The sequence below is a fragment of the Cheilinus undulatus genome, linkage group 14, assembly GCF_018320785.1.
Source record: "Cheilinus undulatus linkage group 14, ASM1832078v1, whole genome shotgun sequence".
Lineage (NCBI taxonomy): Eukaryota > Metazoa > Chordata > Actinopteri > Labriformes > Labridae > Cheilinus > Cheilinus undulatus.
Genome location: NC_054878.1, coordinates 23,948,887 through 24,020,975, shown reverse-complemented (window position 1 = coordinate 24,020,975; position 72,089 = coordinate 23,948,887). Strand labels below are relative to the sequence as shown.

The 72,089-nt window shown below is 38.5% G+C and overlaps 3 protein-coding genes across 7 annotated transcripts in view; 1 reads left to right on the top strand and 2 right to left on the bottom strand.

Moving 5' to 3' along the window:
• Positions 1–15,681: 15,681 nt before the first annotated feature.
• On the bottom strand, positions 15,682–21,347 carry aldh8a1 (aldehyde dehydrogenase 8 family, member A1). The gene is made up of 7 exons (XM_041805772.1): positions 20,842–21,347; positions 19,777–19,924; positions 18,220–18,375; positions 17,982–18,131; positions 17,626–17,882; positions 17,139–17,300; positions 15,682–17,054 (listed from the first exon to the last, which is right to left on the bottom strand). The coding sequence occupies exons 1-7, from the start codon at positions 20,977–20,979 to the stop codon at positions 16,602–16,604; spliced, it is 1,464 nt and encodes a 487-aa protein (XP_041661706.1). The 5' UTR covers positions 20,980–21,347; the 3' UTR covers positions 15,682–16,601.
• A 3,804-nt stretch (positions 21,348–25,151) lies between these two features.
• On the bottom strand, positions 25,152–63,113 carry hbs1l (HBS1-like translational GTPase). Of its 2 annotated transcripts, XM_041804776.1 has the most exons (18): positions 62,934–63,110; positions 62,274–62,342; positions 61,982–62,113; positions 60,820–61,071; positions 37,955–38,063; positions 37,576–37,820; positions 36,537–36,702; positions 35,819–35,936; positions 32,460–32,606; positions 31,357–31,431; positions 30,562–30,679; positions 29,437–29,505; positions 29,238–29,342; positions 28,655–28,745; positions 28,276–28,384; positions 28,088–28,188; positions 27,749–27,893; positions 25,152–26,081 (listed from the first exon to the last, which is right to left on the bottom strand). In XM_041804776.1, the coding sequence occupies exons 1-18, from the start codon at positions 62,974–62,976 to the stop codon at positions 26,070–26,072; spliced, it is 2,106 nt and encodes a 701-aa protein (XP_041660710.1). In that variant the 5' UTR covers positions 62,977–63,110; the 3' UTR covers positions 25,152–26,069. The 2 variants fall into 2 exon arrangements, with proteins under 2 accessions (XP_041660710.1, XP_041660711.1); XM_041804777.1 differs by lacking the exons at positions 25,152–26,081; positions 27,749–27,893; positions 28,088–28,188; ... (9 more) ...; positions 37,576–37,820; positions 37,955–38,063 and adding an exon at positions 54,459–58,145 and having other exon boundaries at positions 62,934–63,113.
• Positions 63,114–71,739: 8,626 nt separating this feature from the next.
• Positions 71,740–72,089, top strand: part of myb (v-myb avian myeloblastosis viral oncogene homolog) — an 8,912-nt gene continuing 8,562 nt past the window's right edge. For all 4 annotated transcript variants that reach the window (XM_041804505.1, XM_041804503.1, XM_041804502.1 and 1 more), the window contains exon 1: positions 71,740–71,869. In XM_041804505.1, coding sequence (XP_041660439.1) covers positions 71,847–71,869 — 23 coding nt within the window. In that variant the 5' untranslated portion in view covers positions 71,740–71,846. The remainder of the gene's footprint in view (positions 71,870–72,089) is intronic.

Here is a 72,089-nt window from a genome sequence, read left to right as displayed (position 1 = left end):
TTTCTTCAGTGTGTCGTATTTAAACTGTTACTTAAGAGAAATTGGCAGAAAGTAGCTAATTGATGGGGATCATGTTGGAGCCTACGGCAGGTAAATGTATGACTTTTCATACTGAAGTGATTGAAACATTTTTAAAGGAAGGTAAAAATTTGACTGACATTCACCAAAAGGCTCAAAGCATGTGTCATGAAACTGAGCTCTGCACAGCACATACAGATGTTTGGTGATGTAAGGGTTTCTCAAAGACACGTAAGCAGAATTTTTCTGTTTAATAAAGCACTTTCAAACATAGATCCACAATAGAAACTCTACAGCTTTACACAGCTTTGTGTATGGTCTAAAACATGTAATAGTAACCAAGGTCGCCCATAAGGGGGGAGAAAAGGAAGAGTTGTCTGAAGCCAAGACGAACTGGGGGCCCATGGAGGTCAGCAAAATCATGGTCCATTGTAAAGTTAAGCATTGACCACAATATTTTATTTAACCTGAACAATAACCACTCTCGTCAAAGAAACTAAAAATTAATACATTTATTTATGTTGTAGTATAATACAGCCTTTTTTCAAAATGTAAACCCCTTTTCTTAAAACAGAATAACCTTTTAATTGGTAATACTAACTGTGCATAGATACCCTGAACTAAAGAAGTAGGATAGTAATGTTACACTCCATAGCTAAGCCATAATTTGCACAAACATCAAAAAAGTAGAAATTGAAACATCCTTAATGGAAAACAATTGAATTATTGTGAAGAGGGACAAAAAGGGTTCAAAGTGGAAAAATTGGTAAAAATTGACAAAAGAAGTGGCAGAAACAGTTGACAAGAGGCAAAAAGGTGGCAAGAATGGGCTAAAAGTGGCCAAAAAAAAAAGAGGCATAAAAGACAAGTGGCAAAAAAAATAGGTAAGAAGCTGCAAAACTGGGTTTAAAGTGGCAGAAAATTGGTCAAATGTGTCAAAAGCAGGCCACAAATAGCAAGTAATGGGTCAATTGTGGCAAAAAGTGGCAAAAATTAGGTTAAAAGTGGCAACAAATGGGACAAAAGCTACAAAAATCAGTTTTAAGTGGGCAAGAGGCAAAAGTGGAAAAAAAATGGTAAAAATGGGTTTAAAGTGGTAGAAAAAAAATTGGATAAATGGGTGAAAATAGCAAAAAATGGCAAAAAGCAAAAATGGGTCAAAGTTTCAAAGAAGGGATACATGCTACAATAATGCAGAAAAGTGTCAAAACAAGTGGCAGAAATTGGCCACATGTAGCAAAACAAGGGTCAGACGTGGCTTCAAAAGGGAGAAACATTGCAAAAATGATGGCAAAAAGTGTAAAGTGACATGAGGGTAAAAAGAAATGCAAAATCGGGTTCAAATTGGCATAAAATAGGCTAATGTTGACAAATAGCTAAAATGAAAAATCAGTGGCAAAAAAAAATGAAAAAAGCTGCAACAAATAGTTTAAGATGGCAAAAATGGGAAGCAAGTGCCAAAAATTGGTTAAAAGTGGCAAAACAGAGAAGAAGTTGCTATAATGTTTTTTTACTGGACATAAGAGGTGGCAATATGGGCTACAAGTGACAGAAATGTGGCAAAAGCATCCAAAAAGGGCAAAAATGGGTCAAATGTGGCAAAATGGGTTAGAAGTGGCCAGAGCAGCAACAGTTGGGATTAAAGTGGCAAGAGAAGCTTCAAAAATGTATGGAAAAGTGGTGAAAAGGTGTTTCAAAGTAGCAGGAATAAATAATTTCAACACTGGAACCAAACAATAGCTTGACATTCTTTTCAAATCCAAAGTGAGATAACCACTAGCCATTATCAATGTTAATGTTCAAACACACGTGCATTGACATCATCAGTAAATCACAACAGGGGAGGGTCCATTCTCTTGGTTTTTCAGCAAATTTTGTGGGCAGGCCTGATAGTAACCATCAAGACAACTGAAAAATTAGTTTCAGCCAAATTTACTAGAACTACTGCTGAGCATTGAAAGGCCTCTATAAGGTATAGAATACCAGGAGAAAGTAGGTCATGCAGAAAGTCTGGGGTGGTTTCTATGATAGTGTCTTTGTAGGACTTTTACATTCAAGGGGTAAACACAAGGCTCAATTAACTTGACCTCTGACCTTCAAAATGTAACAAGTGTTTTCTCATTTGTCTTGTTTTATCTCAACTTAGCAACAAAAACAGAGGACATCATTGTGTTTTATGTCAGCACCAAACTGTCTAACATTTTGAAACCAATGGCAACAGCATTCAGAATCACTGTCCTTCAGATCTCATTTCTGTCCTCTTTGGTGGACTCTCCTCTTATTTCATACTGGGCTTTATAATCACTGTGGTGTGGACATCTAATGTGACCTGGTTTCTCTTTATTGTTTGCTCTGCTGTGGTTTGACCTGAGCTTTTGAGTCTTCCCGTGTCTGCATGAGTTACATGATGCTATGCAAACTAGTCTTATGGAAACAGCTTCAATATGTGCTCTGTACCAGACAAGAGCAAACAGAGTTACAGTGGACAAGTTGTGCTTAATATAAAGAACTGCAAGGAGGTCATCATCACATTTCTCAGGCATCAGGATACCAAGACTTTTTTTTAATATCGTCATTTCCAGTCAACCATAGCTCTATCACTGTTCAGTATTCACAGCTTCCTGTAGTTGTTCTTTTATGACTGGATGAAGAGGCTGTGATACTTACTAGTTCCTCCTAATGTGGATGGAGAAAACCTGGTGAAATACTAGAAAGAGCTGTGAACCTCTTAGATGGAGAAACTGTTTATTCAAGTATGACTCATCCCTGCCAGAAGAGCTGGATTTAAACTGTAAAGTGTCAGCAAGTCTCTACTGTATCTGGAACATGGGAAATGCATTTTTATCTTCTGAAAAAGTTGTCTTAGATTTTCTATATTTAACCCAAAGTCGAATTATGCCACAGTTTGTCCAGCTTCTGCTTTGTCGTTTGCTTATTCTGCTCATTTTGCTGTTTTATTTACAGTAAGAATTCAGGGATAGATTAATTGGCAGTGTTTTGAAGGTACAAGACCTGAAAAAGAGCAAAAACTTTCCACAGTGTGGTCGTGTTTAATTGACACAGGACTTCCTCACACGTTTGCACTGTGCTCCTTTTTCATATCAGACAAAATCAGGATCTCATTGCTCTTTACTCCACACGGCTTAAATCTGGTTCAGAATATAATGGACTGAGGATCATCAACCGCAACAGGAAGAGGACTGCCCACTTTGATTGTTTGTAGTTTGAAAGTAAAAAGAGCCAAATCCTGTCCTACATTCAGAGGTCCACCTAGTCAACCGAGTGAGTTTTTTGCTTGCGAATAAATTACCACAGCAGTTCTGAATGCACAAATAATCCTGATATTTCATTCAATGACAAGTCCATCTAGTATAAGTTAGTATAAGCTATTATAATTTATCTCTTAAAAAAAAAAAAGAGCTCTGTCCTTGAAGATTCATTACCCAATCTGGGTTTGTACATTGTGGATCTTTGCCTTGTGGGAAAGTGGGACTCTGACTCTTTGTTATGTTGTTTTTGAACAAGTAAAGAGTCCAGATGGCATGAGGCATAATTATGTAATTCATGGGTAATCAGGACGAACACATCATTGACTCCATTTGTCAAAGACTTGTTCTAGGCCACCACATCCTGGCAAATACAGCATGATGTTTTTGCTCACTATGGTTTCGGCCTGTTAGTCACAGTGTAGCATAAGCATGACACCATCACTCATAACATGAAGTCACATCACCAAGGATGATTACAAGGATGGAGAGTGCAAATTTGTGATGATCAGTGGAATTTAAGATGGTGCATAATTAGCATGTATGAAACTAATAAAATAAGCAGGAACAGGTTAATTCTAGAAAGTGATGTCTTATAATGAGCACCAGTTTGACCAGGCATTATATCTTCAGGTTGTCATCTGTCCAGGTCAGTCTGGTGTATGTGATTTATCAACAACATTTTGAGGGATTGTCTTTGAACTTTGCACAAATTTCCACTTTAACTCAAGAACTAACTAATGAAATTTGTAAGGTTTAATGTTAAAGCTCCTCCAGCTTCATGTTCACCCCATGCTTTTGAACACAATATCTCAGGAATGCTTCGGGCATTTGTGCCAAATTTAAAAAAAAAACATATCCACTCTGATTTTAGGATGATTTGAGAAGCTTCTGGAGGTCAAAGGTCAAGAACATCAGATCTCATGTTCTTCCCTTGCTATAAGTCATCTTCAAAACGTTCTTTCCAAAAATCATCCAGCCCTCCTTCTTGGCCCATAATTCTTCTTATAGCAATTATTTTTTTAACTATTACATAATTTTAAAATGGTCTGTTTGTAGCAAGAAAAAAATTGTTTTTTTTTCATCTAATTCGTATTTGTTTTAAAACCAAAATACAAAACCTGATCAGACACAAATGGCAGACAAATTAGCAAAGAGCAATGTTTGCCTGTGTTTGTTATTGTACCCCTTCTGCATCACTGGGAACTTTTAAGGTCCTCAGCCTCGTATGTGAACTCCTGCTCTTACGTTACCTTGTGATAGAGTTACCTTTTCCTTTCAACCTACAGAGAAAAGACAAATGTTTTATCTACAAAAGCTGTTTTTTAATCCATCACATCCGCCGTCATCCTGCCAAGATAAAATATGAGCCTGAGGTGAACCATGAATGAAATCCAACATTTCTACCTTTGAAGATGTCACACATCGCATTATGTGAGGTAATAAAAAATGTACTTATCTCAGAAAACACTTGATGATAAAACAGTGGTTTAGAATACTTGCTAAGGTCAAACACAGGTAACAAGGAGGAAGGTAAATTTATGTTTTTCTGTGACTTTTAAACTTTTTTTTTTTTTTTGCCTGAATATTAAGTAATAAAATGTTTTTATTTTTGCATTTTGAATGCTTGGCGTAGTCATGAAGAGCATTGTAGTATTCCTCTCTTCTTGACCCCCAGGAGGAGTTCTCTGCAACGCATGACGTCATCTGCAAAGAACCGACTGCTGTATGAAGGAAGTGCCATTAAAAACTCTACTATGTAGAGGAGCAAGGCCGCCCATGAGGGGGGATAAAGGGGAGTGTGGTGGTTTTGGTTTTCCTGGGTTTTATTTTGGTTTTATTTTGTTAACTCCTGTGTCGTGGTTTGAGTGTCTAACTTCACTGTGCTGTCTCAGAGGCTCCCTTTCCCCACACGGGCGCTGAGGTTGATTGGCCGCACCTGACGCGACTCTGTAATCAGCGGTTCTTCAAATCTACTGTTCAGCCTCACCCCAGTGCCAGAGTACCCAAGCCTCTCACCAGTGTGCCTCACTCTCTGCCTCCCACCAGCCCAAACCCAGCGCACTCTCGATTACTGAATCCACTCACTTACCTGGACTCCTGGATTCCCCCCTCCCCCCTGTACTTTTACCATCACTGTTCAATAAAATCTTTAATACTTCGTCTAGTCTGGTCTGCCTTCTGGGTCCAAAATCCACATCCACCACAGGGAGAGCTTTCTGGGGTCCAGCTAAATTGGGGGCCCACTGAGCTCAGCAAACTGATGACTAATTGTAAAGTTAAATTATGATAACCATTTTTTTTAAACCTGATTCACGCTCTTTTCAAACAAAAATAATTTCTTTTAATCTAGTAATGCCGTAGTATATAGCATTCTTAAAAATGTGAAGCCCTTTTCTTAGAATTAAGATGGGCTAAAAGGGGCAATAATGGGAATAAAAGGTGGTGAAATGGGATTTTTATAAAGGCAAAAATAAAATGGTTAACAGAGACCAAAAGTAGGCAGAAAGTAGCAAATATGTGTCAAAATTGGCAAAAACTGGCAGAAAAAAATTGTGAAAAGGTGTAACAAGTGGTAAAATAAGTCAACAGAGGTAACAATGGTTGGAAACTGGCAGAAATGTCCAGAAAAGGTGGGAGGGGGCAGTGAAAAAAAGGGTTAAAAGTTGGACAAATTGGTTTTAAAAAGTGGCAAAAATTGTTAAAAAGAGATAAAAATGGGAAAAATTGTGCAAATAATAGTGGCAAAAATGGTCAGAAAAATGTGGTTTAAAAGGGGATGAATAAGTAGAAAAAATAAATAATTTCAACATCACAACCTGAGAATATTTTGACACATTTTTCAGCTCCAAAATGAAGTAACTTTTTGCCAGAATGCAAGCACCATATCAACAGATCCAACACACATGCACTGATACAACCAATAAATCACAACTGAGGGCCCATTATCTGGGGTTGGCAGGGGTCCAGCTAAATCTGTGGGCAAGTCTGACAGGAGATGTTGGTCAGCATGATCCACATAAGGAGAGATCTGCAAGAGTACCAGCACAGAACCTAGGCTATATGGCTAAGCAGCCATGGCTGTTTGTGCCACACTTTTTGGCTATTAGGAAAATTAGTAGGACTAAAACAAAGTGGGTGCTGATTGGAAAGTAAATCAGTGGAAATTTCTTACCATGCCCTACATTTACATCAACAATGTTCATCCCTTGTGATCTACAAATCACGTACAAAATCAAGTTACATTAGTATGTAAATTAATTTACACAGCTGGACAACTTCCATGAAGGCACTCTGACTTGTCTCTCCGCTCTCTCAAAGAGGCCATGCCTACTGTCATCTCATGAAGCTAATACACTTACTGTTAGTAACCTCAACCTCAACTCAACTCCAATACCTGACTTCAACAAAATATTGAGCAATCTCTTTATCTCCTGCACAACTAAAATTGTTTTCGAAGCATGCTGTTGACATGTTTTTTATTTCTCCCTTTGTCCCGTAAATTTGGGTATTCTGATATCAGGATTAACTCACTTCCAGAGCCAGACTGATACTTCAGGAATTGCACCTTTTGTCACTTTTCAGCTTGCCTCATCTATTCCTTTGCTTTCCCTTTTCAGTTACATTTCAGCAGGTGATGGGTCATCTTGGCAATAACAAGGTTCAATGCAATACATACAAATGCAAGGAACTCTGTTTAGAGGTGCAAAAACAGGATTTCTTGTATGGAATTAAAGGCAGAGTACCTTTCTTCGATGATGAATATCATAAAAGATTGCCGATGAAATCCAACTGGACAGTTGACCACTTCTGAGGTGTAAAATCTGAAAAGCCAGCACTCAGGTCCTTTTAGGGTTTTTAGGCATCAGCAGCACACAGGCGTGTTCTTACACATAGCTGACACAGTCTTCCTCAGCACCTGCTCTCTTGTTGTGATCTGTATGCTGCCAGTGCCCAGAATAAAAGGACATTCTTGAGTGCTGACTCTTGTGTTTTTTGAGACTTTTTTTTTAGTTGTACACCATAAGAGAAGAGTTGTTTGAGTGTGCTCTTCTTCCCTCATTGAACACTTTATTAGGAGTACTTTTTCAACTGCTCATTATCCTAATATCTGCCTGTTCCACAGTTGCTCAAGTCTGTCCACAGGGCCAATACCAATGTTAAACTGATGCACTAAAGTCAAAGATTCATCTCTTCAGGGCTATTAAACATACAGTATATTTACATTGCAGCTGCCCTTACCTTTGTTCTGACATGTGACGTTTCACCAAACTTTACGTGAACCATATTAACCCTTGGCGCAAGTTGGGTCATGGCAGGAAAAGTCATGAAGGAGCTTACCTGTGGCTTCAGCAGACTCATGAGCCCGTTGTAGTTTCTTTCTTTTAGCATGTGCGTTTGACAGTGAATACATCTCCTCTTTGGCACGCTGGGGAAGTGAATTGGAAGTAGTAGCAAGCAAAAAAGGAAAGAAGAAATACCACAAAACCTTGTGTATGAAGGTGACTTGAAAATATAATTGAGAGAAGGACAGGGCGTTGCTGCAAAAGCTACCCATGAATGTGTTCTACAGGGGGAGTCCCTGAATGATGACTAAACAACATTTTAAAATTTTATTTAGAATCTGTACATGTTTATGATTTTTTTTTTAATGGCACCAGTTTCAAACCTGTACACCCAAAAAGTCTTCAAAGAAGTTTCAAGGACAATTGGAGCAACGGTGTAGCTTGCAAATCAAGACAGACACACGTAGACATGCCACAAATTATTATAGTAACATGTCTAACTAGAAAAGCACTTGGAGACCGCAGACCTCCACCATTAGCCTTATCTCCCAGTAGCAGAGAATCCTTTAAAAAAATTCCTGGATCCAGACAGTGATCCGGATCATTCCCAAAATCTAATCAGTTCTTCCTCATGCCATTTCTGACATTTCCTGAAAATTTCATCAAAATCCATCCATAACTTTTGGAGTTATGTTGCTAACAATCAACTAACACACCCTGCCGATCACATAACCTCCTTGGCAGAGGTAATTAATGAATGCAAATAACAACCTGGTTCAACTTGAAGTATCCAGAGGAACGTCTCCAAATAGACAACATGTCAAACCTTGAAGCAGATGGGCAACAGACCATAGTGGGTGCCAGTCTTGTCAGCAACAGGAACAGGAAATAGACACTAAAATTTGCATGGGCTCACAAAAATGGGGCAAAAGAGGATTTGGAATATGTTGCCCAGTCTGAGACGTCTGGATGTCTGCTGCAACATTCAAATGGTAGGGTCAGAACTGGACAAAAACAATATCTGCCAGGCCACCAATGGCACATTGAAAGTCACTTAAATCACCTTTCTCCCTGATTCTGACGCTTAGTTTGAACATCAGCCAATCATCTTGATCATACATGCTTAAATGCACTGGTTAATGTCATTTATTAGGCCAGTTAGTTATTACCATTTATAAGCAGTTGAACAGGTGTACCTAATAAAGTGATCAGTCAGCTCACTTATCTTTTATACCAGTTTCTTTCCTCAAAGTTATACCTAGATTCAGCCTATACCTGTACATTTCAGCTTTAGCTTTCACTCCCATGTGATTACATTCTGAACCTTATGGAAACTGACATGCAGCTGCAAAATCCTGAGCCTTCTGCAGTCAATAACTTTCCCTCTCTCTCCACATGTACACCAGGGTTTTCTTGGCTGAGTTTGCTTAACCTGCTTGAACTGCAGCATTTTCTCAGGACTCAGCTCCTTCTCGAGGCTTATCTACCACAAAAAAAACCTCGACCGCCCGCTGTTGAACATTCCCTGAACCCAAATGTGACAGAAGGCCTTGAGAGACGGGAACGTGCTGAGAAAAAGAGAGGCATGTTGTGAGAGAAAGCAAGCTTACTGTGCCTCACACATGACATTCATAGTAAGAGGGTGAAACAGAGTAGGGAAAAAGGAAAAGTTTCCAGCCAGTATAGGATAAAGGAAGGAGATTAGAAGTCTGGAAACATGACCTGTGATTTGCACTGTGTTATCAGATGTCATACTAAATGAGGTTGTGTTAGTTTAAGTAACGTGTAAACAGAGCTGGCCATCTGAAGAATCTGGGGCACAAGGAAACATAATGATTCCAGGTCAAATCAGTAACCTTTCACTGTTTTTCTCCTGTTATCTGGATCTTTATTAGTTCCTCTCTCTCATACACACATCCACTGACAGCTTTATAAACAAAAATCACATACTCCTGTTTCCTTTTTTATTTATCATACATATAATAACATGTCACAGATTTTTGCACTCATTTATTGTCCAAAAGAATAGAAAACTGCTGTCCTCTCTACAAAGGCCTATCACTCCCCTGCAGCCAGGTTGAAAAAGGATCCTTTATATAATCTGACTAGCTGGACCTTCCAGTTTCCTTGAGGAAATAAAATAGACAGATACTCTATTTTCATTTCTCTCTGTGCCTGATAAGGGAGGTGAAAGCTAAGTGCTTAGTTTGGCTGAAGCCAACGATTAAGGCCTCAAAGTCACGTAACACAGGGCGAGACCAGCTTCGATGAGCTTTTTCCTTTCAATGAAACCTCGCCAAGAGGCCGAGATGAAAGATAATCAAGAAAAAAGCCGGAAACTGAGGAGGGTGAAATAACTGCTGACTTACTGTGTGTCCATGGTGGGTAAAAACGTGTGCTGGTGCAACAAACACATTCCTAGACCTGCTAACCCGACTTTAGGGTGGTATCCATTTCATCACGCACTGGAGGAGGGGGGTGAGCTGCAGCGTGATAGAGCACAATACCCTAGCCAAAACACAGAGGGTGGGACACACACACACACACAACAAAGCAGAGAACGTGATTCTAAACTCGCATTACGGATAGGGTGCGCCCCTCGTGTGCCCTCTTTCCCTGAGCTGACGTGGGGGCTCAGGTGCACACAGGCTGATCTGCATGCATGAAGCACGACCCATGTCAGCCTTATCTCACACCACATTAAGTCATGATCAGATGCTCTGCAAGGAGAGGAGACGTGTTTAATCAGGGGGCAAAGAGGGGAGTGGGAGTGTGCTGACACAAACGTGATCAGGTAAACATAAAGAGATTGGTGTTATTGGCAGATTTTTATCATAACTGAACAGATAATGTTGATTTATTGCATTTCAAACAGGCCTGCCCACAGAATTGGCTGGCCCCTTGAAAAATCCAGCAAATGGGCCGTATTGATGATATTAATGCATGTGTGTTGGGTCAGTAGCATTGGTGCTAGCATCATGGCATACAGTTCCCTCATTTTGGAGCTAGAAAGGATGTCAAGCTATCATTGAGTTCTGATGGTTTAGATCAGTGGTTCCCAAAGTGGGGGTCAGGACCCCCATTAGGGTCATGAGACACTGAGGCAGGGGTCGCAGGATGCTTTACAAAAAGAATGAAGAGACATTTTTAATGATTTAAAGTGGTATATTGAAGTCATCATTTTAAAAAATATCCTCAAAATTAGTTCCATTTAAAATGGAATTTTGATTTTTTAAGTGACATTTGTGCTTAAATGTACAGTGCTTAACAAATTTATTAGACCACCACCCAAAGTAAGGTTTATGCCACAGCTGCCCTAAATTAACAGCATTGGTAATTACCAAAATCATTTTTTATGTTTCTGCAATGGTTAATACACCAATATGTAGAAGCTCTTTAACCCAAATGATTTTTAATGCTAAAATATAATTATTATTATTATCCATGAATTTGCAAATTTGCTGATTTACAAAAAAACTGAAAAAATAGTGAAGCACATTATTATTTCTTGATTAATATGCCAAATTATTGTTATTTACTTGCATTCCTGAACAGAAAAATTAGTTTTAGAGGTTGAATGTTATGTTTGATTAATTTCTGACTTCTCAGAGAAGTCCAGTGAGCAGGCTCAAATTTGGGTATAAAAAGGTGAATTCAGTTTGAAATTCAGTTCAAAATGGTAAAACGTGGAGAGCTCACTGAAAATGAAAGAGTCCGCATTAAAGCACATCATGATGCTGGATGGTCTCTGAGATCAATATGACAGGTGGTCTAATAAATTTGTTAAGCACTGTAAGTAATGTGTACTAAAACGCCCTAACATGTCAATTTGTAGATGTAGATGACGCCAGACCTCTCAGGGCTGGTAGAGGTTGTTGGTCTTTGCCGCTGTTAATTTCCCTTCTTGTCACGTTTTTGCCAATTTTTAGTCACTAGTCAATTTCTGACATTTCTTTTAGTCACTTTTAACACATTTTTGCCAATTTTTGCCCTTTTACCTCCCCACTTTGTTGCCAGTTTTTAGCCTTTTTGTCATGTTTTGCTTATTCTTAACTCTTGTCTCTTTTACCCCATTTTTGCCACTTTAACCCATTTTTTTTACTTTTTGACACATTCTTTGCCATCTCCTTTCCAACAAAGTTGTCCCAGTTTTCTTCCACTTAATTATTTTTCGTCCTGTCATTCGTGCACATCATGGCTTAGCTATGAAGACTGACAATACCTTCCTGATAGTTTAGGTCAATGTATTTTGGCTTGGGACTGGCTGCTTACTTCTGGCTCTGAATTGAGGACTCTGGTCAGTAGATGAGGGGGGAAAAGCTGTTCACAGTACCCTTCCTTGTTTGCTCTGAGAGCTGCTCACAGAGCAATCCTGGATCTATTGCATCAAAAAATCCAGGAAGGGCACTTTTTAGCATTTCTCATCTTTAAGAAATTATATTAGATGTTTGTTTTGTTTTTAAGTAACAACAATTTATTCCTATACTATTATCCTGTTTCATCTTATATCTGATAACTTTTTTTTAAGTGGTTGACTATCTGCCAGATAGGTTTTCATGTTCTGGGTATTAGCAAGTTATAGCAAGCTAAAACAAACACTAATGGGAGCATGGTTAATCACATCTACTGAACATTAATTCAAATGTTAGCATTGCCAGTTAATGGATGCTAGTATATTAGCATTTACATTTATTTATGTTTTAGTATAACCTTCCACAGCAGGCATCTGTTTTTTTAAAAAAAGACCTGTGAATGATTCAGTACAACACATTTAATTTAAAGGCATGAAATTCAGATTTTATATGAGACAGTTCAATTACAGTCATCATCATTTTCAGACATCAAAGTTTAGTGAGTCTTGCAAAGTGAAATAGATTTTCAAGTGTGAAGCAGCACCATGTAGTTACATGAGATTTGATATTTTTTAATCTGGTTAATAAAACCTGAGAAGGCTGAAAAGTCACACAAACATTTGTTGGCGTGGCCATTAACATGTTCACCGTGATTCAACAACAAAAACTTTCCTTGCACAATGTGTCAAACATTTACTCAGATTCCAGTTTCTTTCACCAAACATGTCCAAAGCCCGCTGTGCTGACGTAAAATACATGGATAAACACCAAACAGAAAGGCTTGGCATATCAGCAGGTCGCACATAAAAACAATTCAGTGATAAACTTTTATACGCTGGGTTCGTGTGATGTAGGAAATTCTAAGACTTCAACCAAGTCTACACATACTACAACAGGACACATGAGACGTGATAGGAGTTCAATGTTTCCTTATTTCAAAGTAAATGTTAAACTGTCTGTGGAGCAGTTTCCTTGCTGCAGATTCACATTTTGACATTTATCATTGTCTATCTTTGCCCCAGATACTATCAGGTCTTACTGCATTCCTCAGACAACAATGACATAACCCAAACTGAGCAGTAAACACATTGAACTACATGTGGCATTTATATAAGGTGTTTTTAATGTGGGACAGCACATGTGTGTATTACAACACTAGAGCTGAACAAATTCCAACAAGTGTTTCTTTCTGATGAAAGGATTAGCTTCTATTGTTTGTTTTCAGCCCAAGGCATGAACTAATGCTCCCTCTGTGTTTACTTCCTTCAGAAGAATCTTTACTTCCTTCTTTGTAAGATTAAACTGCTGAGGCTAAATTTATAAAGATTCAATGTCTTTTCAGAAGTAGTGTAAAATCCCATGGTATGATGCCAAAAGATGCTACTTGTGTCTCTTAGATGCTGTAGTGCAGGTGAAAAGTTACTTTTGAAACTGTGCTGACAAGTCTTTCATGTCAAGTTTTCTTAAAACTTGATGCCAAAGTCATCTCAGTCATCAGGAGCAATGCCATACACAAGAAATCTGAGCATTTAGGATTTGACCAAAAGCCTATTTATAAGACAAGTTTCTCATTAAACAATGAACTCCTTTATGTTTCATATCTGATTTATTCTAAGCATTTTCCTGTCTTTTATCTGGACTGTGAGTCTGAAATAAAGTTTAAGCATTTCTAAAATGAGTTAGTCGAAGTAGAAAGCAAATGCTGTGGATATTGTTCCAATTTTCCAAATTTAAACAAAACTTTTCAGCCACAGACTGTATAAAATAAGGCCACCAGTCTCACTGATGTCCCACATTGATTTCTGGAGAACATTATGAAACCAAAAGGCAAGGCAGTCATCACAGTGGAGATGTAGTCCTTGATTAAGTCTTGATCGGTCTAGAAACAGGCACAAAAGTGAAGCTGAAAGGGCCTAAAGTCTCCGGGCAAACAGCTACAACTTACTAATCTGCCATTCAAATCACTCACACTTTAATAACTCTGAGACTAAAAATCAGCATCCAAATGCACCCTTGTGCTTTTTTAATTTTATTAAGTTATTTTCTTTTTAACCTAAATATAAATCAGCTGACTTGACCAAAAACATTTTTGGTAAGAGGCTGTAAAGAATTTTACATCTGCTGTGAAAATAACTGTTTAACATGGAACTGAATGAGGAGTCCTCAGCTTTTGGTGCCAACCTCAAGTGGCCACTCAAAGAATTACAGTATTTATTTATTTTTTTTTATTTTACTTTTACAATGGTCTCATTCTATAACAAAGCAAAGAGTTGTTAACCTGACACACGGGATAGACTGTTTCATATATGTATTGCATGGATTTATTTCAGATTCATCTGAGAAACCTCCCATGCAAAGTGTTAGGGAAGAACAGGACTTTTTTTTTTTAAATCTCAGAAGGTGATTAAATATACGTTTTGTCCGTCACATTCATGACGGAACAATCAGAGATGCAAGACAAAATGAGGAAGTAGACATGCATAGCTCCAATGTTAACCTAAGTTGTACAGGCTAGTGCTACTGGAGTGTTTGAATGGTGGAGCTTTTGTTTGGATAAAACTCATACTGAACATCTGAGTTAACCGCGTAACAGGAGGCAGCCATTGCTAACAGCACTCAGTACAACTTAACCCCACCCATAGCTACCGCCTTGTTCCTGACAAATGTTGTGGACTGGAGATTTGCAAAATGGATTTTCCTGATGGCAGTCTGGCAAATCCATCTGATTAGCAAGGTTTGATAATTGTGGTACAAAATATTAAGAAAAGACTGAATGAACAAATAAGACATGCTTGAAACTTTGCCATACAATGAGTGGCTTGGCTCTACTTGGTTTGGCTTGGCACCATAGCCCATCGCAGCAGGGGATTTGTTTTTCCACCAAAATTGAGCTACTTGTTTGAGGGCACGTCTAGAGCTGATGATTCAGCGTTTTGAGGTGATGACATTAAATAGCTGCTTCAGTAAGCTTTGTTTTGTTCAAGAGTTAGCCATTGTTTCTTCTTCTTCTGTTAGTAATCCAGCAGGTATTTCAAGGTTTGATGCAGCGGTTGGTACTTTAACATGTCTGCGAGTTGTCCCTGAATAATGATGAACCACTGTGACATCGCCTCAGCCTGGCATAGCCCGGCACAGCCAAACTGGTGATGAAAAAGTAAATCAGCACAGCTTGGTTTGGAATCGGCACAGCCAAAAGTCATTGTGGAAAAGCCCCATAGGTAGGTTTACTAGTCAATAGTCTTAGGTGGCTTTCACATTAGGGGCCCGGTCCTGGATCCGAGCGCACTTGATCCCAAAGTCCGGTTAGTTTAGGTAATGTGAATGAAAACGCACCGCACCTGGGCACACTTGGGGAGGTGGTTTGGGGCGCGATTCAAGTGGACTCTGGCACGGTTCGGATGAGATGTGAATGCAACCACGCTCGGATATGGGACAGAGCGTTGTGTCAGCTTTATGACATCATCGTAAAACCTAGACTTCTTCCCACAGCGCAGCAGTTTGTTCACATTTTTCCTCGATAAAGGGCGGAAATCATCAGAATCCAGCCAATACATGGTCTGCTGTGACTCGCCTTACAGATGAACACAAGTTGGAGTCAGTAAGAGGAGGTGCAAAGGCAATAAAAGTCTCCAGTCACCTCAAAAACCGTTGTATCTGCGCAGTGCGAGCCCATTTAATCCTCTGAGCTGTAGTAGATGTGCAGATACGAAGAGCAAAGTTGCTGGCATCTTAAAAGTGATTTTAATCATTCATGGCTGCAGGAGGATTTTTTTGTCAAAACAAAATAATCTTCACTCAGGTCATGACCCCAGTGGTTGCCATGGTAGCTTCTTCTTCTTTCTCCTTCTTTGCAGGGTTGTAAACCAGCTATGTACATACCGCCACCTGCAGTTTCAGACCAAGTAAATACACAAGTGTGCCCTGGCACAGTTCGATGTTGCTAGTGTGAAAGCAAGCTGGGGGGGGGGGGATCGCGCCACAGCGTAGTTGGAAACAACTGGGCCTAATGTGAAAGCGCCCTTAGTCTGAGTGTATTTGATGAGCCGTGATGCCCACTTATCGGTACATGTAAAAACTTCTTTTGTCTAATGAAAATGTCAAAATATGCTCATCAGACACAAAGAGACATTAGCAACTACTCCCTGATTTCAACATCTCATTCAGTTGAGGGTTTCCAGTAAACAGGGTCATGCTTGAAACCCTTATATTAGCTGCTATTATTAACATTAGCCCATTCAGTACTACTGTTGTAAATATGTTGATTTGGATAATGCTGTTTAATGCTTAATAAGATGATTTGCAGGAACTGAACAGTTGACATTTCAAGTTTTTTAACTTTCCATGTATAAATGTGCACTACACAGATGAACACAGGTTACTATTATGACATCACACGCAAAAGGCCTTAATTGTTTTGTATTTTGTCTGAATATCTGCTGGATCTTTGCTGTTGTACCCATCAGTTTTGTTCTAGTGAGACTTTCTGTGACTTTATATTCAGTAATTTGACCTACTACAAGCTCCAGTTACTCGCAAGCGTGGGAGGAGAAAAAATTGTAAAAAATTCCAAAGAGTTGCACTCAGAGGTTTATCAAGGTCAAGTTTAACTACAACACTTTCTACTTTCAAAAAAGTTTCACAATCTGGTCACGCCTCTGCTGCCGTTTCACTTTCCCTTCTCAGTGCTTTATGGTGACGCTCTTCACCTCTGTGAAGAAGTGATACGAATCCTTCCCTCCCTCCCGCCCCACACCTGAGTTCTTCATCCCTCCAAAGGGCAGGTTCAGATCTCTCACTAGCCAGCAGTTGGTCCAAACCAAACCTGCCTGTAACCGCTTGGCCACCCTGTGAACCTTCCCCACATCTCGGGTCCAAACAGTCGCAGCCAGACCGTAGCGTACCCCGTTACCCTTTGCAACAGCGTCATCCTCTGTGTCGAAGGAGCTGACGCAGGTGACGGGACCAAAGATCTCTTCCTGCATGACTCTGGAGCTGTCACTCACACCTGAGATGACAGTTGCAGGCATGAAGTAGCCATTGGCGTTACATTCAGGGAGGTCCAGGGGGTCAACCCCCTCACCGCAGTGGATGATGCCGCCTTCAGATTTGGCGAGGGCTACAAAGTTACGAACCTGAAGATCAAAGAGTCAATTTAACAAAATCATCACGTTTGTTTTATGTGAAAGTATTCTTTCAATTCATTTGGACTTCCCCACCTTCTCCAGGTGCTCTTTGCTGATGAGAGCTCCGTTGTTGTTGCTGGGATCAGAAGGTAAACCCGTCTTCCACTTTTTAGCTGCAGCCACAAACTTTTCCAGAAACTCAGAGTAAATACTTCTCTCTACATAAATCCTGCTGGTGCACAAGCAGATTTCTCCCTAAGAGAGGGGAAATAAAAAGGTGACAAGACAGAGGAATTTGATGGGAGAACTGATTTCTTGAGACGATTCTTTTGTGGATCTAAACATGACAAAATCTTGGCTGTGATCTCCCCCAAGTGGACAAATCATGTTACTGCATCCTCACCATTCACTGACATAAGAGTTCTGCTTGCAGAAAACCCCAGCTTTCATTTTACTGACATACTGTGACAAACACCTTATATTCTTTTATTGTGTAAGTTTTCATAATAACTATAAGTAGTTTAAAGAAATAAATAAATACATTCTTTGGCTGGATAAATCCCTAACAGTGTTTTCTTACCTGGTTGGAGAAGCTGGAGCGAACTGTGGTCTCGATACACTGGTCTAGGTTGGCATCAGCAAATATGATGGCGGGGTTTTTACCTCCCAGCTCCAGGGAGAGCTTCTTACAGTAGGGGGCGCTCCGTGTTGTGATGTGCTGAGCTGTGGCTGTGGAGCCAGTGAAGGAAATCAAAGGGACTTCAGGATGGCCGACCAGGGCATCACCTGCTTTTGGTCCAGTCCCAAATATGATGTTTACTACACCTGGAGGAACGCCTGTGGAGACAGACAGGTTCTGCTGTTTGTTTACTGCAGAAAGAAAAGTCTTGTAATTTTTCTGTCCAATTTGTTGCATTGTGGATGCTGTAGTCATACCAGCCTGCTGCATCAGTTTGCACATCATCCAGGCCGTCACTGACGTCATCTCGCTGGGTTTTGCCACCACTGTGTTGCCAGTAGCAATTGCAGGTGCAATCTTCCAGGTCAGCAGGTAGAGGGGCAGGTTCCACGGGCTGATCAGACCAGCTACACATTCAGCAACAACACAATTTAACAACACATAAGGCCTGAAAATAACACTAACAGGTTTTGATGGGACACAGTGAGCTCTCACCAACTCCCACAGGGCAGCGGATGGTGTAGTTGAGGCAGCCCATGTGGTCCATCTGACTGCAGTCAGTGGTGTGATGGAGCACAGAGGATGCAAAGAAACGGAAGTTGTACGCCGATCTGGGGATGTCCACCGTTTGAGCAAATGTGATTGTCTTACCTGTAATGTTACACAAAAGATATAAGAACTTAAAAACTTTGATATCAAAATTAACTTCATCTGTGGCTGTATCCCCTCAAAAGTCCTCTTCATCAGTGACTCAGTGACAGTTATCTCCCCAAAAACTCTCAGCCCCCCCCCAAAACATACTGTAAATGTGAATGTTTGTAGTCCTATAATGTTGACATAAATCCTCATGATGTTGATGACCCAGTGACCTTCTGTCATCAGCTAATAAAGGCCTTATAATCTGACTGTTAGTGGAAAATAAGTAACTCATTTCATATTAAATTGCTTCAGAGTGTCTGATCCTTACTCATATGGACTAGTTTTAGCTCTCTGTCATCCAAATCAAGGCTAAATGTCACTTTAGTCCACAATATGTAACAAGTTATTTTAATATGTCCATGCTCTCTAAACTTGTATGCCCTCATTTCATTGCCATATTCCCTCTGGTATCACACCAGGGTTATCATGAAGTTTAAAGCTTTCAGCATTAATTGCCTAGCTGGCCACAGTCTGGGGGGGGCAATGAGCTGGGGCCAGTGTCTGGGATGTATGGGATGTATGGTGGTGAGAGCAAGCATGGAGGGAGGTGGCTCTGGGGTGCTCGAGTTCATTGTCTGCTCTCCCCAATGTGTCATGGGACTAATCAGACAAGACACCAGTGAAGGAAGGTTCTCATATCTTATTTTGATTTGAAAAAAGATGGCTGTACTAAAGACGACATTTGCTGACAATACTCTGATTCTATGACATTTAAGGACATTTTCTGCTTATTTGATGTTTTGTAGAGGGAACATTTAGGAAAAGAAAAGGACAATTATCTAAACAAAAATATTATGCCTTTGAAAATTGTCTTCTTGTGTTTTCACTTCTATTTTTGCTGTTTTTTATTATCTTTTCTTCAATTTTAATTTTTTTATTTATTTTCACTGTCCTCTTTAAATGTTTCTTTTTCTCTTTTTCAAGATGTGGTGAATTCTGCAAAGCAATGAATCTAATTGGGTCAAGCCTAAAAAATAAAGAGCACTTCATTGATTTTTTTTTTTTTTTTTTGGACAAAATTTATTTTTTTCCACCAGGAAAACATTTCTGACCCACTAAAAATGAATCAACAACCCACTTGTGGGTCCTGAGAGCCACTGCTGTGAATCATTTTAAAATGCCCTGTTGTTGAAATGTGCCATTCGGATAAACTGCATTGTCTTGTCTTAGTTGCAGTGACAGAAATCCACTGTAAAAAATGTGCATAAATGTAAAAGTTATATGCTATCAATTTAAAGGAGCTAAGCCTGCAGCAGTATAACATTGACACATTTTGACACACTGACCCAGTGCATGACTGATAATGTCATTGACTCTGTGGAGGATAAAATGTAGCAACAGTACATTACACACCCTGGTCTCTGGACTCAGCTTGCGCTAACTCCTCCAGGTTTGCATCTATCAGGTCAGCCAGCTTGTTGAGGATCTGAGCTCGCTGCTCGGGGCTGCGGGCGGACCAGCTGGGGAATGCTCCTTTAGCTGCTGTCACAGCACCCTCTATCTGCAGATAAAGAGAGGGGATGTTCTGTGTGACACAGGGTTCATGACCCCTAAAGTGGCCCTAAAATAAATGTGAACACTCACAAACTTTACAAGAAGGTCTTAACTACAGCAAACTTGACTTTATTTTTTGCTTTGCTTTTGCTTTGTTCATTTCAAATCCAACACCATATCTGACATCTTTGCTTGAACTCACATCTTATGACCACAGATTAAAGCTTAGATGTTTGCATAGAAGTAAAGAAGAATGTTTTATGTAAAGGCCTGCTGGGGCAGTTTCACAATTTGGCACAGGCAAGCAACTGCATTGAGCACCAAGAGACTTCAAGATACAGGCCTAGATATTCTTTGCTCATTAGCTATGATTGAATAAAGTTAAACCAGGAAAAGGAGCTATAATCAGCTATAATCCCAGCACTGTTATGCAAAGAACATTTAGGTTTATTGACATGTGACTTGTTTAATGATTAACAACTCTGTAAAGAACAAAGGTTCATTCCTCTCACTATGGGCTTATTGAAACAGTTTCACATGCAACATCTGGATAAAGCTAGCAGTTGAAATAGCATAATAAAACACAAGGCTTTCGCCTCTAAAATGCAATCCTGCAAAATAACTGCAATAAAGATGACCTTTGTCAAGCAAAAATTAAATCTGTTGGGTTATATGGAGTAGAAAACATGATGAACTTCTAAACAGTGATGGACACACAGATGAGTCACGAGTGTAGATTTCGAAAAGATCATAGAAATTACAACATGTGTTTTTGCAGGAAATTATACTGTTGCAGCAAAGAGGAGCAACCTGACTTTTAACTGGTATGCACTAGTGTTATCTAAATTGGTCATTTAAAAGACTACTGTTGGGTCAAAATGCATAAAGCATATAGTAAAAATGAAGTAATACTGTAAGACCAACCTCCTCTTTGCCACTGTCAGGCACCTTGCAGTAAACCTCTCCTGTTGACGGGTCGTAAGAATCGATGTGACTCTGACATGGCACAAACTTTCCTCCGATGAAGTTCTCCAGAACCAGATATGAACGCTGCTCCGACATGTTTCACTCAACCAATGCTGATGGTTTAACAGCAAATATTCAAAAGATGCATGCAGATTTCTGCAGGAAGAGTATGAAAGCGCACAAGCCCAAGTGCAGAGAGAAGCTGCTCTCTGTGCACTGATCCTCCCACTTTACAACACACTCCTCTGTCACATTTCACAATAAAACACAGCACTGTGAGTGTGGCTAATCATTGTCTTACACGAACATGGTTAGTCACCAGATTTTGTTTTAAGACACTGAAAAATAAGTTCTTAATTAAAGATTAACCTAATTTTCCATAACCGAATTAGTTTAGAAAGTAACAATGACTACATGGTTGATTTTTCTTGACTTTGATACTTCTTAGTGCAGAAGACTAATAAGGAAGACATTTTGTGTATTAAAGTGCAACAAGTTCAAATTTCAACCTCAACTTTTCAACTTTATTGCACTTTTTTTTATAATTTGACCTTCAAACATAACTCAAGAGTGAATAGGCCATCCCCAAAGCACTAAGGAACCAAACTTTGAACATATGTTACTGTCAGCTGAATTGGTTATTGTGTATGACTGACATCTCCCAAGCTACTATTATAGTATAACAGACCCGTAGGAAAACAAGGAAAAGAGATCACATTATTCCTCTACTGGCCTCTCTGCACTGGCTCTTTAGAAAATCTATAGAATTATCTTTCTACTCACTTAGTAAGCTCTTAGTCGTACAACTCCATCACATTTTAGGCCTGCTCGTGGTATCTACAGCCCCAAAAAATAGTATGGGAGGTTGATCCTGCAATTGTACGGCCCCTCTCCTTGGTTAAGGTCTGGGGGGCAGACATCCTCTCTACCTTAAAGAAGAGAGGTCTAAGATGTTCCTTTTTGACAAAGCCTAAAGTCAGTACTGGCTCAGACTTAGACCAGCTCCTATAGTTATACTGCTAGAGGCTTAGACTGCTGGTTACAGTGTCACATTTTAAGTTCAGTCTTTGCTTCACATAGATGATATTGGACAGGCTACCCAAGTGTACTTGCTGGCCATTTTTCTTTTTTCTTTTTTTTAAATCTGTATATAATTACCATCCATGAGCAAGAGAGGTGTCTTTTAGGGGCAATGTCTCATATGTTAAATAAATCTTCTTACACAGTTGTTCAACATTTCTCTGTAGCTGCTTGCCCCTTCCTCTATGCCTGCACTCTAGGATATCAGTTGCACAGACTGCTTTGTCAAAAGTAAGAATTAACTAATTTCAAGGCTACCACACGTCTACCTGGTACTCACATTCTGTACTTAAGTAGAAGCACAGATACTTGTGTGGGAAAAATGACACAGGTAAAGGGGTTGAATCAGTTATTCTACTTTTACCAAAGTTAAAGTAAGAAAGTAAAGGTTCTGAAATGTACTGAAGTAAAAAGGATTTTTTTTTTTTTTTTTACCATCAATACAGAATAGCCTACCTCCTTTGATAATTCTGCAAAATGAAAAAAAAATCTGGGCACACAAAATAGAACAGTTTTCCTCTTTTGTTAACAACCTGCACAGTGCGTTAGCCTTGCTCAAAAAAAGCCCTTGTGCTTCTTTGTACCTACTCTATCTGAGCCGTTATTCAAAGCAGTTCCTGTCTGCAGAGACACAGAGGGCCACATCACAGGCTCTCTGTCTCTCCATGAGCTATTCAGACCGTCTCCTGCATGATTCCAATGTTAAGACATACTGTATGCAGTTTAGCAGCATGAGGCAATGGAACAGCCTGCCATTGGTTGACAGCCCTTCAAAAAGCATTCTGGGAAAACAATACTGTTAAAATTCCAAGGCAGTGACAAAAAAAACAGATTAAAAATGGGTTAAAAGATGTTCACTGGTGGATTTACTAGTGTGGATTTAATTCTGGGTCTAAAAGAACACGTGTACCTAAATAAAGTGATTGGTCAGTGCATGTCAGAATGATACTCATTTCATCGCTATCTTGTGCTTCTAACTTTGGTATTTGACTTTGCTGATGTGTAGTGTACAACTAGAAAGCCATTTTAATTCATAGATAACCGACAATTTTTTTTTGCTGCAAACTGAAAACATTTGGGTTTGACACAAAAAGATGAATTTGAGACAAGAGATCAACATTTCAGCTTTTATTTCCAGTTATTTACATCTGGATCTGATACACAACTTATAAAATAGCTTTATTTGTAATGGAACACCACATTTTAAGATGAGCAAAAGTATTGGAACAGAGAGACTTAAAATAGATTCAAGTGAGTAAGACTTGATTTTTAATTGCAAATCCTTTACTTGCTATACCTGCATCAAACCTGTGACCTGCTGGCATCACCGAACTTTCACATTGTTCTTTTGTGATGCTTTTCCGGACTTTCACTGCAGCCTGTTCAAATGTTTTTTGTTTTGGGGATTACTCCCTTCAGTCTCCTCTTTAGCAGATAAAATGCGTGCTCTATAGGGTTTAAGTCTGGAGATTGACTGGGCCAGTCTAAAGTCTTCCACTTTTTGGCCCTGATGAACTCCTTTGTTGTTTTACCAGTGTGTTTTGGGTCATTATCTTGCTGCATGATGAAGGATCCCAATCCGTTTGGTTGCATCTTTTTTTAAAATTGGCAGTTAAAATGTTTCTGTAGACTTCTGGGCTCATTTTGGTGCTGCCATCATGTGTTACATCACCAATGAAGATTAATGAACCCGTCCCAGAAGAAGCCATGACATTATCTCCACTGTGTTTCACAGATGAGCTTGTATGTTTGGGATCATGAACAGAACCTTTCTTTCTGCAAACTTTAGTCTCTCTGTCACTTTGGTAAAGGTTCATCTTTGTCTCATCAGTCCATAAAACTTTGTCCCAGAATGTTTGAGGCTCGTCTCTGTACTTCTTGGCAAATTCCAGCCTGGCTTTCCTGTTCTTTTTGCTAATAAGTGGTTAGCATCTTCTGGTGTAGCCTCTGTACTTTTGTTCATGAAGTCTGTGAACAGTAGATGGTGATACCTTCACTCCTGCACTCTGGAGGTTGTTGCTGATGTCACTAACGGTTATTTTACGGTCTTTCTTTACAGCTCTCACAATGTTTCTGTTGTCAACAGCGGATGTTTTCCTTGGTCTACCCATTCACAGCTGTTACCAAGCACACCAGTGGTTTCTTCTTCGGGACATTCCAGATAGTTGTACTGGCTATGGCCAATGTTTGTGCAATGGTTCCAATTGATTTTCCACCCTCTCTCAGCTTCACAGTTGCTTGTTTTTCACCCATAGACAGCTCTCTGGTTTTCATGTTTGGTTACACCTCTAACTATAAATGTAGTCTGCACAGGAAAAAAACCCAATCTGAAACTGAGTCTAGACATTCAGCACTATCAATGTAATAGGACACACCTGGGCAACAAAACACACCTGTCAGTCACATGTTCCAATACTTTTGCTCACATGAAAAATGGGTGGGTTAAACATAAGGTGCTATCCTTGAAGTTCAGTATCAGATCCAGCTGTAAATACCTGGAAATGAAAGCTGTAAAAAATAAGACCATAAAGCTTTATTTGACTCTACACTTGATTCACATCTGATTTCCTTTGATGGTTTGTCTTTATCTGTCACTTTTACTGCTATTGTCCCCAGTCTTCCTAAAATCCAAACAATACTGACAACAGAAATGAGTGACTGTGTGCATCACACCTACATGAATTTATTTTATACTCACCAATCCACAGCCAGACATGGAAACATGTGTTGTAGGACAGTATTTTAAGCCTTAACATTTTGCTTTCTTTGAGCCTTTAGCCACAGAAAAATAAGGTGTGTTTTGAGGTGCTTTCCAGAAATAAAACCCCTGTCTCTGTTGTAAGCACATTTCCACTGTTGAGACTGCATGAATATGGAGTGACACTTCAAGCTGCAACTTTCACTTTTGATTTATCTGATGATTCTTGATCATTTACAAGTTACTTGGGCTACAAAAGAAGTAAGAAATGGTCATTATTGCATTTCCAAAATTGGAAAAGTATGTCCTCAAATGTCTGAAATAATCTAACCCTTGTAATTGAGTTAATAAACACATTAGCAGTCACTTTTAAGAAGAAGGAATAAGAGAATTTGACTTATTTTTTTTTTACTTTACCTAATAAGGAACAGTTGGGATTAATTCCATTCTTCAAAAATCAACAACTGATGAAAACAAAAACTCAAAGCCACATGTTTCAGATGTTCATTTTTCATCTCCCTTAAACCAACATGTTCAATTTTTACACATGGAGAAGAAAAAAAAAGCCCTTTCAAAACTCCATCTTCACTTTGTCTCTGATACAAGCAAAAACACAGTCCAGCACCTCAAAATGTACTGTTGTGCCAAACTCTGGACACATTTCTAGCTTTTGATCAGCTGTAAACATTAATTATAATTCTCTCTCTTCTTCATGATGGAGCTGATTTTAGGTTTCACTTTTTTTGTTCACAGATGACTCATTCAAGATCAGTTTGTATCCTTGGCTGAGCAACTCAAGATGCAAACTATGTTAAAATTACACCAAATCCTGTAAGGTGTAGCATAACTTTCATTCATTTCTAAATCTTAAAAAGTCATTTCAGGTGAGCAGCTTTTTCAAGGAGATCCTCATTATATATATTTTGTTATGTAAACTGTTATTGTTAATTGTTTTTTGCAGCAAAGAGAGCAAATTTCAGCCTCATACAACAGCTATGCTGACATAATCCACCAGGATTCCTTTTTTCATTCAAGAAAAATGATCAGCAGGCAGTGAGACTGCTTTACTGTAGACATCTAAGCATGGCAGGATCGTCCCTTAGAGTCATTTTATATTGATTTGTGTTGATCAAATTGAAAGTGACAAGATTTTACTAACTAGTGCGAGAAATCTGAAGTAGGGGTTTCTGGGTAATATCCCTTTTCGTGGAGGAGGCTGCTTGGTGTTTCGTTGTGAGTTTGGTTTCTTGCCATTAGTGTTCAAAGCCGGCAGGTGAAGCAGCTCTCAACAGAGAGATTGATGGATGAATGTGATGTTTTGAGTTTTTGGAAGAATTGCACTTTGTCTTAAGCTGCAAGCTGGGTGCAGAGCAACATCTGAATTTGTCTGTGTCCATAAGGAGGCTCGTCATTCTTTGATCTGCAGAGAGGAAACACAAAAGCAGGAGAAAAAAACAACAGTTCAGGTATCTGAAAAAAATGTGCCAAGTAATTTAACAAGCTTAATCAGTCTCTCTTAGAATTAATCACCACAGCTGGGAACATGTCCATCAATCTGTTGATTAGGACCTGAGCACCAAGCAGTGCAAGGACCTACTGTATATGAAACTGCTTAAATCATCCATTTTTTTAGTTTTATTTCATTCTTTGAGCATTTGAGGGCCTAAGCTAAAAAAAACAATTTCCAGATTGCCTTAATTGCATCTACTAACAGATTTTAAAGGAACCTTCTTTTTGAGAGCAGAAGTGTCTTGGGAAGATCTATAAAAACATGATGAGACCACATTTCCAACTCCAACATGAAATCCACCATTTTGAATAAATGAGTAAAAACTGGGAAAGTTATGACCCCATTTCCAGGGGTTATAACTTTTCAAACTCCTCCCAGAGTGTTCATGAGACATTGACGATGAACAGCTATTCAGGACTTTATCATTAATCAAAGAGCGTGGCTGTGGCGAGCCCTCAAATTTGTATCTTTTTGGAAAAACAGAAAGTTTTTGAGACTGAAACTTAGCATGCACTAAGAAGGTCTATGTATATGTATGTATATATATATATATATATATATATATGTATATGGTCTTGCACATATCATCATAAACTTTTCAAACTATCATAACACATACATTCATATTTGAAATTTTGATAAACTGTGCAATGCCACCTTCTGGCAACATTTTTTTAAAGGAAAATGAAAAATGCACATAAAAACTGGTAGATACAAAATTTGAATTTCTGGAGAGCTAAGAAGAGCTCAGCTTCCCTGAAAATGGCACGAGCTCCCCTGAAAGCCTTAAATGCAAGGTTTAGGGGGAGCTCTATTATTATTCTATTTCATGAACATTTAGTTTACCAAACTATAAAACTAATAGCATAAATATTTCAATTTTGTTTGTTTACTTGTTCATTAAATAATAAATTCAAAATTTTCATCCAAGCATCTATTCCTGCCGTGGTCATTCACGTATTGCAGCACTGCACGGAAATAAAGCCCATAATTATGCAGGTACCTGAACTTATCAGTGAGTTGTCTTTTTTTTCCCCAAAAGATTTGTTTTTCCTGTGATCGTCTGTTTTTTTAACATTTTTTTTTTTTGCTCAGATTTTCTATGATTTAACTCATTGCACAACACTTTAGTTATCGTGCATACACGGCAGATTACTGACAACATTAACTCCCTGCTGCAAAAGTGGCAGAATGACTGTTAACTCTAACACTGACCCTGCTACACTTACATATGTATGATCGGTACATATGACTTGGAACGCCGTGAAAATGGGGCTCCCCTGAAAGCCACTGTATATCTAAACACAGGGTAGATGGAAACCCCACAATTGACTTCAGTAAATTATCAACAGCAGTAACTGATTCGCTGCTGTCAAAGTCTTTGTTCACTGATTAATGGGTAATAAAGACATTTTTAACTAACTGTGCCCACCTCTGTAATTACTTCATATAATGCTAAACACTGAGGTATAAAACATAAATAAAAAGGTATATAACAGCAACAGGATAATAGTTTTAATTATTTTCAATTAATCTGTACGACTATGTGATACTATCCTGAAGACAGCAGCATTTACCTCTGTGACAACCCCTGCAGCAATGGTGGAGCCGACATATCGCAGCATGAAGCGGCCTAACTCCTTGTAATCCTTGTATAGTTCTAATGAAACAGGCCTTTGAGTCTGGATCTCCACCACGGCATTCATACCTTTACTCAAACACCTTAACAGGGAAAAGACAAAAAGAAGATGTACAATAGCACATTCACTTACATTTTAACGGTAAGATAAACTAAGATTCTCCAGCATTATTTAGAGGACATATTTAGCGTGTTTTCTATATTTACAACATTTTATTATACAATATTATACATTATAAGTAACATTATACTACATAGAAGACTGAATACCACTTACTTTGGCTTCTTCTTTAGGACTTCTCCACTGCTCTTATGTAAAACACTAATAAGTTTCCTAATGGTGGCAGGCTCACTCACTGTTTGGTAATGCAGCAATACCTACAACAAACATGCACGAGTTTAAGACTGCATATATGTGTAACAAACAAAACCACCAGTAGCATGTGTGTGTGAATGTTATCTTACTGGGAAGCCTTGTGTGATTGGGACCTCGATGTTAAAGAGGAGAACTCTGGCTCTGAATCGAGTACAGACTCTGATGGGCTCTTTGGGATTGCAGAACACACAGCCCACACTGAAAGGAAAGAGTTATTACTGATTTTAGAAACAAACATACAAAACCAAACATGCTGGGCAGAAAATGTAAAACAAGCACACAGCAGCCTGTTGTATCACGCTATCTGAGAGGTGCTTTGGTTTTGGTTACAGAAATAATTTGTGTTGTTGCTGATGGTGCTGCCTGTTTTTGTATCTCTTGAAGAAACACCAGCAATAACTTTAGTTTGTATCATAACCAGTTAGGAAATCATTAAAACATGTTTACATGATCATTTATTAAGCTTACTTGATCTTAATGATGTCCATGCCAGTCACTGTCAAGCTCACATGGTCTCCTGCTGCAGCCCAGTCCAGAGCTTCATCATGCAGAGTGATACCTACAGGACAAATGAGACAGCATGCATTTTACCCAGCTGCCACACGATGGCAGTGTTCATCAAAAGTCTATCAACTGTCACCCACATTTAGATAGAAAGACAGATGCAAATAGAAACAGCAGTGCTGAGAGCTGACACACTTCCTTACAGCTTAACAGAGCACGGCAAAAGAATCCATTTAATGATGCTTGATACTGTAGTGCAGCATAATTTCAAAACTTATAATGATCCTCAGAGGATACTGCTGACAGTTTAAATCAATCATTTTTTAATGTAGGAGACCATAGGCATAAGAACGGTTTTTAGCATTAAAGACAATCCAGCCACTCTTGATATGACCCTAAACTGCCCTTTTTATCAGTAAGCTTTATCAGGGTTTGAGTGCATTTTTTAACCATCATCATCAAAGAAAATGTCCTGCTAGAGATGTGAAAATAAAAAGCTGACGAGCTAAAGTTGACAGTCACACCAGAGTGGCAGCACTGTGCGTACCTTTGACCGTGCAGGTCTCATTTGGTGGCATGGCGAGGATTCTGTCTCCTGTCTGAATGTAACCCGCCTCAATCTTTCCCGTGACACAGAAACCTGAACCCTGGTCTGGGAAGAAAATGCAACATGTTCAAGCTCTTAATAAAGATAAAAAAAGAGGGCTATAAGATGACTTCACGTACACAGTATGAGAGGCTTTTACCTTTGAATACATCTGAGACGCACAGCCTGAAAGGCTTGTCTACGGACCTTTGAGGGGCTTTGAAGGCATCTTCAACAGAGACGGAAGAGACGGAAGAGACAGGATTTAAAAAGAGGAAGGATACATGAAGGGTATATATGTCCATTCACATGATGGAAGTCTGTTGGTGAATCATATTCCCCGGAACTATGGTTCATACGCCACAGTGTCTGAAAGGGCATGTGATCCAGATGATCGGCAGCCTGATGACAGGGCAAGAGATGCTTGAAACACGCAAGCAAAATTCTGTAGAAACTGTACTTCTACATTTCCGTCTACAGGGAGTCAGCCTGAAATATTATTCATAACATCAAAAATCAACTCCAGAGCTGTGATTTCAGTATCATTCAATAATTATGTTATGCTGCAATAAAATTCATGATGAAGGGTTCATCTTGATAAAATACTATCAAATATTGACAGATATTTACAACTGACAGAATGGAAACATTAATGGAAACATTTCTTCCCTGTGAACATATATGTTCAGAAGCCTGGGCTGCTTAGGCTACAGTTTTAGCAAGATTTGGCTACATATGATATCTTTCATCATGGATGACTTTTTCAAGATTTTTTATCTGCTCATTATCAGTTGAAACCCATGGGGAGATTCTCTGGAGCTGCCCTCAAGACTTCGTTAAAATACATTTTTTTCTTTATAGGTTAACTTGTTTTAGATGTCAACCTACCTTTAATATAGAATAAACACTGTTTAATGTTTTGTAAGTCACTTGTCACTGAAGTTAGCTGCGTTTCAGTTCAGAGGGAAACCACTGCAGCAGTTCTGAAGCTGCAGGGTTTTTCCATTACAGTGAAACCTCCATGACTGCAAGTGGTTTTTAAAGACAGCAAGGTTACTCAAAAATGTTCTCTTCCCATCCTTTTTAAAATATACATTGAAACCATACTTAAGCGATACAGTTAATTTTCATACTAATAACTGTTTGAATGTGTGGACCAATGGGGGATGAATGATGTAGAAGGAAGAAATGTGAATGTGAATGTGAAATGAAATGTGAAATTTTATGTTTGAGTGTCATAAGGCAGTAAAAGCTTTGTAGTTTGGATCCTGTCAGCAATCATTACCGATCTGTTCCAGCAGGCTAGGACCAGAGAACCACGAGGTGAGCTCAGACACTGAACTCCTGGTGGTGAGGTTCTCTCCTGACAGGCCGCTGGTAGGGATATAAAAAACATCAGAGTCCTGGGAAAACATAAAGACATTCGATTTTAAAGAAAGAAGCTCAAAAATTCATTGTCTCTGCTGCATGTACAGAGTCTACAAAAATATTCATGCCCTCGGAAGTATTAGTCTTTTATTGATTTTATAAATCAATCATGGTCATGGTCAAAATGAAAACAGATTTCTACAAAGGGATGTCAATCAAATAAAAATACGTAATGTAAAATAAGTGACTGTATCCCCCCTTCAAGCCAGTATTTAGTAGATGCACCTTTGGCTGCAATCACAGCGCTGAGTGTGTGTGGATAGGTCTCAATCAGACTTGCACATCTGGACACTAAAATACCGCTCAAGCTCTGTCAGGTTGCACAGGGATTGTACATGAACAGCCCTTTTCAATTCCAGCCAAATTCTCTATTGGATTGAGGTCTGGCTGGTTTTCATGCAATCACTCATTTTACCTTATATATTTTAACTTACATTACTTTGTAGAAATCTGTTTTCACTTTGACATTAAAGAGGGTTTTCTCATTTTCAGTCAAAAAGCCAAATTATGTTGAGCAAAATTGATTTAGAAAATGAATAAAAGTATAAAACACCCAAGGGGGTGAATACTTTCTATAACAAAACATGAAATACTGATATGGATAAAGAGTGATTATCATCAGATGTCTGGTGGCAAAAAAGGGAGCACTCACCTTAAACCCAGCCTGTTTGAGAAAGTGGCCAAGTTTGGAAGTAATTTCTTGGAAACGCTCTTGTTGCCAGTTTACCTGATTTGTACACACACAACAGGGAAAAACACACAAAGTTTCCCCTTCAGCACAGCTTTTAAAGTGAAATTTGTCAGCAAAATGCAGATTTGTAAAGGCTAAAAACAACAGCAGAATTGAAGGCATGTCCCCAAGGCTTCCTTCTCCCCTGCTGAAAGGTTTGAAGTCTTAACTTTCAGGAAGAGCAGAAAATAACAAAAGGGTTCATATAGCAACAGATCAAAAAATAATGATGTGCTACTGACAAGATAATGTCTATAAAAGTTAAGTAAGAATTGATGATGAATGATTAGATCTTTAGAAAGTGGAAATCTTTTTTACTTATTGTAACACCAAGCAGATCTCGGTATGTTCTGCTGGGAAAGACAAAAGTTGTATTCACATGGGATTTGTACTGCTTGGGGATCTCTGGTAATTAGTGATAATCGTATGGGATGTGTTTTAATCCTGTGCAAATCAACCATGTCTGTAATTTGCAGTATAAAAATTCCATGGAAATTACCTACCATATTTCAGCACACACAGAGGTCCACAGCTAATACTAATCCCGTGCGAATTGGCATCTCTATAATTTAGGGTGGTAAATGTGTCTTTTTTGCAGACCGTGCAACTTTTCTGCCCATTTTTCTTATGGAAAAACTGAGGCTGAATAGGAAATTATTAATTTTGACACATATACTAGTAAGTAATTAATAGTGCTTTTCTGACAGTTAACTTTATGTTATGTTCATAATGACTATTTTACTTAACTTATCATTCAAACGTAGAAATTAAATTTACAGTGTTTTCACTGCTGTAGCCATGCTTCATCATTATGTTTTCATTCAGAAATGTCAGTAAATTCAAGTACATTACAGACATCATTTATCGCAGGCAAATGTACTGCACCAAACACTGACGTCAGGGGGCTAATCTATAAATAATCAGAGGCCACAGGTAATACTATTCCCATGCAGGTAGTGCTGAACTTGTATGTCTGCAGTCCTAAAAACATCCCTTTTTTTTGATTGAAGTGTTGCAGCACTGACCTGGTCCATCTTGTTGACAGCTACAGCCAGCTGGGTGACACCAAGCGAGCGCACCAACAGAGCATGCTCTCTGGTCTGACCGCCAGCCTCAAAGCCAGCCTCAAACTCTCCTCTGCTGGCATCCACCACAAGCACCGCCACGTCAGCCTGAAGAGAGAACCAAGGGGGTGATATGAACTTAATGCATCTGGTTCTACAGGGACACTTTCCAGTGTAAAGTCAGACAAAAGGAGGAAAATTAAGAGCTTAACTGCATAAAGATGAAACAGCTGTCAGGGTGAACTGTGTTTGTAATGTTTGACAGCATTTCTAGCACAATAAATTTCTCAATTTAAAACCACTGAGGAAGCGTCCCATTCCAACTGATCCTAAAAGATTCAACAACTTAATAGTAAAGTTCTAAAGTTTATTAAAATAACCTTGGTAAACTTTGATTCTATTCTAGTCCTTTATTAATAAGTACAATCATCATTTACCTAATTAAATTACATTTCATTGTAAATCATACTAACTTAAAGAAATTAAAGTCTTATAATTCAGGCAGCAGTGATTTTAACAAGACCAAAATCACTATGCCAGTAAGATTTTCTGGCTGAAAAATATTCACTTACACCTTGGTGTATTTGATTGGCTGACATAGTCATTTGCTTTCAACAGGAACCCCTGAGTCACTACATGATTAGGCTGGATGTAATGAAAGTCATTTAGTAAAAAGAGAAATTACATAGATGGCTCAAAACAGAGACGAAGAAGCACACCCATATATACAAAAACATCTTCTGACAGCAACACCCAAAACCACAAAAGTTATTTAGATTCGTGCTGACAGGTGTGGAGGGTTGAGGGTATACGAAGAGGAAAAAACTGTTTTAATAAGCAGAGGTTTGCAGAGTCCACAGATAATTAATAACACTATTAAGACCATCATTAATGTTTAACAAATAAATGCAGTTGGATAATTGATTTAGAGGTATTGGAAGAAACTTCTATTTTCAGGGTTCCTACACACTTATAACAAAAAAAATTTAAGACTTTTAAAGACCTGAGCTGATAAAAAAATAAACACCCTTTTTTGTGCAGCCAATGGTCAAACATGAAAGGCATGTGAAATTTCTCAGTTCACCGGACAGAGCTGAATTATGTGGTTTAATGCACTGTTAATGAAATGCCAACTGATATAGGAAAAAGAGTTTTTTTGGCCATACAAACCTACATTTGATTATTTCCGCCCAATTTAATGTATCAATATATGGTATAATGATATTTATCGTAACATATACAACAACCATATACCCAAAAAGAATGATTAAATTTAAATAAATGTAGGTAGAAAACAAAGCCTGGATAGAGACACATCTAAGTCAAAGTGCCTTTTAAAATTCCACTCACTGGCCTTAAATTCAAAATTTCTAATTTAAGACTTTTTAAGGATCTGCAGGATCCCTGATTTTATCTGGTAAATTTCTGGACAAAATCAACACTATTATAAGCATCATAAAATAAGGGGAAAGGGCATCTCTTATGAAAAGATAAGCTTCAACATTTTGTCTCTCTAAGTTCCTTGAAGGTCCACTGTGTTTCATGAAAATTAAAAATTTGAAGAAAAAATATTTCGACTTAATTCGATATGAACAAACCCTACTAAGATATGAACCAGGAAAAAACTGTAATAACAAAAAATATGAAATAAGATCCCGGATATCCTAGGCAGCATTTACATTAGGCACAGTTTCAGACAAGCAGCTCAATACAGTAACCAGACAGATAACAGAGCACTGCATAAGGACACAGCTGAGACCCACTGTCTTGTCTTGAATCACATGGAGACTAATAATTGAGCCGAAGCATTAAAAGTTATTGTGTTTCTCTTAATCCCCCTGTCCACCTTGAAATAACACCCAAAGTGACTCACTGTCCCATCATTCTGCAATGGTGGCAAATTCAAGAGCCTGATTTATCAGTCCATGGTACATGTGTAGGATAGAAAGTAAGAGTAATCATGAATGTCTGTTTTAGAATAGACACTGTACCTTGCTGTACTTTTTGAGTGGATACCTTTGTGTAGGTGGGAAAGGAGTGAGTAATTTAGTGCTTTACAAATGAAAACATGCCAAAAAGTCAGTCTACAGGGGAACAATTATGGCCAACTATTTGGCACACAGAAAGCTACGGTGAATGAGGCCCCAAAATTTGCATAAAACTGAATGCTTCGTGATTGACAGTATCAAATGCAATTTGTCATTAAAATCCATGCATGGCTAAAACAGGCATTTTGATTTCAGACAGGGGTGTAAAACAGCAACAATTACTCTGGAAATAATCCCCTGCCTCAGCATCTCATCAACTGCTGAACTTGATGTTGTAAACTGATAGCAGTCCTAGGACAAAACCTTGCAGTTTACCCTTAAATTTCTAAAGGGACCAGAACTGATGGCTTTGACTTTTACACGCTTAAATCTTTGTAATAAAACCTTGATAATCAGATGGGGTTTTATTTTATAAACTGGAAAAGCAATTGCTGAATCTGCGCAATGAAACCAGGAAATAAGGGATATGAGTGACTGAGTAATGATACAAATCCGGTCATTCTGCCCATAAATGAGTTGTGAAATATTGGAAAAGTTGACAAAAAGCTTGGTACTGCTTAGGGCTGGCAGAAAATATATAACGGTATCAAAAGCATATGAAGTGAACATTTACAGAAGGCCAATTCCAACCATTTTATGCATAGAGACTGCATTAATAGTGGTCCTTGGACAAAACCCTGGGGTATACCCTATGTTTGCTGAAGGGTCTGGGAGTGATGCTTTTGACCTATATACACTCTGATGTTTGTAAAAAAACATTTTCAAACCTGATTTATAATCAGATAAAGCATTACTTTATAAACTGGAAAAGTAATTTCTGAAAATGAGAAATTAAACAACTGAATAAGGGATAAAGAGTCCTTGAGCAATAACACAGAACCCATCACACTACCAATGAATGTGTTGTGCAATATCAGAAGGGCTTCAAAAAAGAGTCTGATACTGGTAAGAGCTGGCAGAATATATAATGGTTTCAAAAGCATATGAAGTGTACATTTGCAAAAGGCCAATTCTGACAAATGTATGCGAAGAAATTGTAAATTAATAGAGGTCCTGGGACGAAACCCTGGGGTATACCCTTATGTATTTTAAAGAATCCAGGAGTGATGCCTTTGACTTGTACATGCTTAAATTTTTGTAATAAAACCTATTTTAAACTAGAACTGGGAAAGCAATATAAGGACGTGGGAACTTTTGTATCAAGGGGTACACCACTCACTCTGTTGGCTTAAATGGACTGTGTAGGCTCTGTTGATCCTATACACACTTTACCTGTGCAGCTCCTGTAATCATGTTGGGGATGAAGTCTTTGTGTCCCGGTGCATCCATTAACGTCACCACCTTAGAGTTTGTCTCAAACTTGGTCATGCCCACATCCATTGTCACACCTCTGCAGCAAACACAAATAAATACAGGCATTATTCTTTAGTCTTTTGTGCTTGTTGAAAAATGCATCTGTAATGTGTAATTCTTTCAGGTTAAATAAGTGAAAACACTACAACTGACTCCTGAGCTGCCAGACAATCCTGCACTGTGAGAGGAAGCTATAAAGTCTGGGTCATTTCAGTTAAAGAGCACGTCTTCTGGTGGGTGAGGCACTAAGTATTGCATATTTACTACAGAAGTTAGTGATAGGTGAATATCGTTTCCCACCCAAATCAGTTTCTGTTTCTGGTATATTTCGCTTCCGATTTAGTCGAACAATAATAGAGTGGAAAAGGAACTTGAGATTTTTTTTGTGTGTGTGTGTACACTACAAATGGTATTTATAAGGAAAATATGCCACTATTATTTTTTCAAATCAACAAAGCAGATTATCTAAATTCATTTCTGTAATTAGTACACAATTCACTGGAAAGTTTCAAGATTTCATGTAAGGCACAGAGCAGAGGGGAAGGAATTTGGTAAGTAGATCTCTGCCCTCATTGTGAAGGGGGACAGAAGGGAATTTCCCTGTCAGTGCCTATTTATTGGTTGTGTTTATATCTACCTGTCCCTCTCCTCGCCAGTTTCATCCAAAACCCAAGCATAAGCAAAGGAAGCTTTTCCCGCCTTCTTGGATTCCTGCTCATATTTGTGCATGGTGCGCTTATTAACGTTGCCCAGCAGATAAAGAAGGTGGCCCATCAGTGTGCTTTTACCAGCATCCACGTGACCTGCAAAGAAGAAAAACACAATAGTTCCTTGGATTTGTGAAAGTAAAATGAAAGAGAAAAAAAAGGAAAAAAAGGCTCAGAGGGTGTCCAGCGATACAAGACACCAAAGAGAGATGAAGAGAGGCAGGAAAAGAGGAAGAAAAAAGCACGGGTGATAACACAGGTACTGTGGAGAGAGAAGATAAGACATAACCCCAGACAGGACCAGGAAAGAACTAGAATTACTCTAGGGGAGGGAGGTGGACAGAAATGGGAACAAGGATTGAGGCTGAGGGGGGGGGAGCATGGTAAAAACGAAAGGTTTCACAGACTGTGGGAAACTAGAAACATCTTTACTTCTGAAACTACCGAGTCACTTTTTCTGATGTAAACGAGAATGAGCAAATATGATTGAGCAACTTTGCTGATCGGCAGATCAACTCATTTCCTGTAATTACACTTTAACAGGTGCATAAAACAGGTTGACTGAAAAATATTAGTTTACTGCCTGGTATTACAGATAATGGCTAAATTTGCAGAAGTACTGATGGGAACATGCGATTGTATGTCTAAGGCACTTTGGTGACTTTTACATGCTGTGTTGAAATTTAAAAATGGTTTTGGAGGAGGACAAATTATGAAACAAACATTTGAGCAAGATAACAGTCTCATGTTGAAAGGTCTTCAAAATCAATTCTTTGAACATTTTTTTCCCACATTGTAGGTCAAAAATGTCAAGACTTAAACTTAATTAATGATCTTGCACCAATTGAAGAGCAGATTTTTTAACATTTCATGTGCAGAATCTGATTTAGCATTCCTTGCAACTGCTTACTCTCTGGATTAAAATAACTTTAGGGCAGTCTAAGAGCTATAAGTGTATTTTCTTCCTACCTATAACCACCAGGTTTAACAGAGGTTTGCCGCCCTGCCTCTTCTCCAGTTCAGCCTTGATGTTGATCGACTGTCGGGCCTTTCCAGAGGACCGCCCTGGAGTGGGAACCGTGGTGGGTTCATCTCCATTTGACCCTTTGGATGGAGTCTCAGGACGTTTCGTGGTGGCCTCTGAGGTTGGCGTTGCTTCCTCTGGGCTGCCAACTCGACGCACAGAGGCGGTGACAACGCCATTCTCCCCTGTGCTGAGGAGAGAATATGGATCGAAATGAAACACACCTTGGTTTTAAAATCCTCAGTATGCACATCAACAGCTAAAATCCTGAAAACAGACCGAGACAGAGCTTTAAAGTTCAGCAGTTTTATGAGAGAGTGTTACCTTGGAACATCAAAGCCCATGGTCTGCTTCTTGCCAGAAACAGTCATTCGAGCCACTTTAGGTACAACTTCAGAGTCCAGCTTATTCTGAGACACATCTCTGCTTTTAGCTGAAAGGAAAAGAGGACATTACTGTACACTTTTTGACAGAAAATATCACTAGGGAGGATGCTAGATTTTTTCCAGTTTAAAATGTGCACATAAATGCCCTTTAATCATACAATTTCTGATTTTCTTCAATCAGGACAAGACTCCAAATCACTGAAAATATTAATTCAAAATGACCAAGGTCAACAGATTTCTGAAACACTGCTTAGATCAGTGGTCACCGACCTTTTCCTGCACAAATTCACCGAAGCAAAATGACTCAAATTTATTTTACAATTGAAATAATTTAATTCTACCAACATTTAAGCTAGTGGAAGACGGCCTTGGGTCAGTCAAAAGGAGGGAAGGAGAGGAATTAAATGCATATCCTGAGGATTTCATTTTTTATTTTCCTTTATTCAAATATTTACATTTTACTATGTGTTTGTACAAATTTAAGAATTTTTTCAAGTAATGACTGCTTTTAACCTCCTTAGACCCAGGCTATTGTTTGGAATGCATTTTTACTTTCTCCTACTTATTTAGGTGAAACAGGACCAAAAAAGGGGGTCTGTATATGAAGCCAACAGGCTTATCTCTCAGCACAACACAAAAAATATACTTTTTTTTCTTTTCATTTTTTACAAAGACTATGTTTTTAAAGTGCTACATACTGTATAGCTGCTCTGTGACAAACTTGTAAACAGCACAACACGTTTCCAGAAGGCCCTACACTTTGGCTGTGAGTCAGCCAGCACGCAGGAACTAGTAAGAAATGGTGTCAGTCATCAAGAAACATACAGTGGTGAAAAATAATAATGAAAATAATGAAGAGTGGGAGTACCACTACTTTTTTCTTTTTCCTCCACTGTGTTGGATCATTTCTGTATTTGACATTGTCACGAAGACCAAACTGTAAACAGTGAATGATTGCAAAAGTTGCACTCTTCAATGAAGAAAAAATTTAAAAAGACGTATGGTGGTGTTGTTTTATATGATGACAGAGCATCAGAACTTGTAAAGGCAAAGTATGAACTAAATTTCCTGTAAAAGTTTAAAAGTTTGGAGCGCAGATGGCCTAGTGGTTAGGTCACGCCCCAGGACCGATGGTAGCCTGTGTTTAAGTCGGGCCTGTGGCTCTTTTATTGCATCCTCCATTCTCTCATCCCTGTTTCTGACTCCACCACTGTCCTAGCTCTCAAATAAAGGAAAAAATAAATATTTAAAAAATAGAAAAACTTATTAGAGAGTTCCAAAACATAAAAATACACCCACATTCCCTACAATTCCCAAGAGGTTACCAAAAAAATCTGTGGCACTTTGTTAACATCTTTTTTAAAAATCCCATTAAAAACCTACATTTTCATGAAGATATAAAGAACAAAACCCCCCAAATTCCATGAAATTCCACCAAAAATTTCCAATCAAATTTCAGAAAGTTTACAGATAAATTCAAACAAAATTCCACTTGAAATTAAGGAAAATTTCTGAGCAAATTCCCCAAAACACCAATCAAATTCCTTAAAACATCCATGGATAACTATCAAAAATTTCAAAGGGCACTCCCCCCATAATTTCAAATCAAATAGAAAATATATACAAAATGAATTCTCCAAATTTCCATGGCCAACATATTTCTGAGACAATGTCTAGAACATTGGTGGGAAAAAAATAATAATAATTTTTAAAAATAATGATAAAATTCCAGCCAAAATTTTCAATCAAATTTCAAAAAGTTTAAAATTAATTCCTTCCAAATTCCACAGAGAATCAAAAAACTTCCAAACAAATTCCCCAAAACATTCATGGAAAACTGGACATCCTCCCAAAATATCCAATAAAAAAAAAAATATATATATATATATATATATATATATATATATATATATATATATATATATATATATATATAAATCCGCCCACATTCCAATGGTCAACATATTTAAGATACTGCCTAAATCATTTTTTGTTGATTGAAAATCTAATAAAATGAAACCTAAACATTTCAATAACATTTTTTTATTGAGATTTGACACGATTTTCTCAAAAATCCTACCATCAGAATTTACTACTATGTTGCAAGAAAGCCGAAAATGTAATGTCCTCAAAGAAACATGCAGGGTCTCAGGACATTGACCTTTATGGTAAAAGTAAAACTTAAAGGTTGAAGTGAAAAAGAACAAAATAAAAATCAGCTATTACACTGTTGGTGTCAATTAAATCCCACATTTTTATGTCATGAAGATTTCATTAGTCACAGAATAATTTCTTATACCATTTTGCACAAGAAAAACTAAAGTCATGAAAATTGAAATGAAATTGAAAATTTTCTCTTTTTAAATGAAACACCAGAATAAAACTGGAACACCGAATAAAAGTATAAGACAAATTTTCAACAGTCTATCTTGCTCATACTGACAACTGAAGGGGTGAGAGCTACTCAGTTTGATCTAATGCACGTTGTGTTGAAGATCTACTTGTAATATCTCAAAGATCATGACCTTGATGTTCAATAAAATTACACGACACATAAACGTACCAGGATAGCTTATTCAGCAGCGTAAGGTACCATCACACTGGTTAAGACATCTACAGGATGTTTCTTCACCATAACAATGACTGCTTGCTGGTCAAAGTTAGGATTGTGAGGATTATACATTTTAAGTGTAGGGATGTGATGCAACAAATTGAGCCTCCATGTCCCTGACAGGTTGTTCATATTCAGTATTCATGAGACTTGTTGAGGTCATTGCTTTGTCATCCCAGTCCTAAATGGCCACCAGTCCCAGTCATATCAACCTGATTCTGATTCATTTAGACTAGGCTGCACAGCTAAGCCTACTGCTCTCTTAGTGTGCATCTGTGTGCATGGTGTGTGGCAGTGACATCCTGGTTAAGAAAGGGTTAATTTCAGAAGTGGCCGTTGCCTCCTGCCTGCACGTAAATAGAGCAGTGTGATGCAGCACTTCACAGAATGAATCTTTCGATAAGGTGTCACCTCAGTACAATGCAGAGCGGGAGATAAACACACACAAACAAAAAGATAGCATTTTTAGGATATTTTAAAAGATGGATAAACTTTCTTTCAAGCAAGAAAAATAAGGCATAATAGTTTGTTTTACGCCAATGTTTGTCTTTTAATGTTGAAGATTTTTCTTTATTAATATGCATTTTATAAACCCTACCAATCCCCTGTATGCTTCATGCAGTTTATTCATCATAAAAAATACCCGGAGGGAGAATGTGAGGAAAGAAGGCGTGATTCAACAGAATTATTAATGGACTTTCTCTAACCAAGCTTTCTCTGAATGACTCGTTCTGCCTTGAAGAAAAAAAGTCCCTCTCATTCTGAAACACTGATACACAAGCAAGGCAGTTCACCAAAAACTTTTCTCTTATTCATTTTCTTCAAGTAGTCAGATTTACATAATGCTTATTCCCACGCTTGACACATAGCTGCTAAAAGTTGGGAAGAGTTGCGTGTAGCTTATCAAGTTTTAAAGCTAAGGAAAGCAAAACAAATTTCTACACAGAAATATTTAAACATTTTTGGTTCTGCACTTGAAGTTGAAGGGTGGTTGCAGAAAATGCACTCTGAATGAAAAGGTTTGAATGTTTAACCCCATTGTCACCACTGATAGATGCATTATTACTGTCCATCAAGCAACATGTGATGGAAAAAACTCTCTGGGGATTTTTTGGCTCTTCCTGCAGCTGAGGGGCTTTTCTCATCCTAAAGACAATGACAATTAGGTTTCTACTGACTGTCAAACAGAAGACATCAGCCTGGGGTTGTCACAATAGGAGGTTCTAACAGTAAAACGATGTGGGTTATAAGCAATGATGACAATTACTTTTCCAATACTGAAGCTACAAAAACAGAAGACTTAGGCTCCTAACATGGAGTAGTTTCTTGTGTCTAATCACCAAAAAATGTAGGAAATTCCTGTGCACGGTAACCTGCACAAATACACTGCCAACATTTCAGTATTTGTGCTCTTTAGACAGCACCCTTTCGTTTTGCTTGAGGCAGTTTGGATGACAATCACTCAAGATATGAACTTTTGATATGCTAAAGTATTTTCATAACAAAACTCCATCATTTTTAAGTATTCACTCAGCCCTCAGAGTCATTATCAACAACAGTTACTTCACTCACCACTGTTATACATGAAAAAGTAGGATGGTCACCCTCAACTGCAAGATGTGAATGTCATCATATATAATGTCTTTTTTAAAATTAGAACCATGATCACTTATCATCACAATCAAGTGATTGGCTGATGCTCATTCCATGGAAAAACATTTCATTGGGGACGAGAATGCTTACGGACCACCCCCCAGCAGATCGGTGGATTACGCTGCCAAGGTAGGTAAACTGCTCTACAACTCCCACGCTCTCATCCCACACAGATACAGATTCAATGGCAACTTCCAAGGCATTTCAACTGCCTCGATCATTGTTTTGGCCCAGAAGGACATGCATTCCCAATGTTTCAGCCTCCTCCAAGGACATCTACAGTCTCCCCAGCAATCATAGCATCAACAAATGATACTCCACTGTTCACTGCCATGTTACCCATCACATTATCCCATCCATACAAGTACTGAAGAGCGTAGAGGCTAAGACACACCCCTGCCTCACCCCAGAATCAACTGGTAAGAAGTCAGAGGTGGAGCCACCACACTTCACAGCACTCTCTGGACCAGAAAACAGGCCAGATATCAGCTGGATGAGCAAACTTGGGATGCCGCGGAGCTCCAGAATCCTCCAGAGGGCATCTTTACTCACCGAGTCGTACACCTTCCGAGAGTCAAAACAGGCTGCAGGCAACCCTCTATTGAATTTCTGAAAGTGCTCAGTGAGGACCCGAAATGCCAGGATGTGGTCCACTGTAGACCTCTTAGGTGTACGCTCAATATCATTGAAAATGAGGGCATGCTCTCAATGATTTCTTGGGATAAAAACAAAAAAGGTTGAATGAAATATAGAAAGTTTTTACAACCTTCCCGCTTCCAATTTACTTTAGTAAGCATGGTCCTGGTATTATGATTTCTAATCATGATAAAGCTCAGAACTTAATTTTTAATCTCTCTTATACTAAGGCAACTGTTTGGATTTCCCATTAGATTTGCTTTTATTTTGAAAGAAAACAAGGAACTTTGGGTTGGCTGAAGTCTATGGGTTGAAGATTATGACATGAATATCACCTCAGAAAAAGGAACTTGTTATGAATGGAAAATGAAATAAGAGAAAGGGTAACACAAGGTTTTAAGATGAAATGAAACATAATCGAGCAGTGGTGGCATTATTATACATCATTGTGGCTACAGGGAGTCGTGTAGTGGCCTATCAAAAGTGTGCTGATTGTGACTGATGCAGTTTAACAGCACTAGGGATGTCAAGGGCTTGTGATTTTTTGTCTTGAATAATCTCTCTATAGACAATCACTAAGGGGGTAGCAGTGTTTGTATCCACCAGTTCAGGGGTCACAGTTAAATACATGTCATCACAGCACAACTGCGTCTAAAGCATTGAAAAAAGCAAGCAGATGTGATAAGTATTATACCCACTACAGGGTTTCTGCAGAAATCAGCCAGTCAAATTTAATGCTTTTTAATGCCATTTTAATGCTATACTGTAAAAATTTTAATGCCATGACTGTGAACTAAAGAAAAATTACACAGGTTCGATTTTTGTAAAAGATGATTTTTATATGAAAACTGTCACTACAAATATCTCATCTTAAACATATCAGAACTTGTGGAGCTGAGAGAGAACTTATATTACACTGGAAGGTGACCATTAGTTCCCCTTTAAGGCATGTGCCTTAGTCCATTAGTTTTTGCTTCCGTCTCTGTCTCAGTGTTTTTCAGTTCATTGCAGGGCTGTACGTTAACTTTTTTTGCCCATAGCACTGGTGCTACAGAGGTTGACAATCTTGTAGCACAGAAAACAAAAACTGTAGCACAATATATGTTTGTTATATCTCTAAAACCAACATGTAACCAAAATATATGCTTAGTAAGTGAATGTACTTGTAAAACAAAGCCAGAACAGCCTAAATTACAGCCCTAAATAATGTCTACCAAAGCAAACAGTCAATCACAGATGTATTGTTTTTATCTTTTTTTTCTACTTTTGGCAGGACTGAAAGACAGCAGAAGTCTTTTTCTGTGTTCATCCGTATAACTTAAACTTTGGTGTGTTCTAGAGACTGAAGTATGTTTCTTTGTTCATCCTTAAAATGTGTTTCAAGGACTGAGGTGTTAGGTCTAATCTACATTTTTATATTGGTACTGATGTCAGCTAAATTTAATTTGTAAATATCCCCATATTGTATAAACCCCAACATTGTGCGTTCCTAGTCAAACTAAGAAATATAGTAAAGTTTTATGTTCTTATGTGGGCCTTTTTAATGGATTCCTTGCAGGCCAATTCAAAAGGACCAAGGGCCACAGTTGGCCCACAGGCCATAGTTTGGACACCCCTTATATATTTACTGATACTCAGAGTAATAGGAAACTATCTGTAACATTAGTAGAAATTCATTAAACACTGTTAGAGTTTGGTCCATATTGTACTATCACACTGGGGTCTGATGTTTATAGAGCTAATGCAAATGAACAGACGCTCTTTACTGTCTTACAGTGTAAGCACAACATCAGATTTATTGTAGTTCAACGGTAATTAAAAAAACTATCTCCAAATCACGTCTTTACCCTAACAATACATACAAAGTTTATGCAGTGGGGGCTCCTGTCTCTCTCTCTCATCTCTCCCTCGTACACTGCTGTTTGTCTGTCCGTGTCATATCAGACCTGTATGCTTCATTCAGACGCGGATTGTCTTGTTAACTAAACAGCAGCAGCTACGATATTAGTGGAGAAAAAAAATGCATCGTTTTATACATCAATCTTTAATCAGAAGTTAGCGCAGACTGAGCGCTTTGTCCTCTCACTGACAGCCAATTCACTGCGACCGTCAGTGCGTAATTGGAAAGGACGAGGCTAACGGAGTAAGCTAGTACACGTTTTTACCTTCGTCTAGCCTACGTGCCTTAAAATAAAACTTGGGATTATAGCAGCACTCCTCTCCAACATAATAACACCTGGACTGCGTGTGCTCTGAGCCTGCCCCGTCTGTTAGAGCTGCAGCAGGTCAGTCTCTCACCATGGCGGAGAGTAGCAGTTTGCGCTTCAGACGCACACAATTGCGCATGACGAGAGGAAAAAAACATTCCACTTGAGTCTAAAATGTGCCAGAAATAAGAAAAAAATGGACTGGGCTTTCTGGGAAAACTACAGAAAGAATTTTTAATGCCACCGACAATCAAATTTAAGGATTTTTAATGCCATTTAAGGCCTTAATTTTCGCAAAATCGATTTAATGACTATTAATGCTTTTTAATGCCCCGCGGAAACCCTGCACTAATACAGGTGGCTGTAATGTTTATAAGTGCTTGCTAACTGCTACTAAACAACAAACGAAGAAGAGGAAGGAGTTGCCAAAACAAAACATACAGAGAAGAAAAGTTAGATGTCCCTCTATGCCCCCTCTGCAGGTGAAGCAAAGAAGTGAGATCCGTCTGCTTCTTCTCCCTCTTCTCATGTCTGTGCTGTTTTAAAAAAGCCTCCAGATGTGCCGGCAGAGAGGGCTAAAGATATTACCATTGCCAATACATTTTAAAGACTATACATGGACCATTCATGAAGTGCTTTGCTCCGATTCCATTGCAACGTCCCATCCTGTGTTTACATACACAGGTCAGTAGTCCTTCACTGATAAACACGAGCCAGGATTTAGCATGAATAACCACTGCACCAGCTTTTACCACCAATGGTGCCACAACAGCACACTCCAAAAATCATAAGATATATTTCTCTAAACACGTTTATTTTTCACATTGCATTTATTCTCATTCTTTCAAATTATGAGATAGTTCTGTTTCGCTTATCCTTTTGCATATTTTTTTGTTTTTCCTCTTTTTTTTGTCATGTTTTTTATATCACAGGCTGAACCAACTTTCACTGATAGTTCTAAATAACACTAGATGGAATAAAGTAGAGGTTGCACTTATGTTAGTTTAAAAATCTGGAACTTTATGTCCCTTTTTTACCGATGAACTGAAGCCATACCGAACCATCACCCCAAAACCAAGGTACAAACCGAACTGTGTCCTTTGTGAACCATTACACTCCTATTGATATGTTATTTTCTTTATGGTAAATACTCAGATTTCACTCTTTTGCATTTAAAGCTGTTTTTTTTCTGTTTTTATTTTTGTAGTGTCATAAACTAAGGACTTCCTGTTTGAATACAGACCTGCTTTTATTTTGAAAGAAAATTAGGAACTTTGGGAGAGCCAAGATTATGACATGAATTTACCCACAGCAAAGAGCACTTTTGTATTGAAAAGTAAAATAAGGGGACAGTAAAAAGGTAAATGTTTGATAACAGAAAGGGTGGATGACTTTTGGTTTGTCCACTGATCTGTCTGAGAGATCTTTCATCTGAAATGAGCCAATGAGGTGCCATCTTTATTTTACATTACTTTGGCTGCAGGGAGACATTGCAGCGTACCAGAAAGTGTAACAAAAGAACTATTAAGTATGTGATTATGCAATAAAAAATATCAACGCACTAATTATGGACTTTATTTACATTCAAATCAATGCATTCATGGTGGCAGCCCTAATTTCAAACATCAGCTGTGATAATAAGAGCAGATTAATTCTCAAAAGGTTAATAAAAATATACCAAAAAGAAGAAGAAAAAAAACCCACTACAAATCTACACAACAAGCCATCACTTACAGGTACCTACAGGGTTTTTATATCCTTACCTCTACTTTTTAACCTGAGGTGAAACAGACAGGGACACCCAATCAAACACCCCCAAGGTCTCAGGCACCAAACAACCCACTTTTTCACTACCGGACACGCTACTCCATCAAAAGACTGAAACAACTCGACAACCAACAGACTTTTCCAATACTTTTTTTCTCTGCTTGCCTGGGGCAACATTAACAGGATGGCAGCCTCTGCAGACTAATCATGTTCTGGGGCTAGAAGCAGGATCTCAGCTCACTGTTTGGACTGGCAGGTAAACAGTTGGCGTCCTCCCATCCAGGATTTCTCAGAGTAAAAGGGACCCTTGCGAGTGACTATGAGTGAGTGAGTCATCCATACACCTTGGCCTGAGGGCTCAACTGAGCACAGGATGAGAGGAGTCCGCCCAGGATATGCAAATATCAACCCCCATCCAAATACACACACACACACACACACACACACACACGTGTGTGTGCAGGCAAAAGGAAAATAACAAAGCTCCAGGTTGAAGAGCCGGTACCTTGGTGACACGCAGCATTTGCTTGTGATGGGAGACAAACTTAGCCGGATTCGATGACTTCATCTTATATGGGTGGATTAGCCGGTTGATCTGTTTTAATCCATCATGTCACATCCTTGCCTGTCAACTATGAGTACACTTTGTTACATGCTCTGAATTTTCTGAAAAAGGGGGCCACAAAAACATCTCTTAAAATAATCATATATCTGATGAACTGCTTTGAAGTCATTTAATTATAAAGAAGAGAAAACTTGATAGCGAGGCTCCCAACCACTAGAGGCCACTAAAGGCTGTGAGAGATGAGAATTGGGCTTGACTCAATTCAGATTTAACATGCTCAAGAGCAAGCACTAAAGGGTAAACCTGAACAGATATGAAGTGTTGCATTCAGGACTTGGTCCACATGTTCAAGGAAAAATAACTAAGTGCTCTGTCTGTTGTGAATTGTCTAAAAGGCTAAAATCCACATGCCAGACACAGGAGAGCAAACAACAGAACAAAACAACTATGCACATGCTCTTATTTAATATAAATATATCTGTGAATAAATGAAACTGCTTGTTTAGTCTTCAGTCATGTCTAATTAAATCCATGAATGAATGTGACTAGAAAGGAAACTGGCTGAGGGAAAAACTTCAAGACTGTGACCCCTTTCAGAATGAGTCACTGTGGCACGGCTCAACATTTATGGACTAGCACCTATAATCCCCTCATCCTCTGCTCCCACCGACTCAGCAGACGTCAAACCAACCACCTGAGAGCTCTCACCTGCTGTTGACAGACAGATTTCAAAACAGTACACTCACCTATAATGTCAACACACATTTGGATTTCCATTGTTTGACTAAATGTTTAAACAAGACTATTTTAAGAAAATTTAATCTGCATCTAGTTTCCATTCAGCATCTCCTGCTAAACTAGGGCAAAGTTTGACATGCTGGCCTCATTACCAAAATGTGACATAAGCTAATACATGCAAAACAATGTCATAAAGAAGAAGAAAACTAATGTCAGAGCTTATGGATTTATTTGAGTGTATGCTCAGTACATGATGTAAAATGAAAACAGATCTGAGGATGCCATTTCTACTGCAGTCTAAACTAAGGCTTTGTGACAGAGCCAGTCGTAGCTTTTTGAAACAATGGACAGTAAATGTGCTGACAATAACAAAGAAAGTCTGACTTATGAATTAGAAAATTCAGCAAGAAGCAATAAAACTAATCCTAAGACCTTGAGATCCACCATCTACTGGACTAACACAAAGATCATAATGTGAAACCTACTTTCTTTCTTTATGACTGCAAGATTGTAATCATCACAATCCTAAAGGCAGGAATGACAAATCATTAATTTTTAAAATGTGTCCTTTTAAATTAGAGTGATGCTCGTGTTTAAGGGCTCACAAGTTGACCAATATATGAATTGTACATAAAACAATTGTTTTGCTGTTACATTTTGTTGAATTACTGAATTGTTTTCTCTGAAACAAGCTGAAAGCAAATGTTTAACATTTTGTAATGCTTTTCTAAAAACAAGGAGATAAAAACAATGATCATAATCACTGTGAATGAGGAGGATTCTTAATACAATCTTGAATCCTAAAGTTTGTTGCATTAGTTCTGCTAGTTAGCCAAATTTCGCAGATATCAATCTTTTTTTCTTGTGTACCATCATACATGACAAATGTTACCCTAAGAAACCTCAAAAAGGAGCAGTTCGAGACTGTACTCCTTGTTACAATATTTACAAAGACACAAATTCAATCCACCATGAGCCTAAAAGTTGCTAGCATCTAGCAAAGTAACCAAAGTAGGGGAAAACAGCCCTTTAACAGACAGAAACAGTGAGAAAACATCAACGCTGCCTACATTCAATATATCTTTAATCTTGTCAATCTAGTCCTCACTGTGTATAATGTGTTGTAATGTTTTTTTAGGAATGCACAACATTATCAGCACATCAGTATCAGTTAACAACCCTGGAAATGGAATTATTGGTAACAGCAGATACAAAAATTTCCAGCTGTACATATCAGCAGAAGGTACTAATGTATTTCATCCTAATATCTTAACCTGTAAAGTGTGTAAGGACTGAAGTTTTAGGTCTGAAATGCCTCTAGTTTCATTTTTGACACTAGAGAATATTTTTTCAAGCATTTTTTTCAATTGTCTGAGGGAAGCATCCTTTAAACCAGTTGTTTAATTAGAAGAATTAATTTTAATTTGAAAGTATAAACTGAAAAAAAGGGGCATTTTTTTCTGTGCACCATAGAGCTCACTGCCTGTCAGCAGGTTGTTTTTGTGCCATTTGTAGCTCTTAAAAATCAGATAAGGATTGTTTTCCTGTGGTGTTAAAATTACATTTTTCACACTGAATATGTAATAAAAGACACTTTCAGTTTGCACAATGAATGCATACATTTAGCCAAGACATATTTTGATATTGATATCAACTGATATAAATACAGTTCAGATCTCAAACTTCAGCCGTTAAAACACACTTTAATGTTTAAGGAATCAGAATGAGCACAGCAAAAGACCTAGGCTGATGTTGGTCTGTTGGTCCTACCTAAAAAACCACAAACTTATTCATACACATGGCCAATATTTACAGCTGATTGAATGAAAGAGAAATTTTCATATCTGCCAGTGTGATAATTAATATTAATGTCTGCTGATACCAATATGTTGGTATTTTCATACATTCCTAATGTCTAAATATTAAGAAAAAAACATTTACTATTAAAAAAACTTGTTTGTTTAAACGTTTATTCACAATACAAGTTACATGTTAACTCTTGTAAAGGAGAGACTTAGTGTTATTTACAATGAAAAACCAAAACATGCATACACTATATTGCCAAAAGTATTCGCTCACCTGCCTTGACTCACATATGAACTTAAGTGACATCCCATTCTTAATCCATAGGGTTTAATATGACGTCTGCCCACCCTTTGCAGCTATAACAGCTTCAACTCTTCTGGGGAGGCTATCCACAAGGTTTAGGAGTGTTTTTGTGGGAATTTTTGACCATTCTTCCAGAAGCTCATTTGTGAGGTCACACAGATGTTGGATGAGAAGGCCTGCCTCTCAGTCTCCACTCTAATTCATCCCAAAGGTGTTCTATCTGGTTGAGGTCAGGACTCTGTGCAGGCCTGTCAAGTTCATTCACACCAAACTCTCTCATCCATGTCTTTATGGTCCTTGCTTTGTGCACTGGTGCACAGTCATGTTGGAACAGGAAGGGGCCATCCCCAAACTGTTCCCACAAAGTTGGGAGCATGGAATTGTCCAAAATCTCATGGTATGCTGAAGCATTTAGAGTTTCTTTCACTGGAACTAAGCTGCATCCAATGCATCCGTCTTGGATGCAGCTGCTCAGCCATGGAAACCCATTCCATGAAGCTCTCTACCCACTGTTCTTGAGATAATCTGAAGGCCACATGAAGTTTGGAGGTCTGTGGTGATTGACATAGAAGAAAGTTGGCCACCTCTGCGCACTATGCTCCTCAGCATCCACTGACCCCGCTCCGTCATTTTAAACGGTCTACAACTTCCTGGCTGAGTTGCTGTCATTCCCAATCGCTTTCACTTTGTTATAATACCACTAACAGTTGACTGTGGAATATTTAAGAGCGAGGAAATTTCACCACTAGACTTGTTGCACAGGTGGCATCCTATCACAGCACCATGCTGGAATTCACTGAGTCCCTGAGAGCGACTCATTCTTTCAAAAATGTTTGTAGAAACAGTCTGCATGTCTAGGTGATTGATTTTATACACCTGTGGCCATGGAAGTGACTGGAAAACCTTATTTCAATTATTTGGATGGGTGAGTGAATACTTTTGGCAATATAGTGTACATCAGTGTTGGGAACAGCTATCATGACCGTTATGAACCGTTAGTCTAGTTTAATTGATATTTTAGTATCGCTATTTTTATATTCCTATTTTCTATGGTGATATAATAAAATGATTACAAATAATCATAATTTGAATTAATAATTATAGAAAATTATATGTTTATTATTACTGTTATCATTATATTTTTTAATTGTCATAATAAATATTATTATGAAAAATAAGTTGGATTATTAGGATTATCTGTTTGTATTATTAGTATTATCAATATCAGTGGTGTTAATATTGGTATTATTATTACCTCTGCCAAGGAGGTTATTTGATCGGCAGGGTTTGTTAGTTTGTTCATTTTTCTAGTTTGTTAGCAACATAACTCTAAAAGCCAAGGAGGGATTTTGATGAAAATTTCAGGAAATGTCAGAAATAGCATAAGGAAGAACTGATTAGATTTTGGGAGTGATCTGGATCACCGTCTGGATCCAGGGTTTTTTTTAAAGGATTCTTTACTATTCGGAGATAGGGCTAATGGCAGAGGTCTGTGCTCTCTGAGTGCTTTTCTAGTTTTTAATGTATTTATATCAATTATTTTTAAGATATTACCATTTACATAATTTAGACATATTGGCTATTGACAAAAATCCAATATTTAGCATTCCTAGTTTCATTATCTTGGAGGACAGTTACTATGGGGGTTAATTCAAAATATTTAAAAAATAAATACAAATACTATATCAGAACTTATTAAAAATGACATTTTAGATGTTTAGTTACCATGATGGTAACTAATGCAATAGATTTGCATCCGTTTGTCTTTAAAATATCATAGGATCATAAATGCAATTCAATCAAAATGATACCATGTAGACTTTGTTCTATAAGCAAATAGGGGACTGTTTCCAAAAACCAATATGATATGTCAAGTTGTGATGTAAACCCACACTTTCAATCATCAAACTGAAGAAGATTACGGTATACTGATTAGTGACAAGCTGACACACAGTGGAGAAGTTTCATTTAATTAATATAACTCCACAAGGGGGTTCCTCATGACTAAAAAAGACTTCAAATATTTCTGTTTAAATATGGAGAGTTTTACTATTATTACTGCAGCCTTCTTAATAAACACAGATAAACAAGAGTGAAATCTGAGGCCACAGAATGAGCCTAAACTGTCACATAAATGCTTAATGAAAACTTCTTTTACTTTCAAACTCTTCAGCTCTTGCATGTTTTGAAATAAGAATGCAACTTTTTCCATTTAAGAATCACGCGACCCCCTTTTTTCCTGTAAATACATCTCACCACAACAAAGTAAGAGCACTGAAGGTAGGAATATAAACCTTGAGCACCCACTTTCTTTTGACCACTTGTTATTAAAATGGTGTTTTCCAGTTGGCACCACATCACAACGAGCTTTGTGTGTGCGATATGTATGCTTGCAGATCTGCAGAGCATGTAAAGACACAAAATGATTTGATCTGTCAAAGCTACTGACAGAGCTGTGAAAAACTTGAGAGACATGATCAGATTTTCCTACGTAGGTGGTGTAAGAGACGCACACACTCAGTAAGATGATTGTCTGATGTGTGTGTGCTTGGGGTGACATTTTCCCCAAGAGTGTGGCTTCCTGCTCAAACCCACACATTGGTTCGCCTTAAGAGAAAAAAAGGACAAAACTGCTGCTGGACAAAACACAGTAATTAATAAAGCTTACTAATTTCTAGATTTTTGGAGGTTAAGACCTATTAACGCCTTAAAAATCAAACCTCCACAGATTTAAAAAAAAAAAAAAACCTATTCATCCCTAATAGGCCTAATTATTTCCAAACATCATAAGGCTCCCTGGAGTACAGAGAAACCTGTTTGACTTGTAATGTTTGACTAGTCATTATTACCACAGTCTGCCCTTTATTATCTATCACGTCCCTCAGGCTCACCAGTCTCTGTTTGACACCCTGAGGTCCACTTCACTCAACTCCGTGCACCTGTATAAAGTTTACACACAGTTAGCTCAAACCTCTCACTCAAAGAGCGCTCTCACGTCAAAGACAACAATGAATGCAAAGACAGAAAATGACTGAACAGTGAGGAGAGTTTGGCATCAGCCCCTATCATCTCCCCCTGACTAATTCACAAATACACACCAGTGATGAATAATAATCTTTATCAGGGTTCAGTTTTAACCAGTTCATATTTTAAGCTTTCATTTCTTTAGGAGCATTCAAACCTAAACCACTGTCTCACACTTAGATTTGAGATACCTTTAGAAACAAAGAGACGATAGCCTAAAAACGTGCACTGCACCAAATACATAGTGTACACAGCATTTAAAAAGTCTCTATACTTTAATACTTTTTAATACCTTGTGTTTGAAAATAATTCAAACTCTGTTCTTTTAACTTTTTATACTATCATATTGAGCTTTAACCTTAATGTGGCCCTGGGGTCTGTGTTGTCCTGTTTTCAAAAAATAATGTGTATTTCTTCAATCAAATTTGCCAACAATTAACATGGATTACCACACCCTTGGCAAATACCCTTGCAATGAGTTATGAGAGTTTTCTAAAAATGTAAAGTGCTATTTGTCTTGGTAGGAGCTGTGCTCATAACTACGTATAGCAAAAATAATTCACAATTTTGATACTAAAGGAGGTGTAGTTTCCTGCAAATTAAGGTATACTGAAAATAATTGAAATAAAAGAGAACAAAACAGCCTTAATTATGCAATAAAGTTAGCTAAAAACTTAGCTTACAGATGTGGGTAATAAATAATGCATGGGCTTTAAAAAGTCTGTGATTACTGAGATGAGTTTATTGATATGATTTGGTTGCTATCATCTGTCATCAAATGCTCCTCTTATTATTACTACAGTCAAACAATTCAAGATTTTTTTTTAACTCAAGATATATTAATCTTTTTTAAGCAAAACTCCTCAAATTTGGAAATGTTATTTTGGCCAATTGTGCTGGACTTTGCTGGTAATTTTCACTAATCAAAAACAAGAAATGTGTCAAGTTATCCAAAACTGGTGCCAAGGACTTCAATTTTTGCCATGGTGCTGTAACAGGTATTGATAGTTTACTACTGGTATCATATCTGCAGGTGCATCTCAAAAATTAGATTATCATGAAACAGTTTTTTTTTTCCTGTGATCTGATTCAAGAAGTGAAACTTCCACATATTCTAGCTTCATCTCACACAAAGTGAAATATTTCAAGACTTCAGTTGTTTTAATCTTGATGATTACGGCTTACAGCTCATCAAAATCAAAACACCAGTCCAGTTCACTGTCCAAGCAAACACAACAACACCATGCACAGTAAACCAGTTTCTGGTAGTGTTGGCGTCACTGTGGGCAGGTGCCAAGTCCCACTGGAAAAGGAAATCAGTATCTTCATAAATTTCTTAGCAGATGAAAGCATGAAGTGTGCTAAAATCTCCTGGTGGATGGATGGCTGACAGCGTTGACTCTGGACTTGATGAAGCACAGTGGACCAAAACCAGCAGATGACATGGCTCCCAAAACCATCACTGGCTGGACTCTGGGACTTTGATTTCAAAATTACACATAAAGTTTACTTTTATCTGAAAACAAGACTTTGGACCACTAGGCAACAGTCCAGTTCTTTTTCTCCTTAGACTAGGTGAGACACTTATGATGTTTGTAGTTCAGGAGTGGGTCGACACCCGGAACACAACACCTGACGTCCACGTTCTGGATCTGTGTGGTGGCTTTTGATCTACAGAGTCCAGCCTCAGTCAACTCCTTTTGAATCCGTTTAAAGTTCTTGAATCTGCTCTGTATGAAAACCCTCTGAAGGCCTGTTGTTTGTGCTTCTTTTCTTATCACACCTTCCAGTCAACTTTCCATTAAAATTCTTTGATACTGCCCTTTCAGCAGTGACTTTCCGTGTCTTGTCCTCCAAGTGAAAATAGTCTAGTCAGCAGCCTTCCCCATGATGGGGTTTTGTGAACTGAACCAGACTTGGAGAATAAAGGCTCGGGAAACCTTAGCAAATTGAACTTTTCAACAATATTCTAAAATTTTAGGATAGCGGATTTTAGATTTTCACGAGCCGTAAACTGGGATCATCAACATTAAAACAAAAGAATTCTTGCAATGTTTCACTTTGTATGAGATTAATCTAGAATTTGTAATAGTTTTACTTTTTAATGAAGGCCTAAAATGTCAAGAACTTGCATCATCAATTGTTTTAAATTTATTTACATACCACACTTAAGATATACTCTGCCTGGTTTTTGTCTTAAGTAGGATGAGGAGCACTGTTTCAACTTGTTACACTGAATTAATGTGATCCAACAACTCTTAAAACACAGATTTTTTTGCTTGGATAGACACAACCCAAACACAACCAGAGAGACACGCCCAGACGCAGGTGCTTTTAAGAGTACATAAACTCAGTCATCTTTATTTGAAAATTTACAAATTAACCTCTGGCAGCGTGTGATGACACAGCCAGAATAACAATCCTCATTAGCACATCATAATATTAAAATCTTCAAAGATTTAAAAAGGCTCTTTAACCTCGCATATTCAGGTATTCCTTTAGACTCTCTTTATTCTCAGTGCTTGCAATTGTACTAAGTACTAACTTCAATATCAAACAGTTAAATTGTTCATTCTCTTTGTAAGTGTTTGTGTGTTTGCACATGCTCACTCCCTCATGGGAAAATCTCCAGGTGCCCTCCAAACCAAAATGTCTACCCCATGATCTCAAACACAGGCAGCTTTAAACCAGCACAATGGTTAACTGATCCATTTTCCAATAGCTGCAGCACACCTGCAGACAAATTCAACCCCATTTTTTGCCTTTTGAGGTTTCATGCTGCTCAAAATGAGGGAAGAAGCAAAAAATGGAGACAGACATGACATGATATCATTTTCCCTGTCTAAGATTAATCTGTTAATCGTTTATCCAAAAATGTAAATTTAAAAAAAGCAAGTTGCCATCCAAGTGTACAAAAATAAGAATTCAAAATAAGAAAAAGTTCTAAAATATGTTAAAATACTTAAAATCCTTTGTTACTTAGCTGCAATACATTTCAAGCTGCCAGGCTGACTAAGTAGTTCATCTGTGATCTAGTTTGTCTTAAACATTATTGTTTTTCAAATAACGGTGATATAAGACTTGTTTTCAAAAGATGTAGAAATACTGTCTGAAGCAGAGTTTTTAGGCAGATCAGCAGAAACGGTTGGTCCTAAAAGGTCTTCTATGTGCCTGATCACCTAAAAAGCCTCACAATCACTGCTGGGCCTGAGAGCTGAATCTCATTGAACCAGGTCATTTTGGGAAGAAAAACTGCAAAAATGATGCAAGATCCTCATCCAACAGAGTAAATTCAGCACCAAGATGAATGAAGTTCACTTCTATAAGATCTTTTATATCATCGTCTATCGGGTGAAAGCTTTTCGCTGGTTGGCACGCACAATGTCATCAGGTGAAGGTGTGTCGAAGCTGAACGGTACGACAGGTGAGAGGGGGCTCTGCTGCTCGTTTGTTTTGTCTTGTGATTTAGTGAGAAAGGCCTGGTTACCACTTCCTTTCCTCTGACCTTTCATTCTTCCCTTCAACACAGTCCTCATCCTCCTCCGTTGTCTGCGGTTCTGAATCGACAAAGTTATCGCAAACACTGATGGTTGTGCAAACACAGAGGCAACCGAAGATGGAGAGGACGGTGAAGGGAGGTCCTGGTCGAGGAAACCAGGACTCACTCCCTCTGACTGGGCCATGAGCGTGCTCAAATCAATAGCCTGCTTCGGCTTAGGTGGCTTGTTTCTTTGGTGGTGTAGTCTGTGGTCGAGTTGACACTTCATTCCGCCCTGTGCAGTATTTTCTGCCAAAACGCCAGCCCTCTCTGGTTTTTCTGGTGAGAGGAGCGAGGTGATAGAGTATTGTGACCCATTTGAGGTGGTTGAGGTTTTGCCTTTATGTGTACACGCCAAACTTGAGAGTGGCTCAGAAAAGGCAGGTGACGGTTTCAGTGCATCTGCTGGAAGTTCAGTACTGATTTGATGCTGCAGGGCTAGCCGTGACAATGAGACAGTCCCACCTAAACATGATGCAAGAGTGATGTTGGTTGGATCGGAATAGTTGAGTGTGTTTGCAAGTCGTCCAGTGCTCTGAGATTGCCCCTGAAAGCTTGTGTTCCTGTTTTGGTGCTGTGACGCGAGCTCAGACAGAGAAAGGGTTTGTGCTGGTGCAGCAGGTCCCTTGCTTTGTTGAGTAGGGAAAGAGTTTATGGTTGTTGGACTGCGGTTGGAATGCTCCTGGATTAAATCAGCCAATGATAGGCTTCCCTTAGGATCCACCATTGTGGTTTTAATTCCAGTCCGAACTCCTGCAGAGTGCTGATTGCTCTGAATGACAGAACTGAGACTACCCAATCCAGGCGGCGGAGTCAGAGAGGAGTTTGTCATGTTCATCTTGGGATTGTTTATTGACAGACTACTGAGTGAATCTGAAAGCAGGGAGGGAGCTGAGCCTTGTGATGTGGCAGACATATCTAAAGATGCCAACGTTCCCAATGAGAGGCTATTCTGACTAGGTGAACTAGGTCCCATGGTGAGAGCACCTAATGAGGGAACACCTAAACCACAACCTGCGTCTACTCCAAACACTTTACTCTTCTGCACATGCTCAGACATGAGCTGTGACAAACTGATTGCACTGCTAACACCTGGATTTTGACTCACTAAGTTTGTAGTTTCAGACTTCCTAGCCACAGGGTCAGTCTTATTTTGTGTTAAAAGATCACTTAAGTTTAGTGCGTTGTCCTGCACATGAGGTTGTGAATGTTTGCACCGTTCAGTCAGAATTTTATGTGTCTTGGGTGTAATGTCTGTGTGAGAAGCAGACAAGCAGGCTCCTTACCTTACAAAAGCCAATTGCAGATGTCGGAGAGGAGAGACACGAGGACCAGCAGGAAAGGGGGATGAATGATACCATGAATAAGAGGAAAAAAGAGCAGAAAAAAGGCACTTTGTTAAACATTTGTAGAGACATGTCCTTCATATCAGGTGAAATAAACATCAAGATGCCCATGGCCTTCATGTACAAAATACTTGGTAATTTCACTTAAATTAGGTTTTTGTTACTGTAAGTAAATTTTAGGTGTCTAGACAATAACATCCCAATTCAGCATTAGCTACACTGCACACATTCAATAGAAGTACTGAAAAATGTCCCAAATTTTTAGAGGTGGCCCGAATGTCCCGAATTTTTCAGGTGGTAGCAGCAAGCAGCAACCTGCAACCTCTGTGGTTGAAAAATGAAGTTAGTATGCATATGCAATTAACTGCAGTTCCTCAAGTATCCACTTGAAGACAGCTCCAAAACCACCATAAGTCAAATACTTCTGGAGCTACTCCATGTTAAAATGCTGATTCTTACTGCAGAAACAAACAAGTTTACAGCCTAGTCAAGAAAATAAAAAAAAAAAAGAATCTAGTCAGAACTGTTGCACACAGTGTATCAGGTGTGATTCAGGCCTAAACCTAGTATCTCAAAAATCACCACTTTTCAACTAAGAAAAAAACTGCTGTATTCTTCTAATGACACTGAATTGTCATAGGCAGCATCTCCTCAATACTCTTTATTGGTTTAAAATTTGTCAAACTCCACTGACAAATGCAAAGGGCGTCCAATAGTACTGGATTATGAAAAAAAGGAAAAACTGAGATCAAAGCTTTGGCCTGATGCCAGCAATTTTCCACATGGTTTTGGCCTGTCACACATCTGTAGGGTTTCAGAATTTGTTGCTTCCTCTGGTGTAGTCTGTCATAGTCAACAATAACCAAGAACACGTCTGAGACACTGAGTGATGACGTTTGTGCTGAGATGGATCTATGAGACAGAGGAAATGTTTGTAAAGCACTTTCACCAACTTTCCTGCCTTTATGATGTGTCAAAGACAAACAACCAAGACTGACTGAAAAGAGAAATGTTTGTACAAAATATCAGATGCACTCTGGACGCCTTAGAAAAAGCATCAGCCTAGGGTTTTATTCATCATGATGCTTGGGCAGACAAAAAATATAGTGAACTACAGAAAATACAATGTGATTGTTCATAGTCTTCATTAAGGGTGTTGTCCTGCCCCAGCCCTATCGCTCATCCTTTTAATGTCATCACATCAAAGTGATTGATGGCCCTACCTAGTAATTTATCCTGTCTGTTGGTCAAGTCACGGTATGAATTTCATAGTTCTGTGACTGGCTAATCTAACACGGCAACTTCAGTAACAAAACAATTGTGTAGTCTGACCTCAGTTTTAGAGACATGGCTAATAAAGCATGGCAGCTCAGCAAGGCTGTCACTAGGCTAGTCTCAAGTTTGTGTATGGCTTTGAACACATGCTCTCTCCACCATGTAGTTCCTTTACAAAATATCCTTCCTTCAGGTCTCCCACTGTGGGGTTCATGTGTGTACAACTAAGGCTGACCCATAAGCGACAAAATTTCAAGCCCGGTTTTAGTCCAGATTTGCCTCCCCGACCGTTGTTGGAGCGTACCCTGAGAGAAGGCTTATCACTAATGATTATTTCTCTGAATAATCCTCGTGTGTGCATTGACAACACAATTCTTTTACTGCTCCAAATCACCTTGTAGCCTCCCAGACCTCAAGTTGTAAATATCAAACATGTTTGTTATTTTCAATTCTAGGTTGTAATGTCTCCAACAGAATACCCACAACAGCCAATGAGAGTGAGCAGAAGGTTAGCGTCACCAGCCGGACGTTACGCACTTTCATCGCTCACAAATATAAACAGAACAGTTCCTTCATACCAGCCAGGATTACATCCTGATTCGTTTCCTTGTTTAACGCTTTTCTTTGCTAAAACGTGTGCCAGGACAGTCCGTTGCGGAGGGACATTAAGCTAAGGATACTAATAGTCATCTATGTTTGTTCTGATTCTAACGTCATGTGGGGAATCTTCAGTGTGAGGTCGTTTGTAGGTGTGTGGTCTCTCGTGGTCAGACAGTCCAGCCGGTCCACCACCAGACCATTTTAAAACACTTCAGGCAGGGGGCGCAGGTGGCTGAGTGGTTGAGGCGTGCCCCATGTACGCGGATGACCCGGGTTCGAATCCGCATGTCTCTCCCCTGCTCTCATCCCTGTTTCCGACTCTATCCACTATCCTCCTCTGTCAAATAAAAGTACAAAAATGCCCAAAAATAATACTTAAAAAAAAAAAAAAAAAAACACTTCAGGCCTTGATTGACATTTTTCTCAACTTTTATACAGCCAGGTTATTATTTGAGATGCAATCAAAACTGCTCAAATGTAGGATGTTCACCTATGTTTATCCACACTAACTTAATTAAAAAACCTAGATCGATAAATAGCTACATAAAATAAACATGCAATTCTAACTAGGTGTGAATTATCACAAGTGCCTGGTTAGGCAAATAACAGGTGAGAAAACAATCCAAATATAATCTTTCTCTTGTATTTAACTAGAGTAGATTATTTAAAGATAACAATTTCAGTAAAAAGGATTAAAAATTGGGATTCAGTCCAAATACTTGATCCAGCCGTACCTTTCTCTGCAGCGGACTCTCTTTTGACTCTTTGTGGAAGCGGGGTGATCTCCTGAGTAACTCTTGCTACTGAAGTCATCTCTTCACTAGTACTTCTGGTAACAGGAGCTGTCTTAGTGTCTTCAGACAGGACTGCATCAAGTGCCCTCTGTGGGTCAAATCCACACCGTATGGCTGCCTGGGTCAGGACCGAGTCTGGCACTGCATCTCCCAGCACAGTCCGCATATGGTCCAGGCAGGAATACAGCTTGGCTGCAGGGTACAAAGCACATGTCAGACAGATATCTATTAAACAATGATAGTAATAGCTTGGATTTATAAAGCGCCATTTGTGGAGCCCAAGGATGCTTTACAAAAGAACAGAAGACAAGACACAACACAAAAAGAAAACTAAATTGATTTTTTGGAGGGGAGCACATTTAGGAGAGATTATAGGCTGTGGCGAACAGGTGGTGCTTCCGTTTTTTGAACATGCCCAAAGATGGAGCATTGTGGATGTTTTCAGGGAGGGGGTTCCAGAGGATGGGGGCTGTAGTCCTGAAGGCCTTTCATCGCATGTTCTGAGTCTGGTGGTAAGAACTGTACGGAGGCCAGTGTCTGAAGACCGGAGGATCCGGGTCATTACAGTAATACAGACAGGAGGTGATGAACATGTGGCTACAAGGTTACACCACAGAGTCTGTAAGAGATGGTCTGAGTCTGGAGATGTTTTAGAGGTGGAAAAGGGCAGTTTTGGTCACAAATTTGATGTAGGATTGGAAGGAAAGGGTGGAGTCTAGGATAACATCCAGGTTTCAGACCTCAGAGGATGGGTGGATGGGACTACCGTCCATATTAAGCATGAGATCTCCAACCTGCCTGAGCAGTGCTTTGGGGGCCGTAACCATGATCTCGGGTCTGTTGCTGTTCAGTTTTAAGTTTGTTGGTTGAGATCCACATTTTGATTTCTTGGAGACAATATATATATATACCAACACATGTTTTGTCATTTGTGAAAAAATACAACTTAAACCAAGAATCATCCTTTAAGACAAAACCACCTTTTCAATTCTATCATGTAGTATTTTATCAGCACATTTTCAATCACAAAAACACAAGTGAAATGCAGGATATCCCTGTCACTGGTCACTGGCTAAAGATTGCCAGGATTTCATCATGTTACCTTGATCAAGAGGGTCAAGATTGTGACTGACAGTAGGAGACATTGGTACATCTTCATCCTCATATTCTTCCTCCTCTAAAGGCTCCTCCCTTGGTGCATGCCTCTCTTGACGTGAATATATGAACTGGTTTGCTGAATAAACCAAAAACATCTTTAGTCACTAGGAACTCAGGGCTTAATCAATGTAGGCATTTAATGAAACCCTTCAAGGGTCTTTAAATAAATAAATAAAGTAAATTTGAGTCATTACTGACGGATTAATGATGTTCATTTGACATTCACTGATACCAACCTGTTGCTGGTGATATACAGCAGTAGTCATCCTCCACAGACTGGCCATACATGTCATCATCTTCAAAGTCTAGGGAAAAGGACAATTAACACATTTTCTCTTCTTCTCTTCTTTCTCAAACACACAAATGTTACAAATGCAACAGTGACATAGACAGAGTGCTTTGCTACAGCTGTCATTTTGCCTTGTCAGCAACTTTACTAGAAGAATAACATACAGTTAAATTGAAGCCAGCTGGTGTACTTTAATCATTTACAGTATGCATATTAAGAGTCTTTCTTAGTGGGTCCGTTAAGTGTTTCTTACTAAACTAAACCAAATAATATCCTTTTAACATTTAACATAGTGGTTTAAGCAAGCTAGCTAAATAGCTAGTGTAAACGCAAGCAGAGACAAACATTACCTGGCAAGCTGATCATGGACACATTTAAAGAACAGTAACGTCAGCAATGCAGTTTGGTTTTATTAGCAGATACTAGAAACGTTTTGAAGTTGATCTTGTGCCAAGTGACACGACATCAATCTTATCTGGAGGCTAATCATGCTAGCGTTAGCTTCAATCAATAACAGTGAATACTAGCTTAGCGGCTAACAACTTTAGCAGGCCTTTCTCGTGACGTTTCAACCATTCATAACACCGAGCGAGTCACGCTGAGATACCTTCATCGTAGTTGTAACCTCGAACATTTCTGTGCCGAGACATGTTTTTTCTTATTGATGTTCCCTCGGCCTCAGCGAAAGTGTTTTTCTGCTCTCAGACTGTTGTGACATGTGTCTCACTGCCCGGCTGCCATTGCTGGTGCTGCTGCTGCTGTGAGTCTGAGTGAAACTAAGGCAGGAAGACGAAATTATCTCTGCAAACAAACAGTTACATCAATAAAATTTATTTATTATTATCATTTTCAAATTGTCCAAACGATAGCAATGTGTTTTATGGCCAATATATGCTTCACAGAAAAAAAACACGTTTTTAAAACTTTCTGTCTTTTTCTGACGTAACTTCCTGTTTGAGTTCAACCTGGGATCTCCCCCATGGATCTCCCACAAGACCTCACCACCAACCTGCATCCTGATAAAACTTGACATCGAGAAAGTTGTTTTGTAGATCTCATTGGGGAGTTTTATAAGTATATGATTATTTAATAATGACAGTCCAAAATATAAAAATAGAATTACCAATAAACACAGCATAATTTAAAATTATTCAAAATAATAAACCATTGGCCGATGTAATTTAGCTTTTTGTTAACTAAAAAGATTACAGAAAAACCTCTATAATGTCAAAGCAAAAATATATTTCTGCAAAAAAAAGTCAGTTTGATATAAATATAAAATGTAAAATAAATGACATATTGGCATATAGAAATATTCACCCCCTTTAAGTCAGTATTTACTAGATGTACCTTTGGCAGCAATCACAAAGCCTGTGTGGTTAGGTCTTAATCAGGCTTGCACCTGGATATTAATTTTACTCCACTCTTCTTTGCAGAACTGCTCAAGTTCTGCCAGGTTGCATGGGGATCGGGTATGGGCCCTTTTCAAGTCCAGCTGCAAATTTTCCATTGGATTAAGGTCTGGGCTTTGATTCTTCCACTCCAGAAAATTTACCTGGTTGTCTTTGAATCCTTTATGTGTGTTCTTTGCTGTACTCTTTCGGTCATTGTCTTGATGAAAAAAATAAATCTTCTCCCAAGTCATAGTGCAGACTGAATAAGGTTGTCCTTTAGTATATTCTGCCACATTCATTTTGCCCTCTACCTTTACAAGCCCTCCAGGGCTGGCTGCTGAGAAGCATCCCCATGGCATGATGTTGCCACCACTGTGCTTGCACCGTTTTTGTTTCATCAGACCAAAGAACTTTCTTCCGCTTGACATTGAAGTATCCCACATGCCTTTTGGCGATCTCTAGGCCTACAGATTAAATTGCAGTTTTCTTCAACAGCAGCCTTCGCTTTGCCACTCTTCCATAAAGCTTTACCATTGAAGAACCTGGACAAAAATTGTATATAGAGTCTCTCCTAACTCAGCTGCTGAAGCTTGTAACTACTTCAGAGTAGTCATAGGTGTCTTGCTGGCCCCCTCACTGGTCTCCTTCTTGCACGGTCACTCAGTTTGTGCAGATGGCCTGATCTTGGCCGTTTTACACATGCGCTTTAATCCTTCCATTTCTTGATGATGGATTTAAATGAACTCCAGGGGATGTTCAGTGCCCTGGACAATTTTTGTACCCATCCCCTGACTAATACTTTTCAAAAAACCTTTTATCTGAGTTACTAGGAGTGTTATTTTGTCTTCATGGTGTAATGGTAGCCAGGAATACTGATTCACCTGTGACTGGACCTTCCAGAATCAGGTGTCTTTGTACTACTTTCCCTTGAGACACATTCACTGCACTCAGGTGATCCCCTTTTCACTAATTGTGAGATTACTAGCACTAATTGGCTGAGCCGCTGTTGAATAAGGTCAGTCACTTTAAAGGAGGTGATTATTTATGCAGTCACTCATTTTACCTGACATATTTTTGCTTAATTTACATTACTTTGTATAAATCTGTGTTATAAATTATGATTGGTTTATAAAAACAATAAAAGGGTTGAACATCCAAGGAGGTACAGTAAATATTTTTTTACAGGCACTGTAACTGTTGGTCCAGTTATGTCAGAGTATTATTAGCCATGCCAGAATTTCCACAAAAGTTGGGATACCAAAACAAAAGGAAGGTTTGTCCTAGAATAAGGTTTGGCCCCAACAACAACCTTGTTTACAATTTGTTTACTTGGAGCTCCACAAGTGGCTGAAGTAAAGTCAAAGTGAGGCTAGTACCCACACCACTGACTTAACACACATCTATTGATATTAGTATGTAATTCAAGAAGGGCCCCATTTACTTGGCTTTTAGGGGCCTAGTCATTCTTGTGGGCAGGCCTGAGTAAAAAAGTGTCAACACCACAAATTAAAATGCACAATTTAGTTTTCAGATAGACGCTGGGGACAACAAGCAGACCCTGGTCAGAAGACCTGAAGGATCTACCTGAAGGGGTGGAGAGATGTACCCAGATTCCTTCCCATGCTTTGTAAAAAGAAACATGGATCTCAAAGTGAAACCTAAAATTATTTGGGAGCAAGTGTAAGGAATATTAAATGGCAGTAATGCGAGTTGTTAGTAAACAGTCTCAGTACAGCATTTTGGATTATTTGTGGATGGTTGAGGGAGGACGTATTGAGGCAGGAGATAAAGGGAATTGGCCAAGGCAAAAAGATGTATAAGCACCTCTAACCTGGTTTGTGACCCCACTAAATAAACTTATGAGAGGCTCCCTACAAAAAGTACAACTTTAATCTGATGTTGGGCTGTGAATGTCTCGCCCATTTTTGTCAAAGGTTATGCCTTGAGGTTTGAGACCACACTCGACACCTCACACAGCACATACGCACCCAAACAGTGACATCATTTTTTCCTGCTATCTTTGTATCACAAGAAACTTATACCACAAAAGGGCCAGAAATAAGCTTTTTATAGCCCTGTGTAAGCTTATTTGTGTGCATTTACACACAGGCAAAGCATACAAGTGTGCAGGTGTCTGCATGTGTGGTTTTTGATATATGATGTTGACCTGATCTGATCTTCAGTAGCCGCTGTGCAGATGAAAGAGAAAAAGAAGAAGATGATGAAAATGTCACACAATAATCTGATACCAGTGAGGCAGGTGAGGTATACACTTGCACATCTGCATGGGGAAATTAAATACGAGGGTTGGTGTGTCTCCCCGTTCTAAAAATAGAACTGCATAAAGAAAGAAGCCTGCTTAGGTAATTTTGCAGACCTTTTCACAATAAATGGCTCATATTGCAAGTGACAGTTTGACAAAAGACGCTTCAAGTGGCAGAAGTTAGTAAGAACAAAAACGGATCCTTCATATCAGGAGTTGAGAACTTTATTCTTTATTACACATCAAGTTTTACCCTTGGTTAGGAGTGTGTATGTATCTGTGGATGTTTCTGAATGGGTGGAGGTCTCCCCTCTAAAATTCCACTTCCGGCATTTTGAAGTGATAGTTGCACATCTTGTGAAAATAAACAACTGCACATGCTCACATGGAACACAAGTAAACAGACAGAAACATGATCTATTTACAGGGTCACACAGGTGACAAAGAGGGATCTCTGTCACCTAAATGTTTCTAGGACACTTTAAAACCAAAGGCAGTAAACAACACCTGGTGTGAAATGGTAATGGAACATAGTGCTGAAGCTACGTAAAAGCATGTTGCAGTTTTACTGCTGAAGCTGCAAATTTTTAAAAATCTTCTTTTTCCATATTCAAGCAATGTTTTCTCCTCTATTTATAATTAATTGTTTAATAATGTAAGTCTTTATCAATGTAAACCTATGCAGCAAAAACCTCATTCTGAGAATGCTCAAGACTGCAACATAGCTGAGGTGTGACTTTCACACCTCTATGCAGGATCTGAGCCCTTTATTTCCTTTAAATGTTTCTTTAGTGCTCTCTGGTCAAATCTGTGCAGTATCGATCTATGAATCTGTGACGATTAAGAGAGATTTTAGTGAGAATACTGTTTTGGTAGATGGATAAAACAGATGACTAGACAGATTGTTGGAACATTAGCAGATTAGTGGTTGGATTCTTTCAGTGATGTAGATATCTAAATGACTAATAAACATCATGTTACCATATTTAAAATGAGATTCAAATCTAGGACATAAACAGGAAGGATTATAGCAAACAGATGTAAATGCGGAATAAAATCAAAGGACGTCAAATCTGTCGACAACATGCATGTAAATCTCAAAACAACTTAATCCATGTGTAATTGTAGAAGACTAAGCCTGGGTGCAAGTGGGGGAGGGCTGAAAGTTGGCAGAGGCTATGAAGTCACGCTTTACATAATTTAAGGGCACAAGGTATCACGGGAAGAGTCTATTACAGGAAATCTCCCTCAGGGGGTAAATGCAAAACCTACATCCTTGACAGTCTTTTGCAGGACGTGGTAAAATAATTTATGATAGTATGGCTGCAGACCATTCATCTCTGATGGCCACTCTCACAGACTGTTTATCTGAGACACTATATATTTCAGAGCGGAAATACATGCTAAAACTTTCAGAATAGAATTGTATTGGACTTATTTTTAAGGTTAAGTTAAGGGCAAAGGTAACTATTAGGATACCAGACGTTAGAAGTAAAAAAAAAGAAAAAAAAAATTTAAAAACCTGACAACAAAACATTTAATAAATCCCAGTAAACCCAGTAAACAGTCTGATTACCTGAAAAAAGCTCTTAATCTATGAAATCCCTCATGTAGCTCTGTTAGCAGCTATGTATCTACGTAGCTTTATTAGCTCTAGTTAAATTAGCTTGAACTACATTTGCTATGGCTCATGTTGCTAAAGCTAACTAAGCTACGTTTGCTTATGTAATAACATTAATTACGTAGCTATGTTAGCTTAAGCTAGAGCTAACAAAGCTAAAGAAAGCCACTCTTCATGTACAGTTATTACTTCTAAAATGGGTCTAAACATACTTTAATCCTTTCGACCTCTTATCTTTCTCACTGTTTTATTCATGAAATGTTGCTTAGTCTGTACTTTTTGTAATGTGGTTATTTCATGAATGGAACTGCCAGATTCTGTTTATCGGTAAAGTTGAATTACAAAACACATCTTACACTGAAAACACGTACCAGCAAATTACGTAACTTCCTTTATGAGATATATGTTGTCTCAGATGAGCGGTCTGTGAGAGTGGCTGTCAGAGATAAACGGTCTGCAGCCAGACCACTCTCAAACAAATGGAAAGATAGTTTTTACCTTTATTGACGTTATTCAACAGAAACATTATACTATCTATACCATCACCAACACTAAACTTAGCTTAACACTCACCAACTCACATGTGCACATAAAAACAATGCCATCAATTTAACACATAAAAGTAAATTAACACATTAAACTAACATTAAGAAGAAGACAATAACAACAGACAATTTTTAAGCGTTAAAATTATTAAGTATACTGTATATTCAATGCATACTGTCAGGATAGGTGTTTTTAATTTCACAGACCTTGTTAATTTTTTGGTCCCGATGGATATCATTATTACTTCTTACATGAGTATGGACCATTGAGAACAAAAACAGTAAATCAAAATCTGCTTCATGTACACAGTCCATTCATATGAAACACCACATTAAAATTCAGTATTTCAAATGAAATGTTAGTTAAACTATTGGCAGTGCAGTGATAATCCTCATTAACTGATGAAATCAGTTGGAACCACTGTTAATTTACAACTAAATAAACACCATCATGTTGCACTTGTGTTGTCACAATACCAGATTTTTAAACTTTAATAAGGCCAACATTCATACATCAGTACCTGTTTTGATAGCAAGGCAACAAAAACTCAAATCCTGGACACCCAATATTGGGTTTCTTCCACTTTTTCAGACCTAGTACAAGTGCTTTTATTTGTACTCAGTGATACAGAATATGAATGCTTATAGATATTTAATCTATTAACATTGATTTTAAAGTTTATTTTATTTTCACCAGCTCTTCAAACCTCTTCTTTGAGTAATAAAGCAGTGCAAAGGTTGCAGTCTGTGCTTCTTTAGCCGTTCTTATTTATAGCTAAAAAACTGCAGCTGTGGCTCCAACTTCACCTTTGTCTTCAAATGCCAAAAGGTAGGCAAAATCTTACACACTGATTTCATTGCACAAATAGGATGTTAATGCTTTGGTACAACAGCACTGCCATATTTGTGCAATTAAAAAGTGTTCTCTTCCTTTTGCTTGTGGCAGCTTTTGGTTTAAAATATGTCTCAGGATCTGATTTTTCAATCTTTTGTTGTTCTCTGCTGTTAATTATCTAGATATGAAACATTGTTTTTGGTTTTAAAACATTTTATACTGAAAAGAATTAAATAATGACAATCATACACTGCACAACAATGTTGAAAAATGTGAATAAACAAATATTCGCAATAAGTCAACATGTGGGTTGATTTAACCACATAACTCTACAGGATCACATTCACTATTTGCCTTGGGATCAGCCCTTTCCCAAGAAAGGCCTTTACATACACAGACTCACACACACTCTCACACACAAGCATGGTCAATTAACAATATATGTTTGGCCCACCCAGCTCTGGATTTGAAAGCCTGGTGGGATGATATCTCAGGCCTGGGGGAGCCATCACTAAAAAACATTCAAATGAGGCAACCTGTGCACACAATGCTTTGCAAAGGGGGCAGCCATTACAATGCCTTCCCTTAACCTGTCCAATCGCGCCCATGCAAATGAGCTCAGCTAAGAATCAATGGGAGTCAGGCTTCCTGCTTAAAGTACTACGGGGGCTTGATTTGCATACCCCGGCTCCCTTCCTTCAATTTGGTTTCAGATAACAAAATGTAGTTTTATTATTACCCTCGAGGGAAAAGACACATTAGGGCTTGTGCAAAAGAAAGCAAAGTTATAGGCTAACAATAATTAGCAGATGTACAGCAGATGCAGCCCATTCCGTTCACATAATAGTCTATTTGTCTATATGAATTATGATAATTATTGTCTCGTCGCTTATCATTATTGTGCTAATTAAGCTGGAAACACTTGATTATTTTGAGGTTTGAATTTTTGTTTTGTATCTCTTTGGCTGGCCTATTTTTCTTTCCATGTAGTCTATCTTGAATAACTATCTTGCATGATAGTTTGTTATATAATTATTATTCATTTGAATAGATACGCGGCACCACCACCTCGAGGCCTAAGTGACTGGAACAATGCTTGTGTGCACAGGTGTATTGGATTCAAAATTGTGATTGCAACCAGGCAACCAAGTGACAGAGAGGCCTTTAGATGTGCAGGGGTAAAAAATAAAGCACTGGAAAGATATTGTCATGTTGTAAAAGTGTAGCCACTAAACCAATGAAGCTATTTTTGTCAATACAGTATGAACTTTAATGGACACATGACTAGTTTCAAACATATCTTGCATTGTGTGCTTCATTTAACACATGTCAAGTCCTGTAAATATTGATAGTCCACTCTGTGTGCTTCACTTCACTGAGCACTCTGTTGAATCAAGTAGTGAAATTTTCAGTCCATGGCCATGTTTGTAATCCTTTATCAGGCCACTATTATGGGGACTGGTCTGGGACAATAGGCCGGTCTGGAGAGATGTTAATTACAAGTGACCAGGACAATACGGTCGCGTATGGAGGAACTAATACAATGAGAAGACACATTTATACAAATAAGGCATTAGCCCCCCTTCTCTCTGCTATGAATGGCTGAGCAATGAAAAATCCTGGTGCAGGGAGACAGAGAACTCAACCAAAACAAAATAATCACAACATGGAGGCCGGCTTCTTATACGAAGAATAAGAAATCACAAGTTATGCAACGTCGCTTTGATATTACTCATCTTTTAGAAAAGGTTGAAAAGCAGGTCAAACTTGCTTCTTACTCAAATGTGGATACTTTCTGAATAAATGCGAGGATATTACCAGGAAGTTGCTGCTCAATGAACCCTTAAGGCAATTATGCTCAAAGAACTTAAATGCTGAGTTGCATTTCATTCAATTCTCTCGCTGGTTTTGAGCAACAAATTTAAATAAAAAGTTGATGTGCCACCTCACATGGACAACTTTCTTTGTCTGGGCGAGCACATAAGCAAATTTATCGCAGCGCGATAAGACCAAGGTCTTTCTTTTTATCACTAAGAAACATCTGTAGGCTATTGGTGTGAGCAGCAGGCACTACACAAACAGGTAGCAGAGCACAGAGAGCTTTATAACTTCACTTTCCTCTTTTCCATTCCAAAATACCTATTCCGCAATTGTTTACTTCGGTCACACACACAAGTTTCCTTCAGCTTTACGCCAAAGGAGAAGTAACTCATGAAAATTGTTGACAAAAACCGTATCGCGCGGACAAACAGGCAAAACGCGCCTTTGATAAGTCTGAAGAGTTATGGTGTGGTGCCTTCACTGACGCGTCGTACATTTTGGACACTTCTTTTTATCCACGGAGGCACAATAAGCGTGTTATTTAAAAATTGCCATTAAAATCCAACAATTTTTCTGTTACCTTTGTTATATTTGTAAGAATGTTATCAATGTATCCTTTATTGTGATATTTCTAATTTACATGTTCAAGAGTTTCCTGAGCAAAGGAAAGAAAGTTTGGTCTGGGAGTAAACGCTGCTGTGTCTAGAAAAATCATATAATGTTTATTCTCGGAACATATTAATGTTTCCCTACTTTCTTACACTTCGTATGGTAAAAGATTTTCCCAGAATTTCACTTGTTCAATCATTAACTCCAAGAAGTCGGATAGCTTTGAAGTAAGCACTACGTGGGCATGCGCAGAAGGAAACACGCACAGGAGCGCCAAATTTACCGGGATGTGAGTTTGAGGGGAGGAGCAGTAGTAAGGCTGCTGTAGTTTAAATTAATGTCAACCTGCCTCCACGCCGGGAGAACATATCCAGCGCAGATAGTGAAAGTACATGTTCAGCGCAACCTGCGAGCCGCTCTACACAAACTAACATGGCTCGACGGCCGAGAAATAGGTAAGCTTAACCAGAACAATTACTCTTTAATTGCTATTGTGTTTAGCTTTTTTGTTTTCTCCAATTATGCGTGTAATATCTCACGGTACCGTTTTCTTTTCACTCTTCTGTGGTATACGGCGTGAGTAGAGGGGTTATGCATGCTACCCACTGACAGACTTCATGTTTATTTTGTGAACGTATCTGTCTTACTGAGCCATTTTTGTGTTCAAAACCCGTT

Excerpts from the sequence above, each read along its gene's own strand:
- aldh8a1 (XM_041805772.1), bottom strand. The coding sequence starts at position 20,979 with ATGTCGGAGCAGCGTTCATATCTGGTTCTGGAGAACTTCATCGGAGGA. Across the intron at positions 17,883-17,981 it reads CAAACTGATGCAGCAGGCTG|GCGTTCCTCCAGGTGTAGTA; the intron begins GTATGACTACAG and ends CTGTCTCCACAG. Across the intron at positions 17,301-17,625 it reads GCTCCAGCTTCTCCAACCAG|GGAGAAATCTGCTTGTGCAC; the intron begins GTAAGAAAACAC and ends CCCCTCTCTTAG.
- hbs1l (XM_041804776.1), bottom strand. The coding sequence starts at position 62,976 with ATGTCTCGGCACAGAAATGTTCGAGGTTACAACTACGATGAAG. Across the intron at positions 62,114-62,273 it reads CTGTATATCACCAGCAACAG|CAAACCAGTTCATATATTCA; the intron begins GTTGGTATCAGT and ends TGGTTTATTCAG. Across the intron at positions 28,385-28,654 it reads ATGGACATCATTAAGATCAA|TGTGGGCTGTGTGTTCTGCA; the intron begins GTAAGCTTAATA and ends CTTTCCTTTCAG.